Source organism: Chenopodium album, chromosome 10 (genome assembly GCF_948465745.1).
Source record: "Chenopodium album chromosome 10, dcCheAlbu1.1, whole genome shotgun sequence".
NCBI classification, from domain to species: Eukaryota; Viridiplantae; Streptophyta; class Magnoliopsida; order Caryophyllales; family Amaranthaceae; genus Chenopodium; species Chenopodium album.
Genome location: NC_137843.1, coordinates 2,591,567 through 2,647,948, shown reverse-complemented (window position 1 = coordinate 2,647,948; position 56,382 = coordinate 2,591,567). Strand labels below are relative to the sequence as shown.

General features: G+C 35.5%; 5 protein-coding genes and 1 pseudogene across 11 annotated transcripts; 1 reads left to right on the top strand and 5 right to left on the bottom strand.

The window, feature by feature from the left end:
* Positions 1-6,748: 6,748 nt before the first annotated feature.
* LOC145563098 (uncharacterized) lies at positions 6,749-17,243 on the bottom strand. Of its 4 annotated transcripts, none has more exons than XR_014094509.1 (9): positions 17,127-17,243; positions 16,991-17,039; positions 16,753-16,890; positions 14,514-14,729; positions 13,925-13,964; positions 13,744-13,841; positions 13,500-13,553; positions 8,179-8,335; positions 6,749-7,906 (listed from the first exon to the last, which is right to left on the bottom strand). XR_014094509.1 is itself a non-coding variant. In XM_081623509.1 (8 exons), the coding sequence occupies exons 1-7, from the start codon at positions 17,186-17,188 to the stop codon at positions 13,536-13,538; spliced, it is 621 nt and encodes a 206-aa protein (XP_081479635.1). In that variant the 5' UTR covers positions 17,189-17,243; the 3' UTR covers positions 8,141-8,335; positions 13,500-13,535. The 4 variants fall into 4 exon arrangements, 2 of the variants coding, with proteins under 2 accessions (XP_081479635.1, XP_081479636.1); XR_014094508.1 differs by having other exon boundaries at positions 6,749-7,903; XM_081623509.1 differs by lacking the exon at positions 6,749-7,906 and having other exon boundaries at positions 8,141-8,335.
* Positions 17,244-19,427: 2,184 nt separating this feature from the next.
* On the top strand, positions 19,428-28,790 carry LOC145561933 (uncharacterized). Of its 3 annotated transcripts, none has more exons than XM_081622069.1 (8): positions 19,428-19,634; positions 19,832-24,956; positions 25,037-25,281; positions 25,366-25,510; positions 26,034-26,217; positions 26,303-26,635; positions 26,744-27,450; positions 27,755-28,790. In XM_081622069.1, the coding sequence occupies exons 2-8, from the start codon at positions 20,010-20,012 to the stop codon at positions 28,406-28,408; spliced, it is 7,215 nt and encodes a 2,404-aa protein (XP_081478195.1). In that variant the 5' UTR covers positions 19,428-19,634; positions 19,832-20,009; the 3' UTR covers positions 28,409-28,790. The 3 variants fall into 3 exon arrangements, with proteins under 3 accessions (XP_081478195.1, XP_081478193.1, XP_081478194.1); XM_081622067.1 differs by having other exon boundaries at positions 26,016-26,217; XM_081622068.1 differs by having other exon boundaries at positions 19,429-19,634; positions 26,016-26,217; positions 26,753-27,450.
* Positions 28,791-29,686: 896 nt separating this feature from the next.
* Positions 29,687-30,732, bottom strand: LOC145563097 (ethylene-responsive transcription factor ERF115-like). The gene has a single exon (XM_081623508.1). The coding sequence runs from the start codon at positions 30,690-30,692 to the stop codon at positions 29,934-29,936; it is 759 nt and encodes a 252-aa protein (XP_081479634.1). The 5' UTR covers positions 30,693-30,732; the 3' UTR covers positions 29,687-29,933.
* A 2,319-nt stretch (positions 30,733-33,051) lies between these two features.
* LOC145563096 (uncharacterized) lies at positions 33,052-34,245 on the bottom strand. Its single transcript, XM_081623506.1, has one exon. The coding sequence runs from the start codon at positions 34,243-34,245 to the stop codon at positions 33,517-33,519; it is 729 nt and encodes a 242-aa protein (XP_081479632.1). The 3' UTR covers positions 33,052-33,516.
* A 1,428-nt stretch (positions 34,246-35,673) lies between these two features.
* On the bottom strand, positions 35,674-41,112 carry LOC145563095 (pentatricopeptide repeat-containing protein At4g19191, mitochondrial-like; annotated as a pseudogene).
* A 2,839-nt stretch (positions 41,113-43,951) lies between these two features.
* On the bottom strand, positions 43,952-49,041 carry LOC145563094 (abscisic acid 8'-hydroxylase 4-like). Of its 2 annotated transcripts, none has more exons than XR_014094507.1 (9): positions 48,686-49,041; positions 48,053-48,374; positions 47,510-47,659; positions 46,677-46,922; positions 46,451-46,540; positions 46,112-46,190; positions 45,278-45,384; positions 45,013-45,145; positions 43,952-44,257 (listed from the first exon to the last, which is right to left on the bottom strand). XR_014094507.1 is itself a non-coding variant. In XM_081623505.1 (9 exons), exons 1-9 carry the CDS (start codon positions 48,898-48,900, stop codon positions 44,146-44,148), a joined length of 1,449 nt encoding a protein of 482 aa, XP_081479631.1. In that variant the 5' UTR covers positions 48,901-49,041; the 3' UTR covers positions 43,952-44,145. The 2 variants fall into 2 exon arrangements, 1 of the variants encoding a protein (XP_081479631.1); XM_081623505.1 differs by having other exon boundaries at positions 45,013-45,140.
* Between the last annotated feature and the right edge of the window lie 7,341 nt (positions 49,042-56,382).

Below are 56,382 nucleotides of genomic sequence, written 5' to 3'. Positions count from 1 at the left end.
AAAATCTCTTGTTGAATCCAACATACAGAAATATCTTTGGGAAACTGAGATCGAAGCAGATCCACCACCGAAGAACAATCAGTAAATATTTGTAAAGAGGAATACCCACGCTGCCTGGCATGGCGTAAAGCAAACAGACAAGCCATCAGTTCAGCCTGTAACGCAGAATTAGAGTTACAAGCCTGCACCCCACCCCCGAGTTGAACATCAGAAGCCAGATCCAAGAATACCCATCCACTACCTGCATTATGACTGGCAGAACTCCAGGCCCCATCAAAAGTAAGGCTGACAGAACAAGCATCCAACGCATTCCCTCGAAGAACTGCAGAAGATATATTACAAGAAAACCCAGGAGGAAATGCAGGCGTAATATTAATATCATATCTGAACGACCTAGCCTCAGAACACCTATCCACCCAACTAGAAGCTAGATCCATAATACAATCAGGGGAAGAAACTGCAGAACGAAATCTCATAGAGTTCCAAGTAAGCCATAGGGTCCATAACAAACTAAAAAAACGATCTAACATCAACCAGTCCTTATCATGAAGAAACTTAGAAAGAACCTCAGGAAACCACTCTTCAAAAGGCTGTTGTGGGGACATATTCAAGGCCGATCCACAAGGCCGGTTCTCCCATAAACTCCAAGTAAAAGGACAATCTCGAAAAAGATGAGAAAGAGTCTCCATATCCTTATGACAAAACCCACATTTGGAATCCACGGGCAAACCCTTCCTAGCAAGCAATGAAGCAGAAGGCAATGCATTATGGATAATCTTCCAAGCAAACATTTTCCACCTTGGAAGTAAAGGGGAAGCCCAAAAATGCCTCCACCAACTTGAGTCAAGAACTAAAGGTGACCGGTGATCCCCATTCTCATAACACAAGGAGCACACATACACAGTCTTCGTGGAGAACATCCCGTCCCTAGTAAATTTCCAATAAACAAAATCATCAATTCTTTCCTTAGGCCGTTCAAGGCCCAAAATAAGGCCAGCAGTACGGGGAGGAAACAACCGATGAATCAAACTCGTTTTCCATGCGTTAGAACGCACATTAATCAAATCAGAAACAAAGGATGGGACACTCATCCTGTTCACAGAATCCTTAAACTGAACGTGAACCTCAGGCACCCAACTATCATCAAGAATACTAATGTTGGTACCCGACCCCACTTTCCACACCAAACCATGACAAAGGGTTTGAAAACCCTGTAACACACTACGACAACCCCAAGACGGTCTGACCGTCTTGGCAGTGCCATGAGAAGCCAGCAAAGACGGATACTTTGCTCGATACACCTTGGAAACAGGCAGTTGAGGATTATGCATAAGTCGCCAAGACTGCTTAGCAAGGAGAGCAGCATTAAAACAACTAAATTTCCGAATACCCAAACCTCCCAGCCCCCGAGGCAAATAAAGAGCAGAACAAGGAGATAACGCTATCCCCTTAGAGGAAGGAGAAGAGCGCCACCAAAAACGAGCTAAGAGATTATCAAGTCGATTACAAACCGTAGAAGGCACTTTAAACACAGAGAGGATATGGTTGAAGGAAGCAACACATATAGAATTGATAATAACCAACTTCGCAGCCGCTGAAAGGTGCAAAGAAGCAAAGGATGAAAGGCGCTGAACAAGTTTATCAACCATAGGCTGGAAAACCTGACACTTCCCCCTGCCCATATCAACAGGCATACCCAGATAAGTACCTAAGGAGCTCCTAGAATCCATACGCAACACAGAAGCCAAATAATCCCTATAATCCGATGGAGTATTAGAACTGAACTTTACAAACGATTTTTGGAGATTAACCATTTGGCCCGAGACAGAACAAAATTTGTTAATGACAGCCATCAAATTGTCGCAAGCAGAAGGCGAAACTCGGAAGAAAAGCAAGGCATCATCAGCAAAGAAGAGATGGGAGATAGGTGGGGCCTTACGGGAAATCTGAAGTACTCGAACTAAACCAGAAGCCTCGGCACGACTAATCATTAAAGAAAAAATCTCCATACAAAGAACAAAAAGATACGGGGAAAGAGGGTCCCCCTGTCTGAGGCCGCAACGAGGAAGTAAAGTCTTTGACGGACAACCATTAACCAAGACCTGGTAGGAAACCGTTGTAACACATTGCTGAATTATATGAACCCAATATGGAGGGAAACCAAAAGCTCGTAAAACTTGCCACAAGAACTCCCAATTAACCCTATCACAAGCCTTATTCATGTCCAACTTAAGTGCCGCTGAACAGAGTTTAGAAGCCGAGGAATTCATATAGGAAAGAAGTTCATGAGCAAGCAGACTATTGTCCGACATTAACCTACCAGGAACAAAGGCACTCTGAGATCCTGAAATCAAAGAAGGCAAAAATCTCCGAAGGCGATTCGTTAAACATTTAGCAATACATTTATAAAGAACATTGCAGAGACCAATAGGACGGAACTGAGAAGGCTCCTCTGGGTGATCCACCTTAGGCAGTAAAATCAAAAAGGTACGGTTCCATTCCTTAAGAAGATAACCATGGGCAAAAAAGAACTGAATGGCCTCCGTCACTGAGGTACCAACCACTGACCAATGGGTCTTAAAGAAGGCTGCAGTATACCCATCCGAGCCTGGAGATTTATCATCACCAATATGGAACATAGCATCTTTAATTTCCATATCAGAAAAAGGTAACATAAGCTCCTGACAAGCAGAGGAAGACAGAGTGGGAAGCTTTAAATCTTCCCGGTCGAGGACCGGAATTTCAGCGGAAGGGGCATGACATTGGTAAAGGTTCGAAAAGTGATCAGTTAACATTAGCGAGATTCCAGCCGGATCTGATACCCAATTACCCAAAACATCTTTCAAGCTGATTATCTTATTGCGTTGTTTACGAGCCTGTACCGAAGCAAACAAAAATCGAGTCGGAGCCTCACCCAATGCATCCCATTTTACCTTGGCTCGTTGTTTCCAATAAAGAAATTCAACTTGGGCTTGATCTAAAACCTCCTTTCTTGCTGAAATAAAACTCATACGATCTGACTCAGTAGTCAAAGGACTAGATAAAGAGCAAATGGAAGTCTCTATCTTCCTCCAGTCAATACCCCGCGATTTCTTATGAGCAACACACCAGGCCAATAACAAACGACGAATAAAATCCAATTAACGACAAACCGAAAACATCTTAGACCCTTGGGCATTAGCTTGTCAATTGGTACCAATCAGCAAGGAAACTTCCCGAAATAACAAACACCAATTCTCAATCCTATAAGGACGCTTCCTAGTTGAGATAACTGGACATTATATTGTTGCTTTCTACTCAATCCTCCATCTTAAATAATTAGTCCACTCAAATTTGTTAGTGTTATGTATTGCACAAAATTATATGGCTGGTCGTTTTCATTTCACTTAAGTGAGATGTAACTATTACAGTATGGACTAAAGGGTAATGTCACAATCTGTACCCCGTTGGGGAGGTATGTAGTACAGTCATACTGACTCATAGTGTTCAAATCGCGTTCCTGGATGTCATCAAGGGAGTCGAAACTGTGTACATCAATGCAGGATTTAATTTAACATTCACACGGTAGCAGCAAAAGCTAAGGATAACGAAAGCAGTTATAGTTAAGGTGACAACAAGTTGAGGCGTATATGGCAGGTTTCAGAAACATTAGTATGTCTCCATGGTTAATTGGAAACAGGATTGCACTATATGGTTACATTGATTGTAGGAGGATTATAATCTTGGCAATCAATAACATGTCTTATCTCCTCTTCTAATTCTCTCTTGTTTCCATAATGTTTTACATGTTCCCTAAATTTCGATATCTTATACTCCATTCGTACAAGAATGTACCATTCATGACAAAATCGTGTCGGTGTTACAAAAGAAATTGCGTTTGTTTGTTGTGCTAGTTTTAGGCAAGTTCAAGTTCAAGTGTCTGAGGTTATGCCAAACTCATCTATTCATTTCCATTACATACAGTAATTTTACAACCATAGTCTATACATAGAGCTCACATCAAACAACTTTAATTGGAAATTTGGAGCTATTTGTTGAAATACTCAAAGTTATGGACAACCATTAACTTCGTAATAAGCAAGCAATAATGTAAAACAAAGTTTCCCGTATGAATAAAAATTAGCTAATTTTGGTTTTGCTTCTATAATCAGTAAAATGAGTAGGCCAACTAACATAAAGAAATTTGTCTTCTTAATTAGTTCATAGGTTCTTTGTAGTGTAATCTTTAACAGAGCAACATACATGTTTGTGGACTAGTCTACACGGAACTAATAATACAATAGATTTATGATTAATATTTGATTTGGTCTGAATCTTCGATTAATCAGGACCCTAAACACTAACGACCGAATACTTAGAACAATTACAGTCTATCCAACCATACGACGCCTCGAAGATTGGAGTTTCGACGTCTACTAATAAGTTTTAAAACATAGTAGATTTCTCATTCATTCGTACAAAATGATTGTGCCACTAGGCAAGACAAATCCCTACTATTTAGTGTAAATTAATGCCTACACATAATTTCTACGCAAATTGCGTAAGATGAGTTTGAAGAACGTATCCACTTAAAAATTTCCTAAGTTGGTTAACTTTATATATAATTCATACATACATGTCATTTACAAAAAAGAGTTTCGACGTTTCGTGTATTTACCAACACATAATTCTTCAGACTCATCAAGACTTATGTCTCGTGAAAAAATAACTTCTCTCTTCATGCCCTTTTTTCTATATTGAATTTGAGAGCAAGGGTACTATAATTGCAAGGAACATGCATGAAGAAGCATTCCATCATTGTCATAATATAGTAGTATGATCATACTTCCTAAGATATTTTATTGACGTAATTTTAAAGTATTACGGAGTATTATAAACACAAATCGGTAGTATTATTCCATTTCCACTAACCATTCTAACGTGTGGGACTTGATCGAGCTACTATCAATATGTGTCTGATTATCCGAAATATAAATTTTGGTAATGTAAACTACCCCTTTGTATCTATGTATTCTTCTTACTTTGACTTTTTACTTTCTCAGACATTCCAATAAAATTTAATAGAGACGAAGAAAATACTATAACATTTGATATCGAAGCCCGAGTAAAAACCTACCTATACCAACCTATTTAAGAATTTATCCCTAGAAACCCAAAGTAGAGATGGAAGCAACCGCCACTGATCCATGCCGTGATCCTAGCTCCGTCCGTCACATATTAGTTAACTCTATTTAGGGTACCAACCCCTGAGAGATTGTTATGTACACTCGGGTGTACCGTACGCCCATGAGTATTTTGTACTCATTTTAATGATTGTTTTTCATTTAATCATCAAATGAAGAGCAAAACTTAACTTTGAGTTAGTTGGATATACAATGCACCCAAGTGTGTATAGCAAATTCTACCAATCCCCCTTTCTCAATCTCTCTTTCTCTCTCTCTCTCAAAAATAAAAGAAACTAAAAATCATTATATACTGTCCAATGTTTTTAAATAAATAACAGTTGATGATCAAATTTATCTCTCAGAATAAAAACTATCTGCCATAGATAAGCGGACACATTAAGTTAGGATCGGACAAAAAAGAACAGTTTGTTAAACCCGGAGAAAAGAACAAGCTAAGCACACATAAGTAATTCTTTTTCGTGCAGTTACATATACTACGTACTTAAGGTATAACACATACTCCGTTTTTTTTTTTTTTTTTTTTCAATAAACACATACTCCATACTTGGTATTTGATTAGTGAACTAAACATTCATCTAAAATTATTAATAGTTTATGATTGATTGGGATCACCAATAACGTGGCGGTTATCATCTAGGTACGTGTATTACCAGGTCTAGCAGCCTATAAGAAAGATCGATGTGTACGTACAAAATTCCCTTTCACTACGTGCATGCCAGGAGAATCATCTGATGGCCAAGTCAGTACTACACGGTTGCATATTTGAACTTTCAAAGCCTTAAAAAAACAACTTATCAACTACACTTCATTAATTATAAAACCTTAAAAACAACTTAATTAAATTAGACTATAACTAAATCAATGATAAACTATTACGGAGTATTAATGATAAAGGTTCAGAACCACCCACTAAGGAGACATTTCATGCCTAGATTATTAACGACGTGCATTACAGCATGCACATATACAAGTCAGCGTATAGATATTATTTTCATTACAAGGGTTGCTTAGCCTAGTTATAACAAACACGTAAACATTACTATTTGACTTTTTTCATGTATATTACTTCGTATTTACTTGTAATATTTTTTTCATCAACAATTTATTAATATTTATTTGTTTAATTATGCATAGTGTGCTGGGTGTGACAGCTTGCATGATGCTAAGTGAACAATTTATCCATAAATTATGCAATGGTGATTCAACCACAACCTTTGATGTCAACTATTTTTTACTCCGTATTTGATTTGAATCAATTCTCGTCCACATCATCTATCCTTTGGTCTTTGTGGCTCTTTCTCACAAGTAATACTGGCCGTAATCATCATACCCTCACCAGAAATTTAACATTTTAGTATCAGTGGTATTAACATACGTTAGAGGCATATTGGAAAGCAGAATTAGTCCAACTACTGTCGTTTATCTTTGTCCAACATACTTGTATTGCCGTACAATAGTTTAGTTATAAAAACTTACTATTTTAGTATTATTACGTAATCCATCAAAAAAAAAAAAAAATTAAATAAATAAATTGAATTTTGAAGCTTTCCACAACGCTGATGTCAAACTAGAACCCATCTCCTTATTTCTATTAACAATCAGACATTTAAGTATTCGTATCAATATATCATACATTAATTAATCATACTAGAAAGTCGATATTTCTACAAATTGCCTAGTGCAAAAGATAATTGTATGAATAGAAAGTTAAAAGAAATGTTACGCGTTTAAAGAAGTAGAGGTAGACTAACAGTCTTAACATATGCAACTCTTTTCATCATAAGCTCATAGCCTAGAAATAGATCTACCTACCTCCTCAATCCGTACAGTAGTAAGCAAAGTAATGTCCACTCAATTACAGGATAAAAAGCATTGGAACCTAGTTCTTACTTCTTAGGTGGAGTGCTAATAAGTTAAGATAAATTACAAAAAAGTAATCATCATATCAAGTGAAATACGGAGTAACAATGCTATAGAATTAAAATAATGCTAGGTGCCTACATCCGAATAATAATGAAGCTAACACATAAATTAAAATGACTGAAGTTTAAGTAGAAAATATAGGTGGTTCACAAAATTAACCCCATAATTAATCCGTTCAAAAACATAATCTTCAAAGTCCAAGGCAAGAGATAAAATACAAAGGGAAAATTTGTCAATATTATAAACATGATTTTTTTTTTTTATGAGAAAATATGGATGATTGGGTTTGCCCTACGGCACTGCAAGTGTTAGCCAGCAGCTTAGTTTCATTCGTACGTTGTTAGCTACTACCCTTACCTAAACAAAGGTGCTCTTAAACTTCCATTTGTTCCACCACTTTAATGCCCCCACTTGGGTTACAAGTTTGCATTGCCAAGCTCAACTTATAAGCTACTGTAAAAAAATCCTTTTACTTTAATACTTCAGTGCATCGCAGAATTTTTATTTTTATTTTTTTCACTTTGGTAAAAAAAAAAAATTATTTCTTTAATGTGCACAAAAAAGACATAGAAATCTTATCAAATGGCATCCAAAAATAGCAAATATACTAGGAGTCCGGGATACTGTCAACGGGCATGCTAAAGTGATAACAAAACATCAATCGTGGATAGCCAACAAAACATAAATAGTAGTATTCAGAAACTATCGTCACCCGTGACATCGATCTGATACTTATTTAATTGTGGATTCTCAACAATTATCTGGAGCAGTTCTTTTCTGAAGGTTCCTGAATCCTGCTAGATTACAGGAAACTAGACATGAGTCTGAGTCTGACCAGCCGCCATATTGCATATTCTACTCTTCTAAACGTGTTTATAGATAATGCAACTATACTAAATACTTTATCCTAAAACTCTCCCCCCCCCCCCCCCCCTTTTCTCTCTCCTTAATATTTTCTTCTCTCTCTTTCTCTCTCTCTCTCTCTCCTCCAATGAGTGTGTGCTACACGTTGGATTAGGGAGATATATCTCGCATGTTTACTCAAAAACTTATAAAATTAGCTGCTGACCTGTTTGGCTGAACAATTATAATAGCATCACGAAAGAGCTCAGTCAAATCAGACATTCAAGTATATGCACCATTACAGCTGAAACAACAGCTATTTTGCCCCTTCACATGCAAATTTGATCTGCTTCTTGCTTTCTGCTCGGGATCACAAAATCTACCTGCAAAAGAAATTATAATTAGTTCATTAAGCTTAAAAGAAAACTCATCTCACTTTAAGGGGCACACAAGGCGATCTGTCAAATCATCAAATTAACACATACACAGGCAAAATGTATACAAGGAAACTAGTCCTATCTTATTCTTACCAATTAGATAAACAAAAATGCACATTATTACCAGCACAATAAAAACTACTTCGTATATAAACAGTTCTTAATTCATACCCCATTTGTTTCTAAACATTCGATGTCTAACTTTGACTTTAATTTTTCTATTATATTACATCAACAAAAATTGTAAATATTATACTACAATCAAATTAATTGCAAATGCAACTTTCAAAATCTTTTCATAAAGAAAAGACAAATATTTTAGCATGCAAGGTCCATTGCCACAAAGTCCAAAATAGCATACACTATCTCAAATTCTAAACCAAACATATAAGCACTCCCAATAATACACCATCCTCCATACCAACACAAATCTCTAAGAGGGAATAATTTGAATTGCCACTAATTAGCTTAAATTTGCAACTTAACTACTATACACCTTCCAATTTACAAACTAACTATTAGACAAAAATTAGAATCAAAATTAACAAGGGAATAAGTAAATTGCAAGTTCACACAATGAATACACTTCAGTTTTGATAATACAGAAAAGTAAAAAAAAAAAAATCAGTTGATAAAGCATGATACGGAGTAAAACACACTTGACGGCAGGAAAAAAAAAAAAAGTAATTCTTAAATGTCTTCTTGCTGATGATTTAGTTACATCAAATACCCTGTCAAGAAAGAGAAAGACAGCAAGATTCGTTCTACTAGTGAACGTTGCTTGCATGGACAAATATCATCTCCTTCAAATTAGATAAGTACAAACTACAAAGTAGACCAATTGAAACTCGCCCCCTTCTCGAATAAACACAATATTATATTTGTTGTCGGAATCAAAAAAATAATAACAATAAAAATAATGATTCCTGTTGTGGATGTGTCTAGGTTGATCCTAGCAGCCCGCTCTCACCCAAAAACATAATTTACAGATTGATAAATAAGAATAATAAAAGCTTCACTATTGTATTATACCCATAAATTATAAGTTTGCCTGGTAGTATATTTTAAACTTTGTCAAATACTTAATATTCAGGAGAACTCATTTAATATTTATGTTAAATTCTAAGTCAGCCTAATTATATAAACGTACAATGAAACACGTAGATTCAGCTTTTTTAATTCCTAGGATGGAATAAATCACAATGGCAGTACAAGCATTGAGTATAAAATACAGGCACAAATGTCAACGAAGCCAATTTGTCGAAGGATCAAAGCTTAACAGAGTCAAATGCTCCTTATCTTCTTTTCTTTTTATTTTTCTTTGGCTAGGTAAAAGTCAAGGGTTGCAAATATGTGATCCACGATAGCAGAGGGATAGACTTAGTAACATAATTAAAGGTAAAATTGTTTGTGTGCTCCACTTAGCTAAAAATAAAAGGGATGTTTACGCCAACTCACTACAAAACATAAATAGCATGCACGTCCGCTTAAGCAGTTAATTCAAGCTACTATATAGCTGTAGAACTATATGACAGCAGCCTATAATAAGAACCTAGAAAGACTATGGGCTAGGTCATATATTGATTTTATACTCAATATCCTTGCACTATAATTAGGCAAATGGTACCACTCAGCAGAAGACATGCTCCAAATTTAAACACAAAGGAGCGCTTTCAGCCTTCTCATGTTTTCAAACCTTAAAATACTTTAAGATAACAGATTTACATGTTCATGACAAAGCACTACTGCCACATCATAAATAGCATCAGCATTACCAATACAGTAATCCCTTTCTTGTTAGCATGTTGAGTGACCAAACCTATTCCACAACAAATGTAATACTCAAATCATTTTGTTAACATGAGCCATAACCCTTCACACTAATCCAACCCATTTAGCTATAATAACTCACTTTTACAGGTCAGAATTATGTCGAAGTAGTTTAATACCATGCCAACTTATTGACTAATTCATTCATCAAAAAATTACTGAAGTTACATCAGGTTTTGCCAAATATGTATTGGAACACACAAATATGCCATAAACATGTTAGGGCCTATATAGTTCACCTTAATTCTATATTTCATTTTAATAGATAAGTTATAATTATTCAATGTCATTTATCCCAAAATTGTTTCAAAGTTATCTCTATGATTCGAGTATAAATCAAAACAAAAATGAGAGAAAATTCTATTAGCACCCTCAAAAATTTTAACAATTGACTTGTTATAAATAACAGCGATGAATTGAAATTCTAATAGAGTACTAGCATACTAGCATACTAGTGTTTGCTAGTACAATAACTATTTTACCCTCGTTAAAAGAGAAAAAGCGAGCATAAATTTCTTTTAAATTGTTTATTTCAACAAAATTGTGTACAAAGTATATACAGAGTAACTTTTAGAAATTTCTATATATATATATATTATATATTGTGTATATAAAGATATTTTATATTGTATTGAAAATTTAGGAATATGTACAAAACATCATACAGGACAATCATCAAGGACCGAGGGAGTGTATTTTGTGTGTGACGGATATGTTTCAAAGTGCCAATGTGATATAACCTTATCTTATTTTATTTTATCTTATTTGAATAAGCAATAGTTCTTGCAGTGCAATAAGGTGAGTTAAACAAGGCCTAACTAAACATTAACATTATACGGAGTATTGAATTATATATGTCAATCACGTAGACATTGTAATGGACCAGGCCCAAGGCCTAAAGCCGCCAATTACCAAATTCTACAAGAGAAGAGAAAAGAAGAAAACAGAGGATCAAGGCTGTCAAGAGTTAACCACCATAACAGCACAAAAGCAAAGGAAGGAGTTGGCAAACGAGACAAAAACAGTTAAGCTTTGAAGATAGCAGTACAGCAGCAAGTAGTGGAACCATGGCAAGCAGCATTGGTAGAGTATGGGCAATAGTAGTAGTAACAGCTAGTTGTGAACCTCCTTGTATATAAATTAAGAAGAGAGTAGTAGTGAAGGTTATGAGATTAGTCTATTTGAATTTTGAGAGTTGTATTTTAAAGATACTAACTTGGAGAGTTGTAGCCTCGAGCTACTTAGCTAATTCAATCAATTAATCTTGCTGTTGCCTATTTGTGTGCGTTGTTCATTGTTTATATCTGAATATTCTTGTGTGAGGGTGTAGTCTATTACAGATGTTTAAGTGTTTAATCAACTAAATGGGTTCAAAAACTTCAACATCAAGCCCCTTATTCATGTCAGATAGTTACCATATTGAGGCGTAAAATGAGGTTGGGCAGAAACCATTTTCCAGAAAAATTGATTCACCCAACTTCCTTGTTTGGTCAGTGAAGAGGTATAAATAATTTCTCTAGTTAAATTGTTTTCGAGATGGCAGAAGTTAGTTTCCTAGGTGGAAGTTGACACAAACAGACACAACCATAAAAAATAATTGAGTCAGGTTAACTTGCTCATCAACATGGAGGACTGATATAGCCACTATTCAGTCAGTAAAGAGGCCTATGTTACAGAAGATCTTATTAACGGAGCAAACTCAGAATTGCTGAACTCGTACACCAAGTAGGATGTGCAGAAGTTTAAACATAGTTTGGCCATAATTTAGTGCAGATAAAAAAAGCTTCAAGTGAGTTAAGAACCATAAACCTTTAGACTACAAGAATTTTTAAATTTTTCTCCTTAACATGAGGTAATTAACCAGAATAAAAATCCCCAGAAATACGGAAATATTTTTTCCCTTAATAGTACTCCTTGCCTTTACACCCAAAACTCCCACTATATAATGAGTTATTTGTAGTCTATCACTCCATATTAGGATGTCCTAGGAATTCTACTTACCTAAAACAATAACAAGAAGAAGAAGACGAAGAAGAAAAACAACTTTGGGGACTGCGCACAAACAGCTAAACATTGTATAATCCAGCATTAAAGAATCTTCAATTGTTAGTTGTAAATGGAACTTATTGAATCCACCTATGTTCACTTGATTTAGCCGATTTGCCACATAAGAGACATTCCACATTATTTATTTATTTAATTAAATTTAATAACTTAATCCTACCCTTAAATCCTGAAGTTCATTGATTTTAAATCAACTCCTAACAAGTATATTGCTAAAGCACACAACTGATTATCCTGGATGGAAGATCAAGTAGTATTAGGTATGAAGATAAATCTCAAAAAAAAAAAAAAAAATAAATAAATAAATAATTAAAATTAAAAAAAATAAATAAATAAAGGGACCCAAAGTCCACCAAAATTCAAGGAAAAGGGGGAAAACTCCAATCTCACAATACAATAGAAAGGGACAAGCTGGGAACCACTCCATGAGCCTAAAGTGACGCTAAATGCACCTCTCAATTCAATAAAGATGCCAAAGAAAAATGAAGACCTCTAATCACCAAAGCCCTCACTGAACTCCCATAATAGCAAAGAAAGCAGCCTACCACCGATTTTTTCCCCTTGAGCCTTCCAAATTTCATATGTAATAACCCAGAATAGCAAATAGGACAGCTCAATGAACATTAAACACTACCCAAGCTGAACAGTCTCTGCTACCGAAAAATCGCCACATGACAATTCCAAAAACAAATGTTGTATCCTTACTAGCAAGAAAAACCAGGCACGCATTAGGAGATTAAAGACTCTTTGAATCCCTGAACTAGCAAATAATCACAGCATTCACAAGTACTAAATTTCTCCAGATTTCTGACCCAAGCAAAAGCATTCCCCTGCTATTATCCTTCCAGATGTTAGTAAAAATAGGTGAAGATTATGAATTTGGAGCACTTTGTATCTTGTAAGTAGCTACGGATGAACAAATAAACAACCCCAAGGAATCAGCCAACCACACCCTTAAACATACTCCATAAAACTTAGAAACAAAAGCTGAATACCATTTTGAATAATGTACTAAGAACTAGTAGCTTTTTTCATATACTTTAGCAGAAGCCGGACCTGACTAGAGCATGATGGGTGAAAAGTGAAAACATTGGCATATTTCATCTGTGGTTAATAACTTAATACTCTAGTCAACTATGAACACTAATCAATGCAGCGTACATCCAATGCACGCACAAGAGAATAGATTTTGCATATCTAAGAGAGTAAAAAGCACCTGAATGATCCAATGCATTGATGAGCTGACTTATTGTCACAATATCTCAGATACCTGAGCAGGAAAAATTGAACAATTATAGCATCCACAAGATAAAAATTGCGATAAAAGTGAACTAAAACCCATCACAGAATCAATAAATCTAATGAAAATTAAAACAGCATTAGGAAAATAATCGTCATCCAGTTTTTACATCATTCTGATTTGTGTTTTTCTCTATAGAAAGAGGGGGAAATGAACTAACCTGTATAGGCATCTCAGCAATGATAAGATTACTGGCTTCTTCAATGCTCTTAAGAGTCACTACTTCACCCCCGACAACCATGTTAATCACAATCCCATCTGCAGCCACTTACACAATAAATAAAGCATGGTGTTTAATAACAATATAACATGATAATCACGTAAAATTAAGTATAAAGCACCTGAAGCTAAACAAGCTGCCATCCGCCTCATATATATTTCCTGCAATCAAGAAATATGCCAGCATAATTATTCGCCAAAATAATGAAAATAAGGCAGGCATATATACTCAACAATTACTGTAAAGGCAGATTTTTTTTTTTTTTTTTTCACAAGATCAAAACATAATAAATACAGACTAACAAGAATACTAGAGCCAGAACTCAATATACACTTCTATTTCAGAGACAAACAGATGCAGATAATAGAAAAGATGATGTGATAATGGGGCCAGCGAAATCCATGTATATGCTCATTAACTACCAAGGGAGTTGGGTACAGGGGATTAGGGCATAAAGAACCTAAGCTACGACCATTCAACAAGTGAAATAAGCTAAACAGTGTTAAAATACTAAGAAAAAGAAATTGAAAAATGTAATTCACTAATGTATAAATGTCACTAATACTCAAAATATAATCACACTTGGAATAAAAACACTTTTTCCCAGTCAAAATCAAGTTTCCGAACAATTGGGTAAGGTTGTATCAAGCTTAAAGCACAAGCACAAAACAATGCAGACTGCATCAAATTTCATAAAAGCAACATATCACCTTTTTAGCTGGCAACTCATAATTTATGAGAATACGAGCAGGAAGAGGAGATTCACTAGAAACAATAGGAAGACAAGCATCAGTCACAACTACCATATGAGACTTGAGCCCTTCTTCCTCATCTTCACCCCCTACAGCACTTTGGTTCCACTTGACGACTGCATGACGGAAATTCTCAAGTATTTGTGCACGATCTGATTCAGCAAGATCACTATACTGCCAATAATTATAAAATAAAATCCATAAGTAGTTGCACTGAAAATCTGAAATCTTCTCCACATGCCCCCAAAAAAATGCTATGAAACTGACTAGAAAAATGCCAACAATATAGTGACAGATGTCTAAGCTAAATGAGATGCCTCTTCAATCCTCACTACTAGTGGCACAGTTTTTAAACTGAGATGCAGAGTTACATTAGATAACCGTCATAGGGCGAATGTAAAACTAACTTGGTGAAACTGCATGAGGTTCTTAAAAGTTACACCTTTGTTCATGACAAGATGGAGTAATGTATAATTCGTAATTCCAAAACGAATGAGGAATGTCTAATGATCCTTGGAATGATAAGCTTTGGTCTACCCTTCTAACTTGGTCTTCCTAACTTTTAGTCTGCCAGCTCTTGGTGAAAGTGGTGGAGAACAACAAAGCCTTAGTCCCAAAATGATTTGGGGTCAGCTAGCATGAATGTTTATAGGGAACCCTACAATATAAAGCAGCCAAATTTGAAAGGAAATAACAAAATAAATAAATAAAATCAAGGTATACCTCAGCACAGCACATAGTTCCCTTTCCTAGGAAGATTGGCCCACAATCCAACCCACAATACATAAGAAAGCAGAAATGTACGAGGGAACTTGTCCGATCTATACTAAAGCATTTTAAAACATTTCTAAGAAAGTTCAAATGCTACCTGGCGGCATGGCACTCGCCTAAATTCAGTAAGTTTCACAAATTAGAAACATGATGTGTACAATACTTGAACCCATGACCTCAAATTCTCAACAATAAATACATTCCTGATAAGGTATGTCATTTGTTTTTCTTTGATTTTCTTTCAAAACTAAATCTAATGAGCAAGCAAGTGAGAGAGAGAGAGATGAGTGATTCACTAGAGAAGCCAATAAAGTGACAGGTACGAGCCTTCAAATGTTTTGTTACAAGGTCAGATTCGCAGAAGCTTAGAACCTGCCATCTAGGAATTGCAAAAGTGGTCTTAAGGCTTACTAAGTTGATAAATTGACACCAAAAGCACAAGATGAAGGGCAGCAACTTTGGCATATCTAAATTGAAAACATGCTTCTTCTTATACTATTTACTACAAGTGATCATCATTAAGAAGTTCATTTTGCTCGAGCAAGTTGTTATTGGCTGGAAATCTGGAATGCCATGAATTGACATGTAGTTACCGGTAATTAAAAATAATTGTGCAACATCAATATTGCCACTAAATAGCTTATCATTCCATGGATCATTAGGCATTCTTCATTCATTCTAGAATCACAAATCATATATAACTCTCTTGATTTTTCAAAGGGAGAAAATGGTACCTTACCAAAATATCATTTGTGATTGTCATGTCATCCCCACCTCTCCCCATCACCAAAATTAAGTGGAATAAATGAAGAAAACAAAGTGTCATCTACATGCAACTACAACTTTTTAACAGGGAAAGTACTATCTAGCACAAAGAAAACAAACTCCCTTTCTAGCCCTCCCGCCCCCCCCCCCCCCCAAAACCCTACCTACTCATGCTCTTAGCTCGACCAAAGGTCAAGAATGTGGTCCAGCGGAATACAAAAGTCATCTGTATCAAGTGATACATCAATTGCTTAGTAGTCCTTAACTCCTTCGCCACTACCATAGCTGGCTGAAATAGCTTAAAGGAAGAGCACAACCTTCCCAAGGCTGAGATTGAGGGTTAAAGTCCCTCCTTCAACTCCTGGCTTCCCTTCTTAGTGGTAAGGAATGGAGTAGGCCGTAGGCGGTGGCGAGTAAAATGCATAAGCTTTAGAATTAAAGATAGGCAATGTGATTAAAGTGGAATTTAGTAGGCTAAACTACAAAATCTAACATGCCATCGCATAAAAATCCAGCAATCAAAACCTAATCCTAAATTTTGTATCATAATTCATCCATAAAAAATTATCTTCCTATCAATAAAAAGAAACCTAATCACATTCAAAAAGAAAAATCTAGAAAATCAAATTAGAAACAAAATAGAAAGGATTTGAAGTGGTACCAGTGAGGAGAGAGAAATGTAAGGAAGAGATGAAACAGTTGAACAAACAGCATCAAGCTCATCACGAGAACTACAACACAGAACCATAGGAAGCCCCGATCTTCTTCCTACTACTCCAAGCAAATCAACCAATGTCTCCTGCAAATTACAAGTATAAATCAACCTCAAATTCCAGAATTTAAGATATCATCGAAATTAGGGTTTCGTGATGTAAAATTGGGGAAGAGAGAGCGATTACCATTTTGAAAGGGAGGCGATCGACGGCAAGGTAGAAGTGGCGAGGTTGCCTGCAAAAAGGGAGAATTGCGGAGTTTCCATTAAAGTAGAAGTGAAAATTAATTGGGAAAAATTGAGAGAGTGGTGAATTTACGTACCCGATTGTATACGACGGCGATTGCGCCGGTGACGGAGGGGTTTCTCCGGTGTCAGTCGCCATTTTGCGAAGTTTGATTGCCGGGAAACCGGAATAACGGCCTATCTATATACTCGTGTCTTTAATAAGTCTTTCTTTTAGGGAGCTGATTATTGAGTGGGTCGGTGGGGGGGTCTATCTCAATAGTGGGCGAGTGGATCGCTTTGTAAAGGGTTATTTTGTAAAATTTAAGGGTTTGTTTGTTTTAACGAAAAATAACTTTTTAAACTATATATTTTTTATGATTAAATAATTTTCAAAGAAAAACATAGTTGTAAAAATTGTTTTTCTTCATTTGCTTCGTATAACAAGAAATTTTATATAGGGAGGGGAAAGTATGAGTGGATATGGTATTTAAGGATTAGGGAGTACAAATGTATAATGTAGCATGTGTTCCTCTTGGAAGGAAAACATTTCTAACTTTTGGGAAAATTATTTTTTACCTTTGAGAAAATTGTTTTTCATCCTTTTACCAACTAAACAATGAAAATGAGAAAATCATTTTATAGGATAACTTTGCAAAACGAATGGATCATGAGGCTCTGTTCTTTTTAGTTCTAAATTCATCTTATATAAATTAATATGTTTTTTTGTAAGGTTGGTCACACTGTATAGCCACTTGTAAAAAAATCTGAATAACCCTGTATATAACATTAGCCATTGGCAAAGTGACCCCTATTGACAAAGTAGCCCTATTCTATTTATTGAGTGAATAGCCCTTAAATAACATAATAACGTTTATAACACTGTCACACTGACAAAGTAACCCATACATTACTAGCCTCTTTAAGAGTTATGACTCTAATAGTAGAGTAGCCCATATAACATTAAACAAAAAATCCAATAGTGACTGGCTACCCGTGTAGCCACCCACATATTAAAGTTAGTGTATATGAATTCGAACCCATAATCTCCAATATATATAGGTAATACTTTTAGCATCTCAACCAACTATTATTAATGTTTTAAGTTTCACATAATATTATAATATTCCTTTCATTTATTAAGTAAATTAAAGGTAATATAATTCATTTAGTTTTCACAATATTGGAATATAAATACATATGATGTAAAAAAAAAAAATGACATCCAAGGGACAACGCCTGAACCACTACACACACTAACTATACAAATAGTCAGACATAAATGTTAAATTAAAGCAAGAAGTACACAAACTAGCAACCCGAGACATCACTCGGGTACACGCTAGTTATATATGATAAATAAATAAAATATCTCATCTTATCTTATCTTATTTTACGGAAATTATTAAGCTTTGTTGTCCTTTTATGTAAGGTGTATTAAATCTTATTGGGTTTTTTTTATATAAAGGGTCATTAGATTTTATTGGAGCTTATCAACCGTTTTTCGATTATCTAAATGTATTGAACTTATATGTATAAACTATAAAGTATTATCTTTTCCAAATTTATCAACTCGTATATTGAATTATATGAACTTTCATTAAACAAGTGAACATATACAAGATGAGAAGAGCAAAGCCTTATATTGTTTATAGTATAAACTCTCTTATAAACCACTTTTTATACAGGGAGAGGAGCATTATATTATTAAGTAAGAATTTTAGGAGAGTGATTATTTATCACAAAAAATTACTGCAATAATATATCATCAAGCTACATGACTATCATAGTTTTGAAGCCTCCATGTCCTTTTTTTTTTTTTTTTTCCTTTTACATTTAACATCAAATGTTGCACAATTTAATGGAGCACACTTAAGGTCATCCAATCTTTAAGGGAGGAAGTATAAATCAAAGGAAAATGCTATACATAGCACTTAGGGCTACTTATAAGCATTAAAAATACTCTTGAAAATTATTTAAATTTAGAAAATCATGACAAAAACACACTAATTACACTGATCTACGCGTGTTTTTGTCATGAATTCCTAATTTTATACAATTTTTAAGAGTAATTTAAATCCATTTTAAACCAAATCAATTGTAAGTGATACCAATAAGTATATTTTGGTACTGAATTGATATCCAAATTAAGAACCACCATTTGTTAAAACACCATTTATAACCTAAACATCCTCATCTTTAGTGGATCGTTTGATAGAATAGATGAATAGATTATATTAATCCAAAGAAAATATTCAAAAATAGAAATATAGAGATCCAATTGAAAAAACCAAATTTGAACACTCACTCTTTCCATACGAGAGTGTAACAAGTAATTAGAAGAGGTAGTAGCCACAAGACACAGCACCAAGTACGGTGAATATACCTAACTAAATTGACAAAAGGTCCAATCTTAATTAATTTCCCTCTTTCGTCTTCCTCTAACCTTTTCTTTTTTCTTTTTTCTTTTTCTCTCTCCTCTATTTTTTTGCTTCCGTTGGAGTAGTAGGGCATTTCTGCCCGGCGATTTTCCGTCGTACGATTCTCCACGGAACTCCGCTTCCTCCGCCCGTCTCACTTATCCTCTTTCTCTTTATTATTATCAGGTAATTAATTTGCTTTTGTTTTTTCAGTTTTTTTTATTTAATCGAGAAACCCTAATTTAGTTTCTATTTCAATCATGTCTAGATTCATTTATTGTCTGCGTATTTAATTGCTTCATTTTTTATGGTTTGAGTGATTATCGTCATTGAATTTGTGTTTTGTGTGTTTGTTTGTTTTTTTGGGTTTGGTTGATGATCAGGTGAGAAAAACGAGTGATTTGAGGATTTGATTATTGCTACTAGCTGATTATTGTGAGATCGTGAAAGGGAGGGAAATTGATTGAGCTCATTTGTATTGTGTTAATTTGGCGGTGATTAAAGGGGGGAATTATTTTTGATGCTTTTGTTGGGGTTAGGGATCTGTCGGATTTCAGGTCGATGGCCAATCCGGGTGTAGGTAACAGATTTGCATCCGTGAATCTGAATAAATCATATGGACAGTCCTTGCATTCTAATCAATCAAACAGTAGTAATTATGGATTGGGTCGGGGAAACCGGTCCAGTGGTGCTGGAGGAGGAGGTGGGGGTGGGATGGTGGTCCTTTCTCGGCCAAGGAGTTCGCACAAAGTTGGGTCGAAGCTTTCTGTTCCACCCCCCTTGAATTTGCCTTCTTTGAGGAGGGAACATGAGAAGTTTGATTCATTGGGTTCTGGTAGTGGGACTGCTGGCGGAGGTGCTGCTGGTAGTGGGGCGAGACCTTCCTCATCAGGCATGGGCTGGTCCAAGCCGAGTGCCATTGTTGGAACTGAGAGAGACGGTGTTGGTGATCGGCCATTGTCTAGTGAGGGTGTCAATCATGGGGTTCAAAGTGTTGACGGGGTTAACAGAGGTGGGGTTAGTACTGCTTATATGCCACCATCAGCTAGAACTGATGTTTCTGTGACTATGATGAGTGCTGTGGAAAAAGCAAATGTTTTGAAAGGTGAAGATTTCCCTTCTCTGAAAGCTACTTTGAGTGCTGCAAATGTGCCATCTCAGAAACAGAAGGATTCAGCTCATCAGAAACACAGGCAGGGGATGAGTGAACAGCCCACAGGAGAACAGAGGGAGAGTTTGAATTTGAATTCCCATGTTGACATGCGTCCCCAGGTACAGTCTTCCCATCACTCTGCTGGTAATGGTCTTGGTGTTAATAATAGAGAGGATCGTAGTTCAGCCAATTTCCACTCTCAAGAAAAAGGCGGAAAGCAGGATGACTATTTTCCTGGACCTCTTCCATTGGTCCGGCTGAGTCCGAGGTCTGACTGGGCAGATGATGAGCGTGATACCAGTCATGGATTGACTGAGAGGAGCAGAGACCTTGGTTTCTCAAGAACTGAAGCTTACTGGGATAGGGATTTTGATTTGCCTCGGAGCAGCTTGCCACCACATAAACCAGCTCAGAATCTTTTTGATAGAAGGGGTCAGCGCGACAATGATGTTGGCAAGGGTTTGCCGAACGAAGTCTCTAATGCCGATTCCTTTAACAAAAATTCTCGGGTACCGAGCCGAGAGGGCCATGAAGGGCAATCATGGAGAACCCCTGTTTCCAGAGATAGGTTTGGTTCCCAGGAAGTCATAAATGACAGAAACAATTTTGGTGCAAGGCCAGCCAGTGTGAATCGTGAAGCAAATAAAGATAATAAAAACTTCCCACCCCAACAAGGAGGCAACATCCGGGATGAGTATAATGTTGGACAAACTGCTAATCGGGATTATGCTGCTGGCAGGAGGGATCATGGGAGACAGCAGTGGAATAGCTCGTCGGATCTAAATAATGGTAGAAAGCCAGAGAGGGACACCCGAGACTCTTATGCCAATAATTCTAATCGATATAAATCTGAGGCTCAAAGTAACATGGGATTGAGATCCTCATTTTCTTCTGGTAATAAGGGGTTGTCTGGCAGTGATCACATACAGAATTTTGTTAGGGACAAGCGTTCCACTTCCAGAAATGAAAAACCTTATGTTGAAGACCCTTTCTCTGGATTTGATGAACAAGATCCTTTTCCTGGTGTTCTTGGGGCGGTAAAGAGGAAGAAGGATGCAAATAAACCGCTCAACTTTCATGATCCTGTTCGGGAATCCTTTGAGGCTGAACTTGAGAGGGTTCAACAGATTCAAGAACAAGAGCGGCAGCGTATCATCGAAGAGCAAGAGAGAGCTCTAGAAATGGCTCGCAGAGAAGAAGAGGAAAGACAGAGGGTTGCTAGGGAACAGGAAGAACACCAGAGACGATTGGTAGAAGAAGCACGTGAAGCTGCTTGGAGGTCAGAGCAAGAAAGATTAGAATCTATACGGAGGGCAGAAGAGCAGAGGATAGCTAGAGAAGATGAGAAACAAAGAATGATGATGGAGGAGGATAGAAGAAAGCAAGCTGCCAAGCAAAAACTTCTGGAACTAGAAGAAAGGATTGCAAGGAGACAGGCTGAAACGGCAAAGGTCAGTAGTTCTACTGCTGTTCCAGATGACATGATGCCTGTGGTTGCCAAGGATAGAGATGTCCGGGCTGATGATTTTTCTTGCTGGGAAGATGGAGAAAGGATGGTGGAGAGGATCACAAATTCAGCATCTTCTGATTCCAGTCTTAGTAGACCTTTTGACATGGGGTCCCGGGCTGTAGCAGCTAGAGAATCTTCTTTTGCTTTTACAGATAGAGGAAAACCCTTTAATTCTTGGAGACGGGATATGTTTGAGAATGGGAACAGCTCGTCTTTCTTTTCTGCAGATCCCGAGAACGGTCATCAGAGTCCTAGACGGGATGTCTCTGTGGGAGGAAAGTCATTTCCTCGGAAAGACTTGTATGGAGGGCAAGGCTACATGCCTACCAGGGGTTACTACCGAGGGGGGATTCCAGAACCTCTCATGGAAGATTTTCCTCATCCAAGGGGTCAAAGGTGGAACATTTCTGGGGATGGTGATCCGTATGGCAGGAACATGGACTTAGAAGCTGACTTCCCTGATAATGTTGCTGATAGATTTGATCTGGGGTGGGGACAGGGCAGGGGTCGTGGAGATTCTCCTTTCCCAGAACGTTTTTATCAGAATTCTGATCTGGATGACCTTTGTAATTATGGGAGGTCAAGATATCCTGCTAGACAGCCTCGGGTCTTGCCCCCTCCATCATTACCTTCTGTACACCGGACTTCCTTCAGAGGAGAAAGTGAACATCCTGATTCCTCAGCATATGAAGATGGAAACATTCAATTGAATCAGGCGTCGCGAAGTGAATCTGTTGGAGTAAGCTATCAGGATGCTCATAAAGAGCATTCAGAAATATTGGATGTCGCGGAGCAGAGTTCTATAAATGGGGAGCAAGAACTAAATCGAAGTACTACACCTGGGCGTGACTCGCAATCTTCACTTTCTGTTTCAAGCCCCCCTAGTTCTCCTACTCATCTGTCTCATGATGATTTGGATGAATCTAGGGAATCTTTGGCAGTGCATTGTAGGGCAGAAAGCCAAGATATTTCCCTTTCTGAGAATGAGGATTTACTCTCAAAAGCTAAAATGGTCAAAGGTAATACTATTGCTAGTGCGAGTTCAGTATCAGTAGGTGATGATGAAGAATGGACAATAGATAACAATGAGGAGTTACCAGAGCAAGAAGAGTATGATGAAGATGTAGGTTACCATGAAGAAGATGTACATGAAGGAGATGATGAGAATGTTGAACTGAACCATGAGTTTGAAGATATGCATCTGGAAGGGAAAGACTCTCCTCATACGGACAACATGGTTCTTGGCTTTGACCAGGGTGTGGAAGTTGGAATACCAAATGAGGATTATGATAAAAGTCCAAAGATTGATGAAAGTTTGTATAGAGGACCTCAAGTGGCTGTCAGCATCCTGGAACAAAAAGAATCCGTTGATGGTTCATGTGTGATAGTTCAAGAGTCTGAGAAAAATCTTGAGCCAACTAATGTATCAATGTCATTAGATTCTTTGAATACAGGGGTTTCTACCTCTGGTACTGTTTTGAGTGCTCAGCAGTCGGTATCATCTCCTGTTATGACGAACTCACTGTCATCTAATCAGACCTTGCCAGGTGTAGCTGCTACCAAGGGCCCTGCTGACTTGCCTGTTAAGCTTCAGTTTGGGTTGTTTTCTGGACCTTCTTTGATTCCCTCTCCTGTTCCAGCTATTCAAATTGGTTCTATTCAGATGCCTCTCCAACTTCATCCACAAATGGGTCCTTCCTTAACTCATATGCATGCTCCACAGCCTCCCCTCTTTCAATTTGGTCAGCTCAGGTATCCACCTCCCATGTCTCAGGGAATCTTGCCTTTAGCACCTCAATCGATGTCTTTTGTTCAGCCTAATTTTACACCAAGTTATACTACCAGTCAAGTGCCTGGAGGTCCACCTGCTGCCAAGCCTGTTCAAGATTCCTCACACAGTTCTGTGAAAAGCCATCAAGTTCAGCTTCCACATCTGTTGAATGCACATCAGGGTAGTGATTCCAAAGAGCTTGTTACACCAGGTTCAGGAACTAATGTTTCATTGTGTCAGAATCAAGAAAACAGCTCCAGCATGGGCCAGATTAGGCCTGACTTGGGTCAACAAGCTGACAGTTTGGGGCGTCCTTGTAATGTAGGGAGAAACCCGAAGCCTTTGTTGAATAATAGAGCATCAGAAAGTCGATTTGGGCCTTCATCATCTCATTCTGCTGTTAATGTTAAAGACTCTAGTGGGCCATCAGCCCAGGGCCAATTCTCGGGCGGCAGAGGGAGGAGATTTGCGTTCACAGCTAGACATCCTGGACCTAGGTCTTCTTCTTCTGCAAACGAGGCATCTCGATCAGATATCAATGGATTTCACAGGAAGCCACGGCGTGGTCCACAGCGATTTGAGTTCCGTGTACGCCAGCCTGCTGAGGGAAAGCAATCTTCTGTATTGCCTTCTTCTAGTTTCGCTGGACCGGATGCCAAGTTGAATTCTGATGGAAAGAGTACTGAGACACAGCCGAAAAGTGGGTTAAAGAAAGAACTACGGTCTGATAAACCAAAACAAACTGTTGATTCAGAGATTTCAGGCTCAGATCAGATTCACGTGTCTGGTTCTGGGATTGAAGAAGACAAGACAGCATTTAAAGAAGCAGCTGCAACTAGTGGGCTAGACACTTCACATCGTGCTGAAGGAAGCTTGAAAAGAAACATTGGTTCAGAAGATGACGTTGATGCTCCCCTGCAAAGTGGTATCGTGCGTGTATTTAAGCAACCTGGTATCGAAGCCCCTAGTGATGAAGATGACTTTATTGAGGTCAGGTCAAAGAGGCAAATGCTGAATGATCGGCGTGAACAGAGAGAAAAGGATTTTAAGGCAAAATCTAACAACATGAGAAAGGTATATGCCTTTTTATTTATTTGATTGATGAATCTATTATTTGTTTTCCTGAAATTTTAAACTTACCCTGTGTACTTCAGGCTCAGCGAAAATCTCGGCCTGCAGCCCAAGGTACTGCCACAACTAGAAGCACAAGCAGAGCAACTGCACCATTAAACGCACAAGCAACAAAGAGTGTTCGCTCCTCTATCGCGTCAAAAAGAGGCTTGCTAAACAATGATGTTTCTGCAACATTGAATAATGTAGGATCCCAGCCATTGGCTCCAATTGGCACTCCTCCTATAGGTGCTGATTGTCAAATTGAAGGCAAATCCCAAACTGTGAAGTAAGCACTACTTGAAGGGAAATGTTCCTTGTCTACTTCAAATTTTCTCAGTTTGCTGAAATGGTAATTATTAAATGTTTTCAGGCCACCACAAAAAAATTCCTATGCAAACAATGGGCAAATTATCGGATCTGATGCTCCTGACGTGACTTTTGATTCTCAAGGAAAGGCTGTTGATGTAGTTCAGTCATCTATTGGCTCCTGGGGTAGTCCAAGCATTAATCAGCCGGTATGCATCACATCATCAGTCGTAATTTCAATGTTTGCTTCATTGTTTCCATGTTTATTTGCTGTAAACCTAATTATAAAAGTGTGTTTTATGAAAGTCGTAATTATAAAAGTGTGGATTTATACAGTGTACACTTATTCTTGACTACTTGTCTTTCAAGCTCTAAGAATGAAATAGGATGTGTTTTATAGTATTTCTGGGGGTGGATAAGAGTTAAGAATCGTAAAGCTGTTGAAATATGTTTAATTTTATTAGTGTTACATAGTGATGGAATGAGTCACTAAATAAACTCTTGTGCTTTCCTGATGTGATTTTGGCATTAGTATTAGAATTTGAATGTTTGGTTCAGCCTTTTATTGTCCAAGTGATAAGCTGCTGTCGTCTCCTTACCTTTACTTGTAAAGGCATCATTAATTAATTTACTATTACTTTTGTTATTAGTTAAACTTGTTAGAATTTTGAATTACTTGTTAGAATTTTGAATTGCTTGATTGACTATTTGTAGGTTATGGCCTTGACACAGACCCAACTCGAGGAGGCTATGAAACCTGCTCATTTCGATACACATGTCATATCTATTGGAGATTGTGGTAGCTCGGTCAATGACTCAGGCTTGTCATCATCATCTGTCCTTGCAAAAGATAACACATTTTCTTCAGCAACTAGTCCTATTAATTCTCTCCTTGCTGGGGAGAAGATACAATTTGGTAAGTCTGGCAGCCATGAAAGTCAACCTGTGTTGTGTGTTAAATTATAGCTATCTTCTGATTGGTTTTGCTCACTGCTCTCCAGGTGCAGTCACATCTCCAACGATTCTTCCTCCAAGTACACGTGTTTCACATAACATTAGGCCTCCTGCTTCTCTCCCGATGAATGTTCAAAGGCCCCAAAGTATGCCTGCATCGCAAAATAATTGTGATGTTCTTTTTGAGAAAGGGAAACGTCCTAATGAGTTGTGCTTACCGTTAGAGGATTGTGAGGCTGAAGCTGAAGCAGCAGCTTCAGCTGTTGCTGTTGCTGCTATTGGCAATGATGAAGTTGTTGGGAATGGGATTGGTAGCTGTTCAACTACCATATCAGATCCCAAAAGTTTTGGTGGTGCTGATATGAACAGGATTACGACAGGTATTATAACTTAACTTGTCTGTTTGGCTGATTAATTAGATAGTGCTATCATGCGTATCATCCATGCTCACTTTTTTTTTTTTTTTTTTTTTTTTTTTTTTTTTTGAGATTTCATAGGCATGTCGGGTGATCAGCATGCAGTGAGTCAATCGAAGGGTGACGAGACTTTGAGCGTTTCCCTCCCTGCAGATCTGTCGGTAGAGACACCACCAATCTCGATATGGCCACCTTTACCTAGTCCTCACAGTTCTTCTAGTCATATGCTTTCACCATTTCCTGGAGGTCCAACTTCTCATTTTCCATATTATGATATGAATCCTATGATGAGGGGTCCTGTATTTGCCTTTGGCCCCCATGAGGAATCTGCTGGCCTGCAACCCCAACCACAGAAGAGCAGTGTATCTAGTTCGGGGCCATTGGGAACTTGGCAACAGTGCCACACGGGTGTGGATTCATTCTATGGTCCTCCTGCAGGATTCACAGCCCCTTTCATAAGTCCTCCTGGAAGTATCCCCGGGGTGCAAGGCCCTCCACATATGGTGGTTTATAATCATTTTGCTCCTGTAGGGCAATTTGGACAAGTCGGCTTGAGTTACATGGGAACTACCTACATCCCCTCTGGGAAACAGCCAGATTGGAAGCATAATTCCTCACCTGCCTTGGTTGGCAGTGAGGGTGAAGTGAACAATACGAATTTGGTCCCCGTGCAGCGCAGCGCTCCCAATGTACCAGCTCAGGCTCAACATTTGGCTCCTGGGTCTCCACTGCTGTCAATGGCATCGCCTTTGGCCATGTTCGAAGTGTCACCTTTTCAGGTATCTTGAAATGGTTTACAACTTTACATGAACTTAATGCACATTTTGTCCATCTCCTTTGCTGTCTGTGGCATGGAAAGTCATGATTTATTTTTGATGTGAGGTTGCAAGTGTGGGGTCTGTTTGGATGGTGAAGTGTATATATGAGCACTTAAGCCATCCTTAGGTTTTCGTAGGAGATTAAACCGTCTTGAGTTCTTGAGCAGCCTTGCTATTTGTTTTGTCTGGAGAGGGATTAACTGGTTAGGATCTGGTATAGGGCGCTGATTTCCATATAATTAACTGTTTAAATTTCACTTTGCAGTCCTCTTCACCTGATGTCTCTGTGCATCCTCGGTGGTCTCATGTTCAATCATCAGCCATTCACACTATTCCACAATCTATGGCATTGCAACAGCAAGCTGAGGGTGCAATGCTATCTCAGTCAAGTCATGCATCTGCTGATCATCACTCTTTAAATGCAAGCGGCTTCTCTAAGACCCAAACATCGTCATCACTTGAAGATGGTCGATCTTTTTCTATGAGTACAAACGCTGCTGCAACCCAATTCCCTAATGAACTTGGTTTGGTAAATCCACCAGTTTCCATTGGTTCTGAAGCTTTGGCTCTTCATATGGGGAGCAATAGCCGGTCTGGGGATTCTGTAAAGGTTGATGCTTGTGCCGAAGGCTCTGGAAGCCAAAGGAACCCACATGTTGCAGCTTCTGCCCCTAACAAAGCCCAAGCCCAAATGTCTAAACAAAAGCATCCATCTGCACAACAGCAGTACAATCATTATCAGAGAGGGGGAGGTCAGAAGAACAGCTCAGGGGCAGAGTGGTCCAACCGTAAAATGGGGTTCCATGGAAGGAATCACTCTTCAGGAGGAGAGAGGGGCTTCCCTCCTACCAAAGTAAAGCAGATCTATGTTGCCAAGCAAAATAACACCAGCGCAACTGGAACTGGAACTGCTCAATAAGCTGCAGTAAACAAGAGAAAACACTATATCCAGCTTAACACCTCAAAGATGGTTTGGGCTAATCATCGTATTGAAGCAAATTACGAAGTTGAAGATCCCTCATATTAGGTGATTTTAGAAGTACTTAGCTTTTTGTCCCGTTTGTAAGCCCTTTTAATTTAACAAAGGGTTGTAAAAGTAATGATTTAGTTTTATATGAGAGTGGAAGAAGTAAATTAAGGGCATTGGGCTTTGGATTCGACATTATAGAGAAAATATTGTTTTGTAGGGATTAATGAGAGTTTTATGTGTTAATATTGTCTCTAATTATTGTGACAATATATGGATATCTTCTCACTCATTTTTGGCAAGTAAATTACTGATAAAACTCTTTCCAACTCTTGCTTTCTACTCCTTTTTTCTTATATCTTTGATTATTTTTGTCCTTTAAAAAATTTAGCTGTTTTGGGTCTTGGGCTCTTCTTGTTGGGCTGGACAGCTGTTCATATTGGGCCTGTACAACTTTCATGACTTTCCAAAATTTGAAGGAATCAACCCACGGAAAAAACACGTGAGAAGGATCTTCCTGGAAAGCATTACAAAAAACCGTGGATTTCAACTTTAAAAAGCAAAGAAGATGATGTAGTGTGAAAGTCTTTGGCAATTTGCTGTTTTTTTCAGAGACAACACGAGGGCCCAGCTGTTTGGTAGCACTCTAATCTATAGAATCCATCAACATGAAGTTTGTTTTCCTTATATAGAAATCATCGAATATTGTTGTACCACATTACCACTTTAGGAAACAGTAGATTTTTTTTTTATTTTCAAGCACTTATAAAACGTGCTCTAATGTACCAAGTATGTGTTATTACTTAACTGTAAGCATCAATGCATCATTGATTATTGTAATTAATCATGTTCCACGTGCTTTTTTTAATACAACTTTTTATGTTAATTGAGTAATTAGCATTGGTTCTTCTTTCCATTTTTAAAGTATATTTGTAATTAGTCTTCATTGCAACTACTTATCAACTAGTGACCAATGTCTTAATTAGAGTATAAAAAACTATTAATCTATTAAAATATGGCTCCAAATCCAACTTATCACATTATAAAAGAAATAAAACTAACGGTTTTTTTTTTTTTTTTTTTTTTTGACCTAATAATTTAACCAACCTAAGATAATTGGATTAATCATAATTTGTGCTTGCATCCAAATATTCATTATATAAACCCTTGTATGTGACTGTTCATTTTCCATTGAGATACTCCTTCAATGTTTTGTAACAAACGATCAAATGAATCAAAACTAATTGTATCCATTTCTATTAAAAAATAAAACAGAGATAATCTAAGTAGTTCTGGATATGATCTAGGTACATGATTAATATGTACTCCTATACTATACTAAGGCTATTTTTATACAAAATTACATTACAAACATCTTTTGTGTTAAATTATACTATCCCTTTCGCCTTTTACAACTACCACAAACATTTTTTTTGTTTTTTTCTCGGATAGAGCCACAAAAGAACAATGATGTAATTTAAATCCCAAATGATGGCTCCCCATACATTAACGACGGAGGGGTATTGTCAATCATATCGTTCATCCAATGCTCAAGCTCTGCACCATCAGTAATCTGCACGAAACCACTCGTCTCTGGCTCTTGATTAGTAGGACTAACATGATTACCATAATTATTATTGTTGTTTATCTGCTGCTCTTGATTCTGATAAAAGATATTATTACTGTTGTACTCTTCAAGCTGTGGAAGGTAATCAGAGACACTGAAATTAAGCTTAGCACGCGGGCCTCGAAAGCGAACAGCAGCTCGATCATAAGCTCTAGCAGCCTCCTCGGCCGTCTCGAATGTTCCGAGCCACATCCGAACCGCCCGGTGTGGGTCCCGAATCTCAGACGCCCATTTCCCCCAAGGCCTCTGCCGTACTCCCCTGTACTTGTTTCTGTTGTACTTTCTTGTCCTCTGTTTTCCACTGCTACTAGTAGTAGCAGTAGTAGTGTCTGCATTCTCAATCTGGGAATTTGGCGGGAGAACTGGTGACGTGGTAGAAGACGCTGGTGACCACGTGGCGAAATTTTGTTGGTCTTGAAACGATTCAAATATTAAATGGGACCCATCAATAGGTGGTTGTTGATTGATGCCCATGCTACTGCAGCCGCCGTCGTCTCCGGAAATGACATGATTCAGAGCCGATACCATCATGTTCATCTCATAGTTTGATTCCATCTGCCAGATATCTGGTTTCTGGTCGTAGAAATAATAATTTTGAGTTGAATCCATTTATTAGTATTGATTTTGAATTTGTGTGTTTAAAGATAGGAAAAACAGAGATACTTGAAACTTGAAAATAAACAAAATCAGGTAATAGCGGTTATATAAAGGGCGAGTGAGTGGACAAAAAAAAGTGGTCAACAGTCACAACACAGTTCACACACGGGGTTAAGAAGAGTATGAAACGCTTTGACTTTATTATTTACCAAATTATTAAAATTTTAACTGGGTCCAGCTGGCTGTCTGTACTTTTCTGTTTTTTTAAAAAAAATTTTCCTTTGTTTTTTTTTTTTCTTTGTGGTATTGGTATAGTTGTAATATCTAATATTCCAATTTATAGAATAACCCAATAAGGAATTAAGGATAATGTTTCATGTTCCATGTATAAAATACAGTTTAATATTGTGGTACTAATACTTTATTCTTTTGGCACTAAGAACACGTGCTCCTAATTATTCAAAATTATTTTCTTCTTTTCTTCCATGTGCTAATTTTTTCGACGCAATCAGACAACCTCTACTGTATGTATTATTTATATGATCATAATATTCGGTTTGATGGTAAAAAGGAGTAGTTTTAATTATTTATTCAATCATGTGTACTATTTTTTTGTCTCAGAATAATAGTAATACTTAGGCTTATATATTGTATTTTTTTTATAACGTCAAGGAGTTAATGTTATTATAATATTGAATATTCTTGTATGTACATTGTATATTAAAATAATTACGAAGTAATAAATTTATAAAAAAATAAAAATAAATAAATAAACTAATAAAGTATTTTCTTTTTAAAAGAGTCGCAATTATTTTAAAAAGATTAGATTTACAAGTAATAATTTATGTAATTACAGAGAACTTTGCATAAATAATTAGGTTATGCATTCTACTTTCTACCTTTCCATCAATTCAAGATGATTGGTTTCTTAAAAGTAAATCTAATTAAAAAAAATTGTTATCTAACACCACCGTCTCACAAGAACATTTGATTGGGACCATTGTGAAATAGTTGAGTCTATATATTAAGTCCTTTTCATTACTTCAAAGTTTACATCTCCACCTAATGTATGTGCTCCGGAGCATTTCTTTTAAATTCTTTATGTCATTTTAAGCAACATTATTGACACAGTTTTAGCTACTCCGTAATTAAATTTAGAGCAACATTGACAGTTTGACACAGTTTTAGCTAATTAAATTAAGAGAGTGATCGATTAATTTGAGATGGATCTAAATACAGATGTGAGCGGATAAAATTCAAGTTCACCCATTCTCTAATATTTGGAAGACTTTTCAATGGCTACATTAAAAATGTAGCCATTGTAACTACTTTCAATCTCAACCGTTTAAATATCAATGATTAATCTTGTCCATTCATATAGTTGACTTCTCAATTATAATTAATTATAAAAAACTACTTTATTTTTTACAACAAAAAAAAAAAAAAAAAAAAAAAAAAAAAAAAAAAACCCTTCTTTGTCGTTGCCATTGATGCAGTTTCAACTCTTCCAAGTATTCACCTTCAACATAAATCTCCATTAGATAGGTATGGAGGATGGATCAAAGTATAACCAAAAAACAATCAATGGAAAACTACCAACTAACCTAGAAAAAAGGAATATGATTTTATATATTGGATAGTTTTATTCGAGTTACATGGCTAATTTGATACTCCGTAGCATAATTATACAGTTCATAATGATTGAATTATTGCTCTCCATAATTCTTGTACTAATTGATGGATTTCATATTAAGCAGTTAAGTGCATTGTTTTTTTTTTTTTTTTTTTTGAAACCAAGTTAAGTGCATTGTTTTGTTCTTCGCACTTTATAGAATTTATCAATGGAGTAGTTTAATTTTTTTTTTTTGAGGGAATGGAGTAGTTTATTGTGTAGAGGATTAAGGAAAAAACAGTTAAAGAATTTTTTTTGATATTTTTTAGGGTCAACTTAAATCAACGGTTCTAATTTACATAATGATAATTAAGGGTGTAGATTTTGTTATTATAGTGGTTACAATTTTATTGTTGCCATTGCAAAACTGTTCCTATATTTTGATCATTATTGAATTTCATCAATAAATATTAAATTGTCTTCTTTGTAAGTAGCATTTTGTAAATTATCCAAATTTTGTAAATTGGTGATTTTGATCCGCATGTGTTTTATCATCGGGTTTTTTTTTTTTTTTGGTGTGCTCACTGAACCCAACCTCCCTTACTTTTTTCTTCTTCGTCCTTCATCTCCTTTTGTTTTGTTTAAATTATTTAATTTACTCATATTTTATCTATTGTTGTTATCCACATAAAGGCTAGCTAATTATATTATTTATATCGGTTCTCAAAATGAGTTTAGTTTATTCATACAAAAGTTTAACCAACTAAACAAGCTATCTAGTGTTAATTTTTTTTTTTTTTTTAACGTCTCTAAATGCCATGCTCTACTATACAAAACGATGGCCTAACTAATTCCTTACAAATTTACTCCAACGCCCAACAAATGATGGACTAAATCACATCTATAAACTCATTTAATTTGATGTATTCAAAATTTCCTAAAAAAAAATAAAAATAAACAGAGATTATTAACTAGTTCTAGACATGTTTTGGGTAAAAAAAATAAATAAAAATTACCCCCAACCTCCTAAAAGCTAAGAAATTAAAGGACTATCTTTTTATATGCAACCCTAAATACATATGCATGAACTTAGAAGAGAGACTCTGAATTTTGGAGCTACATAAAAAATAAAGAATGAATAAACTAGCCTTTTAAAAACTAGTCGCACCCCTTATTTTTAAGTATGTACCACAAAGAAGAAATGATGTAGATTTTAAAAGTCGATCATTGAAACGGAGGACTATTATCAATCATGTCATCTACCCAATCGGAAATCTCCGTACCATCGGTAATCTGCACGAAACCACACGTCTCCGGTTCTTGATTCGTAGGACTGGCATTATCATGAATACTCATTCCAGCAACCATTTGTTGTTGTTGTTGATTATTATTATTATTATTATTATTATTATTATGGAGGTTCTGCTGCTCTTCAAGCTCTTGAGGGTAATCAGTGAGAGGGAAATTAAGCTTAGCACGAGGACCTCGAAATCGAACGGCAGCACGATCATACTCCCTAGCAGCTTCCTCAGCAGTCTCAAATGTTCCTAGCCAGACTCGAACCGCCCGGTTCGGGTCACGAATTTCAGCAGCCCATTTTCCCCACGGCCTCTGCCTAACACCTCTAAACCTGTTTCTGTTATACCTCCTTGGCCGCTTTGGTCCTCCGTTGCCGCCACTCGTACTAGCAGTTCTACCTTTATTTGAATTTTCTGAATTTGCAGAGGGAGATGACGTCGAGGTCTTTTCATTCTGTTCAAGTGCTTCAAGTACTAATTTGGACCCATCATTAGATGGGTTTTCACTCCCGCTACCTCCAACGCTACTGCCTCGCCCGCCAGCAATCACGTTCCTCAAAGCCGAAACCATGACATTCATCTCTTGCTCTGGACTCAACTGCCAACTTCGTGGTCTATCATTGTACACATAGTATTGATTTGATGCAGCTTCCATTTTTTTACTTTTTTTGGCAATTTTGACTTTGTTAAATTTAAGTAATTTTGAGCTGAATTCATTATTTTTTCAAGTGACTGCGCCTTATATATGTATTGTAGGGGTAGAATTGGAAAAAAAGAGAAAATGGTCAACACATTTCACACACGGGTTACATACGTGATATGTTATAAATACGACAAAAGAGGCCCAAGGCAAAATGATAGATAATGACAGCAATACTTTGGATTTGTGGTCAAAATAATTATAGATCTCCACAAAAAAAAAAAAAAAAAAAAAAAAAAAAAAAAAAAAATGAAAAAGTGACAGGTTTTTTGTCACGTTGGAGTAGTATAATACTAGTAATATAAAATGTGAGGATGCCAGGTGGATGACACTAAGTGGGCCAGGTGGGAGCAAAGGACCTATCCACGTTGTTATAAGCTCTTTGTTGACGTCAATTTCTTTTTTTTTCTGAATTTTGAAATATTTTTAGCTTCTTGCAATTTTGCATGAATGCATAATGGATGTCATTTTGTTTGTCACACAATATCTAGATTAGGATAAAAAGGTTTTTGATAGTGGGCGTTGACTGTTGTAAAAGGTGTACTTTATTTTATTTTACCACATTTTTGTTTGTATGAGGACGTTGACTGTCTCTTGTATTTCTTTTTCTTTGTATAAAGGGTTGACTCTTGTGTTATAGTATTGTATAGACGACTTAGGCGTATAGTTTAGACTTTGGTTTGTTTTAATTGGTATATTTAAGTGTACCGTCCAATTATTTTATATATTTAATAGCCTAAATAAAGGATTTACTTTCTAAAAATAGAAAGAGGAATAAAACAAATGACCATATTTATAATTTATAATGGTAAGTTGGTAGCAACTCTATTTGTATTTTTTTGAAGGCAGCAACTCTGTTTGTAACTTTGCAAGAACCCTTGATTCTTTCAAATTGGTATTTTAAGAGTTAACCGTCCAATTATTTTAAGGAAAATGATATACATAGCCCTAAGGGTTATGTATAAGCTAAAAAAGGAAATAATAGGAAAAGATTAACATTAATTACACCGATCTGCACGTGATTTTGTCATGAATTTCCAACTTAATTCCATTTTAGAAAGTATATTTACTGCTTAAATATAGCCCTAAGGGCTACATATATCATTACCCTTATTTTAATAGGCTTAACTCTCTAAAATTAGAAAGTGCATGCTATAAACAAAGCACAAAATTATAATGGTACTTATAACAATTTTATTTATAGTATTATAAATTTATACCGAGTATAAAATAATAATTGTAAATACTTTCCAAATACGTACAAAGCAGTATTCTAATTATATGAGTATTGTTTCATTTACAAAATAACTCAATTGTAGTACAAATTAGGTTGGTCTTGGGAGTATTCTGAGAACTATTTAGAAAATTATAAAGTTACTCCTATTAATATTTTACTTTCCTTATTTTCATTTAGGATAGGTATCATGTAATGAGTAGTAAAATTTATGAGAAACTACTTTATAAAACACTGCTTTTAAAAAATAATTATCTTATAATTTTTTTATTTTTTTTTTAAAATAATTACCTTATACCAAGTGAAAACATTTTTTGTTTGATAATAAGCATTAGAGAGTGTTGATCGAATGGCTATATTTTGACTAAAATGAGTGTAATCTAGGTTAATTAGGTGTAAGATTAAAATACCTCAAAAAAAAAAAAAAAAAAAAAGGTGTAAGATTAATATTAATATTTCCTTAAAAAAAGGGTGAGATAATAAATCATGGCCCCACAAGCTGAACTTTTGACGAATTCTATTTCAAGGTAGTGTTGACATGTTGTGAACAAAAATAGGTTCATATTCGTACTACTGTTTTAAAAAAAAAATTATAAGGTAGTCATTTTTGCAAAAGTATATTATATAAGGTAGTTTTCAAAAAAAAAAAAAAACATTTTAAGTACCTGAGATTATAGTTCTCCTCCTTCTCAATCAAAAGTTTTAGATGTACAAATACTGACTCCGTACATAGTAAAGACTCCCCAGCATAGATGTTATGAAGTATCACGTATGCTCCAACATTTTCACAGTCCCTATTAATAAGCAACTCCCCAGTTCTTTCCCCAATTTCAAGATTTCCATGAACCATGCAAGCACCTAGTAAAGACTCGAGTATACTGACTGAAGCTCCACCAGGCATTCTCTTAACAATGCCATATGCCTCAATTAGCAAACCTTTTCTGCCAAGAAGGTCCACTACACAACCACAATAAGCAAATCCCATTTCTTAGGGGAAGTAAGGGGAAGAACTTCGGTACAGAGAGATACTTCGTGGTGGAATGAAGAGGTGAAAGCAGTAATTAAGCAAAAAAGGGAATGCTATCAAGCCTTAGGAAAATGTAGGAGTGATGAAACCTTTGCAGCGTATAAGGAGGCTAAGAGTAAGGCAAAGGCAGCTTGTTCGCCAAGCAAAAGAAAAGGCATATCAGGAGGTTTATGAAAAGCTTGATTCCAAGGAGGGAGAAAGGATCATTTATAAGATGGCAAAGAGAAGACAAGAGGCAAGGAAGGATATTGGCATGGTGAAGTGTGTCAAAGATAAGAACCAAATGGTCCTAGTGCAAGAGGAGGGCATCAAGGACAGGTGGAAGGGGTACTTCGATGAATTATTTAATGGAAGTAATGGAGTTGTGATAGGAGATACCTCTATGAGTGATGAAGAAATCAACATGGAGTATGTGCGAAGGATTAGGAGAGTAGAGGTGGAGATTGCACTGAGGAAGATGAAACCTAAGAAGGCGGTTGGCCCTGATGGGGTACCGATAGAGGTGTGGAGGTGTTTGGGTAAGATTGGTATTGATTGGTTAACAAACCTTTTCAACAAGATATGGACGGCTACAAGGATCCCACAAGATTGGAGGAAGAGCACCTTGGTCCCGGTTTATAAAAACAAAGGAGACGCTCAAGATTGTTCTAACTATCGAGGAATTAAGCTTATGAGCCATACTATGAAGTTGTGGGAAAGGGTGATTGAACAAAGGTTGAGGGCATGCACAAGCATTTCAGATAACCAATTTGGTTTTATGCCTGGGAGATCTACTATGGAGGCAATCCATTTGATAAGACAAATGATGGAGTTTTATAGGGTAAAGAAGAAAGATCTTCATATGGTCTTTATTGATTTAGAGAAGGCATATGACAAGGTGCCAAGAGAGATACTTTGGTGGGCAATGTTGAAGAAAGGTATCCCACGAAGGTATGTAGACCTAGTTAAGGATATGTATCGGGATGTGTCAACAAATGTGAGGACATGCGGAGGGTTGACAAAAGATTTCCCTATTACAATCGGATTGCATCAAGGGTCTGCATTAAGCCCTTTTCTTTTTGCAACGGTTCTAGATGAATTAACTAGACCAATTCAAGATGAGGTTCCATGGTGTATGCTGTTCGCAGATGATATCGTTTTGGTGGATGAGACTAAGGATGGGGTTAATGCCAAGTTGGAGCAATGGAGGCAAAGGTTGGAATCTAGAGGGTTTAAGCTAAGTCGGAGTAAGACTGAATATTTGGTATGTCGTTTTGGCACTCAGAGGGGGACAAGCAATGAAGTGGTGAGTTTGGATGGAAAGGATTTGACCATGAGTGAATGTTTTAAGTACCTAGGGTCGATCATCCAGAAGAATGGTGACATTGATCAAGACGTGACCCACAGGATTAAGTCAGGGTGGCTTAAATGGAGAGCGGCCACGGGAGTGTTATGCGACCGCAGCATTCCCTTAAAGTTGAAGGGAAAATTCTACAGGACTGCCATAAGACCAGTGTTGCTCTATGGTACAGAATGTTGGGCTTCTAAGAAAGAGCATATTAAAAAGATGGAGGTTACGGAAATGCGCATGTTAAGGTGGATGTGTGGAAACACTTTAAGAGATAGAATCAGAAATGAGGTTATTCGCAAGAAAGTAGGTGTGGCGGGCATTGTAGATAAATTAAGGGAAAATCGTCTGCGTTGGTTTGGACATGTAAGACGGAGACCCGAGGGTGCACCGGTGCGAAGAGTGGAAGAGTGGGACCATGGAGGGATTAAACGAGGAAGAGGGAGACCAAAGATGACTTGGTTGGAAGGAGTGAGGAAGGATATGAAGTGCATGGATTTACGTGAGGATGAAGTTTTGGATCGTAAGGGATGGAGGAGAAAGATTTATGTTGATGACTACACGGAATAATCAAATTTGGTTCATGTTAGCCGACCCCACTTTTGGGATTAAGGCTTTGATTGATTGATTGAATTGAAAATTGCATAGCTTTGATCAGCTAACCCAGCATGGCTGCAGGCTGATAAGATACTAAGATATGTAACGTTATCAGGCTTTATGCCTGAACCTTCCATTTCCGACAAAAGAGAAATTGCACCTTCACCATCCCCATGTAATCCATACCCATTCATCATGACACTCCAAGAGACAATGTCCTTTTCTGGTAAAAACTCAAATACTTTCTTAGCCATCAGAATATCTCCACATTTTGCATACAAATCAATAAAAGCATTACTAACTATGGTCTCTCGGAGAAAACCATTCTTAATCGCAGATGCCAACATAGAATTAGCGACAGCGCTGCTGTTTATCTGAATACAAGCTGAAACCAAGCTTAGAATGGTTATATAGTCCACTTTAACCTCTGTTTGCAGCAATTCACAAAAAAGAGAAAATGCTTTCTCTACCTCTCTTGATTCAAACAAGACCGACAACATCACATTCCACAAAGAATTATCCGATTTATCCCCACCCTCAAACAGTAAGAAGCACGAAACTATATTGTTAAACCTTGAATACATACAGACCAAAGATGTCACAAAAGGAGCTTGCAGCATAGCCCCTGTTGTGATGGCGTAAGAGTGAACTGATTTGCCTTGTAAAAGTGTAGAGCACCCGGGCAATACATTTAGCAATGTAATGTAATTTGGATTTTGACCGTCTTTTAGCATATTCTTGAACAAGATTATGACCTCTTTGTGCAAATTGTAATGTCGGTAACTAGTGATCAATGAATTCCAAGAAACCAAACATCTGTCTGTCATTGAATGGAAAAGCATTGCAGCAGCATCCAGGTCCCCGCAGCTAGAATACATGCTAATCAAAGCATTAGCTAATGTAACATCGAAAGTGAAGCATAACTTGAGAGCAAACCCATGTAAAGCCATCCCTCGTGCCAAATCATCAGTCTTGGTCAGACTAGAAAGGATACTAATTAGGCTAACAACATCCGGTTGCACTCCTTGCAGCTGCATTCTCAAAAATAAAGCTGCAGCCCTTTCTGTATCTCCATTATATGTACAACCAGATATCATCGTGTTCCACGAAATAGTATTCTTTGAGGCCATCAAATCAAAAAGCTTAACAGAAGAGTGGAGTTGACAACAGCTAGAATAAAATTTCAAGACAGCATTCAACACGTTATGATTTGAATCAAAACCCTTCCTTATAGATATGGCATGAGCAGACTTACCAAGAAGCAATGCCTCTAGCTCTGAGCAGGCCGAAAGAATATTAACAATGGATATTGAATCTGCCTCAATTCCTGCATCTTGCATCTCATGGACAGCATTTAGACTCGTTTGTGAGAGCCCATGATGCACATACGCTGAAATGATTGAATTCCAAACAAGAAGGTTTTTGTGAGGCATCCAGGTGAAAATATTTGCTGCTGAGTGAATATCTCCTAGCTTCTCATACATAGATATAAGAGCTGTTACCACAGATATCTGGTTATGCATCCCTTGTTTAACAGCATACCCATGAAGGATTTCGCCATGGTCGTAAAGATTTGCCTTTTCACAGCATGGGATCACAGACACAAAAGTGGCTGCATTAGGATGAAGATCAGCAGAAAGCATTTGGTGGAACATTTCAAAGGCTGCTTCAGGCATTTGGTTTTGTGCATGAGCATATATCATAGAATTCCAAATGACCACATTTTTTATAGGAGAAAGATCAAACAAGCATCTAGCAACTCGAATATGGCCTTCACTAGCATACATTGAGATCAAAGCTGGTGTCAACAATTCATCTTGATCAAACCCACATTTTACAGCATAACCATGTAAAGACCAACCCGAATTCCAGAATCCTAAACGGGTACAAACAGGAACAATGCTAGCCAAAGTTGTCACACCAGGCTTCACACCCTTCACCCGCAAGCCTTGAAATACCTTAAGTGCGTCATAATCAAGGCCATTAAAAGAATAGCCTGAAATCAAAGCATTCCAAAAAACCACATCCCATTGAGACATTTTGTCGAACACCAACCGTGCATTGTCCATACACCCAACTTTCGAGTAAAAATCAACAAAAGCAGTCTGAACAACCACATTCCTATCATACCCAGTTCTAATAACAACACCATGAATCTCTTTACCATATTCTTCATGACACAGAACAGAACAAGCCTTAATTACGTAAGGAAATGTGTAATCACCATCTTTAGTACCAAAAAACTTGCAGGTTTTATACACAGAAATTACATCTTGGTACAAACCCAATCTACAAAGATGCTTAACAATCAAATTCTGCAAAAGTAAGCTGCGATTATCTGATGCATAAAATGCAGACAACCCAAGTTCAGGGGTACCCAGATGAAAGCATCGATCAATAAACTCAGAAATAACGAGTTTATAATGACTTAATCCAGTGACAATTATAAGTGATTTGAGTGGTTTTAAGTCCTTAATTTTATTGGTGAGTTTAATTTTTGATCGAGCATAGCATTGGGAAGAAGATAAAGTTGCAAAATTACTGCAATTGACAGGAAATATGTTGAAGAAAGGAAGAAAGTGGATTAGAGATTTGAAAACCATGTCAGCTTCATCATCTTACATTCTTACACGAGCTGCTCCCTTAAATTCTCAGAGTTTTTTTTTTTTTTTTTTGAAATAATAGATTGTCAGCTTAGTTCAATGGCCAATACGGAGTATGAAAGAGTGAAATTGTCCAATATCCGAATTTGAAATAGCAATGGCCAATTTGAAAGACTGAAATGGGCTTATTTCTATTTCTATTTGATGGTATGTGGTCTAAAAGAGGGCTTTGGTGGGCTTCTCTTTCATACACTACAAGTGAGTATTTTTTGTTTAATACTCCCTTTATTTTTAAATATCTACTCCATTTTTATTTTTTGCACTATTTATTTGTCTTATTTTGACTGATGTTTGTGATTTATATATAAGAAAAAATATATTCTTATGGATACTTATTGGAATCATCTCAATGAATAGATTATTAATTTTTAATTGTTAGAATTTATATTTATTGATAATTAAAGATATTATTAATAAAAGATTAGTATTGACGTACATGTCCAGGAGAAATGGAGCAGATATTTAAAAACAGAGGGAGTACTTTAATGATACGAATCAGATTGGTTTTGAGAATTATTACGCAAAGTGTCTTCCACAATCTAGGGCTAAATTAGCGAATGTAACCTTATATGAAAGGTGTAATAGAAGTTAGTTGTTTATCAGATGGTCCTAATTGTGGCGCATATGAGGAGCTAGAGGAGGGGGGAAAGATGGTGGTCATGGTGGAGACAGATGGACAAGAAGATGGAAGAGGACATGAAGATCATTAATATATTGATTAGTATATAAAATGTGGGAGGGACAAAAGTTATGGTATGGGAGGTATGATCATGTATCATGGCTAGTAAATAACAACAATGCACTAAAATAATCAAGCTTAGTAGCTTACTATGTGCTTTTACACTTTTTCATTATTAAACATTTTGTAAGTATTAATCGTAACATTTTGAAAATTTCAACTTTGTTACACCGTGACTATAAGTAAACTTCAACCAATTTGAAGTAATACATAATTAAATACGATAAAATATTGTATGGAAAAATATTGTTGAATTATTCTTTATGTAAATTTTCATACTCCCTCCGTCCTTTTATTACATGTCTTTATTCCTTTTTGAGACATCAAAATTAAGTGTCTGTTTCCATTTATAGGTTGTACTTTTTAACATTATTTATAACATCCTTTTTATTTTTCTTTTTTGTACTTTAACATCAATTTTCAATACTTTCTCTCTCCTAATTCTCAACCACTTTTTCTTTCTCTCTATCTCTCTCTAACCCCACATGCATATTTATACTCTCAATTATTAGTTTTAAAGAATTTTTAACTTTCTTAATTCCCGTACAAAATGAGAAATAAACATGTAAAAGAGAATGGAGGGAGTAATGATTACTTTTTTAATTGAAGTCAAAACAGTGTTAATTTGTTACTATTAAAAAATTAAAAGATGGAAGAAAGTAGTCAAAATGTCAACGTCCTTACAATAGTGGTCTCCATTTTTAACAAGCTTGGTTCTTCTATTAAGACCACAGTTGATCCCTTTATTGGAGATCAGATGACGATTGACGACCTAATTGTTTTGTTGTCAAATTTTCATTCGGAGTATGTCAATAGTAGTCAAGTACACTACTTTCTGTTGATCCAATCTAGCTGTATTACTAGATACTTCCCATATTTCGTGGCCTTGCAAGCGCCAAATGCAATTAGGTTTTAAGTTCATTTTGATTCAATTCTTTGGATTCAGACTAATTATAATGACAGGTTTTAAGTTGGACAAAAAAGAAAAAAAATCGGCAAAAGAGACGAATAGTTTCATTAGTTAATTTTTTCCTTTTTTTGGATGGATGCAAACTTCTGACCTTGAATTGTGAATGTTAATGTCTAATCTCAAAACATTAAAATCTAGCATATACTAATGGTCGGCTATATATATGCATGCATAATAGTAATTAAATCACGTAGCATCAATTTTGTTTCCTCTCCTTCACATCTTCAATTTGAAAAGATAGAATAAGTCAAATGTTAGCTGAACAATGTACGACTTTTCATGTTAGTATGCATGTTCAAAACCATCTTTATCACTTTATTTCCTTGATCTCATTTTATCGTCTTAAAAACTCTTAGTCACTCTTAATCACTATATGTAAGAAATTAAAATTTATAAGAAATAAATTAAATTAACCATTGTTAACTAACATGTTGGCTGCCTCACATTTTCTAAAGATATAGGGAATGTTGAAATTTTGAGCTGAGGAATTAGAGATCGATCATACAAGTCTATAATTGGTGAAAAAATTATTAATTGGTTGCGTGCTTGTGTAACATAAATTAAACATACTGGATAATAGTTCAAGCCAAGCAACTAAATTGTGTTTGTAATTTAGCGATTAGTTGTTAATTCCATAAATGTAAACTAAATGCGCGTGTGCATGCATTACATGTTACTCCGTAGTTGTTAGCTAATTGTATTAGCTATTTAGTCTTAATATTATTTATATTATATCAGTTTGCAATAAGTGAAAAGTGTTATGTATACCAAACGTAAGACATTTATTATAAGTGTTAATCTATATAGATAAATTAACAGCCACTATATATGATGACTATTTTAGTCATAATTGGCTCCCAATCAATAATAAAGCTCTATTCATAATTTATAGTACATGTACCTATACAACATGTTATGGTAAAATTACATAATTTAATCTAAGGCCGGGACCAAATCAAAAACTTCATAAGAAAAAATCTTCATCTCTTTGAGATGTTTTGCATTATTTATATTATTCCAATTATTGTATAAAAATAAATTAAAAAAAATATTTAAAGACAAAAAACCAATCAAAGTATTTTAGAACTACTTATTATAGTTGGCTTGTTTAATTACGCCAAATTAAACTCGTATTATTGAAGCGCTTAATTAATTAGCTGACTTGGCATACCTATCGTCTGCCAAGTCAGCTAGCATTATTGTAACATACACTATGCTATATTGCTAATTTGCTATTGCTATTGCTATTGTTGTGAATCTAAGACCATTTTGTTTACTATTACTGCTATGCATGTGTGCTATTGTGTTGAGTTTGATTGCGATAATTTCCAGAACTTCGTTGGGAGTCCTTGTTCCGGTATTGGAAATGGGCCATATTCAACACCACCCTGGGGTCCCACCACTTCCCACCTACCAATAAAAAAGAAAATATAAATTTTTTTGTCATTTTAATAAATTACAAACTCTATATCACTTTCAATTGTCTAAATTACAAATTGATGTATGCATGTTTGCGCAATTTGCTAAGCTAATTATGTGATCAGTTAGTTCTGTTATTTATTCACCACAAATTAAATAAATAAATAAATACATTGAGTTAAAAAAAAAAAAGATAAAAATGAAGTTACTATCAAGTTATTTTCACCACAAATTTAGAATTGCAACTTTTTTGTTTTTGTTTTTGTTTACCTTCAAACGCATGCATCCAGGCAACATGAAAATACGACCTCATAAAATTATAAAGGGGATGTGATTATCATTTAATCAATTAAGCTTGTATTTTGAGGAATTGCTGCCTTCACAAGAGAATAAATGCATGAAGATAAAAGTGTTGATGTTGATTGTAAATTTGTAATAATATTTACTCTACTAATTTAATAGTCTAATACCATCCATCTCATATGCAGGACAGCAGGAATGACTATATGAGCCAAGAAAAAAAAAATCGTGGTTTTGATTGGTAAAAAAAATTTAACTCTTCATCATTTGATGAATACATATTTAAAAAAAGGAAAATCAAAATGAGAAGAAAAATACAGATGAATGATGTATCGTACGTACACTCAACTATATATAACAATCTCTCCATATTACGTATGTATTTAGGATGCATGCATGATATACTACTCCGTATATATCACTAAAGACAGTACGTGTAAATATACCTGTATTGGGTGACGAGATGATGGATAAAAACGAACATCAATAACTTGGCGACTTCATTTCCTGGACATGCATGGGCGCCATAACCAAACGGCATAAATGTGTGGGGCTTATTATTCATTGTAGCTGCCTGCACTTATACGGCACCAACATATTATTCATTATTACTCCGTAGTACGTACTTGAATTAATCTAAGCAATTGGTTTATGACGATCTTGAATTATTGCAAGAAAGTTTTTTTATTTTTTATACGAAAAATAACATACCTCAAATCTCGAAACATCAAACCTTTCTGGATCTTGAAAAAACGCCGGATTATGATGAATGTTTCGAAATAATGGTAATACTTTCCACCCTTTTGGTATTAAGTACCCTGCATTAATTCAAATCAAACATTGGATCAGAAAATTATTTTTTTTTTCCACCTCTAGAAATAATATATACATACAAGTTCATTAATAGGATTATATATTCTTCCAGAAATGTATAGAAAACTACTGTACACATATAGCAGTGAATTACGATCAGAATCTTCAATATCATTCTAGCTGTTAGAAGGTTGACATAATTAAGAAAAGCAGAAAATGACTAGATTAGTATCTGATTAACGTACTGATTTAAACGGAATGTGTTTCTTTTGTTCTTTCTTTTTACTAACAATATGTCTGCATCAAATTGTAGCATTTGACTTTATGTCTTAATTTCTAATTCCATCAACGTAATGTTCATTGAAGCTCAGCTCGCCTACTAACTAGTTTGAAAAGGGCGGTGTCTAGCAATTATGACGAAATATATGGATGGACAAAAATCTGACCTAGCTAGATTGCTTAGATACGGTTTGATTTTATTCGGTTTCCAGAGTTTTGCTATGGTCTAACTAACTTTTTTTCTTCCCATGGAGGCATGTGTTCCTAATACGTAGTACTAGTATGCGTATCGTGTGTCACATCTCAATTCTCAAGCCTTTTCAAACTAAACTACTAAATACGGAGTATTTTTTTATGTTTTAAAAGCTTATTAAAAATGTTGTACCGCTCTCATAAGACTAGAATAAATATGATCAAATCAAAATACAACATAACTAGCAGCACATTATTTACCATCATAAACAACATCTTCAACTGCTTCTCGATATGTAAAAGATATAATGCTGGCCATCCTTAAGCTCTCCAACATAACCTGAATTTATGCACCAATCAGTTAATTAACTACAGCTGTATTTCAAAATATTAGGTCAAACATTTATTTAATTCTTTTATAATTAAGGACTTGACATGATTATACTAAAAATAAATTAAAAAAACTAAGAGAAATAAGATTTTCTTCAAACTATAAAAGATTTTAATCATGTCAAGTCCTTAATTATAAAAATCTTATTTAATTATAACATGTTACTCTAGTAGAGTAGCAGACGTGTTATTTCATATTGGACATGGTACCTTATGGGTAACCGTCATCTCCTTAATTTGTGTCCATGTCAATGGTCGCTTTCCATTGTCATTAGCTTTGTATATTGCCATTTGCTCACTCTGAAAAGTTTAATGAAATTGAATTTGTGTTAAGCAAACTTAAGCAACATTGTAATTTAATGTCAAGCATGCATCTTATTCCGTATATTGTAACAAAAACAACAAATTAAAGTACAGAATTAATAAATTAAATCACCTGTATGTCGTGAAGTAAATTGTGGTAATCAGTAATGTACTTCAAAATCCATGTCATCATACTAGCAGCTGTATCTTGAGCAGCAAACAGAACACCAATAACATTGTCGATGATTTGATCATCACTTAACGTTTTTTTGTCTTCATTGAAATTCAATAGACATCCAAGAAGGTCCTTTGTTGCCAATCTTTTTTCTCTCCTCTCGTTCATTATCTCTCTTATGATTTGTCCCAACCTCTTTCTTGCCTACATTTGTTTTAACAAGAGCAATATTAGAAAACGAAAATACGATGCATTTGTAAAAAAAAAAGTGTGAATCTTCTTTTAGGGAACAAGAAATGACAATATTTTACATGAACCAGCAGGGTTACTACTTACTCCAAGTTATTTGTTAGATCGACGAGGAGAAGGTGAGGTTCTATGTTCCTTGCTTCCCTTCAAATCTCTCCAATTTTAGAGCGATAGTGTTTTTTTTTTAAGAAATTGATCCATCCCGACCCTTTCCTATCTCCCAACCCCTTATTGTAATAAAGGAACTTGTTTTTCTCCTTTTTCTCATGGTTTCCTTTTATCCATATAAAGTGTAAGTAATAAGCACAAGCACACTATTAACATATTTTTAATTTTATTCATTCAGTTTAAAGTTTTGAATGATTAAAACCTAACACTTATAGGGCGGAAATGTAAGAAATAAATGATACTAAATATCTTTAATAATACTTGATCCAATATCGACAGGACTAAGTCATACTACGTATATGCGTAATGGAATAAACTATAGGCACGTTGGATAATGCATAAGATTAATTGAGTAGGAATATGAAGAAACATACCTTAACAGATTTGAAGTAAGAAGTGCCAGGTATCATTGTAGGAAAAGAGTTGTAACCCTTATCCAACGTGATGTAATTTTCCTTTAATTCTTCGTTATAGTAATTGTCCAGCTCACCAAATATCGATAGCACCGCTACGTTGAAAGTGAACTGCACACCAATCAAAATTCATACCCAACACATACATTATCATATCTAGAATATACATTTAAAAACCATGCGAACAATAAATTGTAATTGTTAATTAGTCACACAAAAAAAAAAAAAAAAAAAAAAAAAAAAAAAAAAAAAAAAACAAACAAACAAAAAATGAAACGAAGTAGGTTACAAGTTACCTTCTAAGTATTACGGAGTTACTATTATTATAACGGGACATTGTTAATGTGAACGTAAAAGTTTCACCAAGTCAAAAAAAAAAAAAAAAAAAAAAAAAAAAAAAAAACCACTTCTCTTTATAAGAAAATAAATGAATTTCTACTATGTATGAAAATGTGATAAATTGAAACCAGAAAAAGATACATAATTTAGATATTATTGTCTTACCTTCTTTAATTCATGGAAGACATGAACTACCCGACCGTCGGCCCACGAATCCAAGGTAGATTTGGCAATGGCTTCAATCTTGGAAATACGAGATTTAATGGAATCTAATGAAAGAGTAGCTTGAACCAATTTCCTTATTTGAGCATGGTATGTGCCTTGTTGAAAGAAAATTGCCATTGAACCAATCAATTTTTCCTTGCTCTTAGGGTAAGTAGGCTTGAACAAGTTAGCTTTGGTCATCAAAACAAACTTTACAGCTTCCGGACTTGCTAACATGATGCATGGGCACCCTAGTATGTGGGTCTTAAAAATGTCCCCATACCTAAAAAAATTAATCAAAACAAGACACCCATTTGAGAATTGAATTAGTACACGCACAAATTTATTGATTGACACGATCATATATTTTAAATTATATTTCTCCACCCCAAAAAGTAATCAATTATAATCACAAGTTGAAAATAAATATTATATTGTTCAATTACTATTTCTTATTTCTTAAGTAACTAAAATTTTAATTCATCTATTCAACCAATCAAACAACATCAAACGCTGCAAATCCCTCCGCTACACAATTGCAAAACTTAAACCAACATAAAATGTTTAGGGAGGATAATCAGAGTTCACAATAACCTTTTTTGCCTAGTGGTAAAAAACTCGTGTGGGCTTTGTGAGAAAAGCTCAAGAGTTTCTCCAATATATGGCCAACCCAAAGAACCAGGGGGAAGCTTTGCTCCATATTTGATAGATAGTCTCCATTGAATAAACTTTCTTACTAACAATAAACCAAACCCAATTACAAAACTTGTCACTATTAAAATCACTACACCTACAAAAATGGATGACATCTCTCTCTCTCTCTTTCTCTCTCTCACAATCTCTCGTTCTTTCTTTCTTTCTTTTTTTTCTAGGTAACACACGCACGCGCGCACACACGGAAAAAAAAATTGCAAGCTAAGAATGAGAAATTATGCTACTTTGGGCGTGTATGTGCTACTTTGAGAATGGAAATAAATTGGGAATGTATATATATATATATATTTATATAGCAAGGATTGTGAATAGGGCCAATCTAGTAGGAAGGCCCACTTTGAAGTCATGAGGCTTTACTATTTAAAAGTGGGTACGATTTGTAGGATAGCGCACCTTTTATTTGGCCCTTGTCCAGCTGTTTGCTTATTAGAGGAGCCATTAACATTCTTTGAGGTCTTAATTTTCTAACTTGGTTCACTTTTTGTTTTCATTTTCACTAATTAGGTTGCACTTTTAATTAGAGGGCCCTTTTTCAGCGTGTTACTCAGCTAGATAAAGACCTAAATGATGATTATACTGTTTCACTAATTTTTGCATGTGTACCATGATTGTGATTAGGGATGAGCAAAAATTCCAGGTAATCAAACTCATAACTTGAATTGATTAGGAACAAGTAGTTTCCGAACCAGACTGTAGCTTATATGACAAGATTACTTGTATCATAAGTAACACACTAGTTGATACAAGTAGTAGTATGACAAGATTTATACAATACTGAAAATGATCCTATTAGATTTTATAATAATACTGAAAATGATCCTTTTTTTTTGTATGTTAAAAGAACTACAAGGGCGAGTGATGAGAATTCATCCCAAAATTACCTAAAATCGGAAAGGGAATTTTAACCACTTGAGCTATCCCTCACTCTCAAATGATCCTTTTATGTCCTATGACATTTTTTGTTGGATATTTAAGAGTTGTTCTAAGGTTGTATTCGATATTTAGACACATCCATACAATAAGTATATTGTTAAGGTGTTTAAAGGCTTGTTCACATTTACTGAATTGAGTTGAACTAAACTAAACTAAACTGAACTGATTGGAGCTGAACTGAACTGAGCTGAAATAAATATTTTATGAGAAAAATAAATTAGGAATTGAACTGAACTGAACTGATTGGAGTTGAACTGAACTGAAGTGAAATTAAGCTGAAGTGAACAGGCCCTAGGTCATAATGGTTAATTCAATGAACCATGTAGAATAGTTGATTATGATTTTATAAGATTATATCCTAAGTTTAAATTTTCAAATATCCTATTTACCATTTGTTACTACATGGCAAATACAAGTTTATCTGCCAAATAAACGAAATAATGTGGTGGCATTTATGTAATTAAATTGAAAAAGAGTGGTCATTTATTCAGTAATTGTAATGAGGTGTCTAATTACTGTTTACAACTTACATTTAGAAAACTACACATATACCTTTCAACTAGTACATAAAAACACACGAGATTTGAATGGGCCCATTAAAAATTTCTGTGTTCCAGAATAATGTGAAGTACGGACCACAAAAAGAGGGATGAGGTCTTAGTAGTACAAGATCTTTCGCCATTGGTCCCAAACCTTCTTACGATGATGATCAACAGTTTTCCTCATCCAACGGCAATCCATCACCCAATTTGGGCGGTGCTGATCACGTTCGATCAATCGAGAAGGTGGGTCCCTTTATTGTATCCTCACTGGCATTTGACGTGGATTTTAGGCCCTTTCCTCAACTATTGGGGCTCTTTCATCACATTGGACTCTTGGTTTAGTCACTATACTTCTATGTGACTTCTCATTTTTAATGGAGAATAATTGATTTTAGTTTTTAGTAATAGCCAATAGGAGTGCCATATTACTGTCTCTAATATAAGGTCACTAATCAATCGTATGCCATCATTTAAGGGGGCGGCAGGCATTCTCGTCGGTAATGGTGATGTCCAAAGTTTATTGAATACATGTATTCTGGTTATTGTAACGATTTTTATTTTTAAATAACTAGTACAAAAAATTAGAATTAAATATAGTGGTTCATAATTTTTTATTGTCATTTTCTAAATTTATGTGGTTCATACATTTAGAGAAGGACTTTATATGATTAACTGTCCTCTTAAGAGAGTCAAATCGAATAAATTTATAACTATATTTATAAATTGTTCAACCAAATTTTCATTGTTTTTTCCCTTTAATTTTTAGGAAGGTCATAGGACCAATTTCCCCCCTCCCCCCCCCCCCCCCCCTAAGTTTTGCCTACACAATATCTTACTACTAGATACGTCGTATATGATAATGTATCATGAATATTCATTAAAAAAAAAAATTGTTAAAATATAGATATTATGTATTGACCAGTTTATTTCAATGTTCTTCATATTAGTATAAATTGATCCTCTCACAATCCTGCAACCCCGCCTTAGCCCTTGGAGTTGTTTAGGAATTAGGGAGCAAATAATGAGGGGATTACATCCTCTAACATACTTCATGTGGATAGTTTTATCTTTTCATCGTGTATTACCCTAAACTTGGAATTGTTATATAGAAATTCAACGAAATCATGAAGTTAAATATAATCACTCCAAATTTGGTCACTATCAGCTCACCTGAGCATTATGTTAGATAAGCCTAATCATTTAGCTAGTTGTACTTCAGTAGTAGAGTAGTGGGTTTAGGACTTTAGGGTGGTCCAAATAACACCAACAAACCCAAATGGAAGCTAATACCGACCATAAACTATGAAAGCAATTTAGGTTGATGTCAATAGCAATACTGCAATAGCATTGATCGTTTGCAGTCTCCCTATGAAAAGGGATCGTGCACCTCTCGAGGGAGCAAGCATTTTTAAATTTTAATGGCACAAAAACGCAACTTCAAACGGGGATGTGTTGATATTTGATTGAAACACTAGTTAGTTTTTGCTCGCTTTAGGCTCACACTTTGTAGTGGGCTGCCCATATCCTAAATAAAATCTGTCCTTCCAAATCCATGAACCACAAAATTTTATTTTATTTTTTTTTATTATTTATACTTATATTTTTGTTTAAAACTATGCATTTATTTTGTATACGAAATTACAAAGACAATCATTGTGATACGAGTAAAAGTTATTTTCACCACTAAACACTAGTTTACCACACATAATAACAAACAGAAATTTTTTTACAAGTCAAGTCAAATTACACTAAGGTATTCAAAAGTTATTGTCAAACACATTCTATAGTTGAATGAATTTAGGTTGCATTTGTTGATGAGAAAGAGAGTTCGACCACTTACCAATTTAGTGACGTCTACATATTAAGGCCTGTTCTCTTCAGCTTATTTTCAGTTCGGTTCAGCTCAACTCCAATCAGTTCAGTTTTTATTTTCCTTCTCTCATAAGATATTCACTTCAGTAAATCAAAATAGGCCCTTACTAGTTTACAACTATACAATTAACTTTTGCACCATTGTGTTTCTTCTCACCAATAGTGTCGTGAGTCGTGACACCTTTGTAACACTCCAATAATTCTCTCTTTAAACCTGTAAATACCTTGAACAAAATCTAAGAGAATTACTGACGTGCTACCGCCACATGTTCAAACATTAAGGCTATTTCAGATTTAGCAGTGGAAAAACTAACTCAGTTAAAAATAAGTTTCAAAACCAACGATCAAAACCAATTAAGTCTTACAACTTGGAACCATTAAGGCCCTTATTCAAAACCCAGTAAAAGTGGTAAATAAAACAACCATAGTTTAAATAAGTTCAAAAGTAAGAAATTACATAAACTGTGAATGGTAACCAACACTCCACTCAAAATCCCACCACCTTGATGCAAGTTCTGAATATATAAAAACCTGTGGTTAATCTGCTTTTCAATATTACAAGTGTAAAAATTGGATCATTACGGGGTCATTGAAAGGCAAAGGCCATGGCCAAAGAAAGACACACAAAAGCACGCAATTAGCAACGCTGAGTACATACAAGCTACGAAATATAATAAAAAATCCCTAGCATGCTACTTATATTCAACCATCACAAACAATTAAATTATAGACTCAACCACATGACTCAATTGTCAACTTTATTAAGACTTCACTAGTTAATAATAATTAAATCATTTCATTTTATTCATCGGATTAAGCAATAGACAAGGTTGTCCATCCCATGCTCCATTTGGAACATCAATAAAAGAAAAATCCCATGCCTTCTTTCGGAAATATCAATAAACATCAATGGCCACGGGCGCGACTCCGTGACCATAGCTAGTTAGAGATCTCATCTAACTCCTAGTTTTTGAAAAGTATTTGAAAAAAGAGACTTGTAGATCAGACGACCTCTAGAAAAGTGCACGGCTAATACCCCGTGTACCCCAACCCCTAATTGTCATTATTCTAGATGTGCACCAATCCAGAGCTTTATTGCTCATCCATCGTGCACTTTACGTGATTTACAAGTTTAAACTTGGTGATGGCTCATATGCAAAACAATACAATAAATCAAATATCAAATCATCCAAGCAATCCAAGTTTCCAATTCAATTCTTAATTTATTAGTGACAAACAATATTTATTATTGATTCCTTTAACTACCTCAGTGTATAAACACCTTAAGTACATGAAGCACCCTAAACCTTAACCGCGTCTTTGGAGACTTTAATTCTTCCTTTACTCATTCAATATCAATAATCATGAACGAGTAATAAAATAATTCATTCCACATACTCACATACCTTTGCCTCTAAGCGCATCTTGCAAAATAACGCATAAACAATACATACAAGGTAAATTAATACACAACATATGGAAATCACAATGTATAACCAAACAATTGAGCCCAGTCTTCTCTATGCATGATACTAAGTTCTCAATACGTCCCTAAACATGCTTCTAAAGGCAAGGTTTCGTAACTTGTACGTACCCTGAGAAATGAATTGGTATGCCACTTTACCAACTAGAAACACCTTCTATGAGGTCCTCTCCTAAACCAAACAACAAAATCTCAATCAATACCCAAACAACCAAATTTACAGCAATACTAACTTACTTTAAAACCTTCAAAATCCAATTAAACACCACTTTAAAACCTCCCTTTAATTAGAATCAAAAGCTTATATATAATTCTTTAGATTTCCTTCATAAAAACCTTAAAATATACCTTTATACATAAAATTACAGCAAGTTTAAAACTTTATAAAAATCTGAAAATTTATTCTATACATGAAATCTTACAATTATAATAATCTTTGAAACCACCAACATTATATATTAAGTTAGTAGGCTTTAAACCCAAAAATTCACCAATTTAATGTAATTAGAGGCCTCAAAATAATAAACAAAAATCTGAAAATTTAATCTTGAAACTATTCTTCAAAATTCAATGCTTCAAACTTACAAAATAACCCCAACAATTATTTGTAGAAACTAAAATCATGAATTGATGAAATTACCTCAAATAAAACCCAAAATTAAAACTTTAACAAATCTGAACATTGGTTTTAATCATCAAAGATATAATTTTGACATAATATAATCACTATAAATTTAAATAACTTGACTAACACGTTTTTAAGTCCTAAAACCATGAAAATCAAGTTTTAAACCCTTATTTTCTTAATTAAATAAATATGAAATTTTAGTCACTAAATTGAACATAGTATAATTCATAAATTTATAATCTTTTACAATTCATATACATAATCAAATCATAATAATAAAAATTTAAGAACAAAAACTCAATAAAGATTAAAACTTTAATCAATTTAACAAAAGAAAAGAAAGAAGAAGGGAAGGAAGGCCAGCCATGTGGTGGCCGGCTGACCGGAGGTCTCCGGCAATAGGTGGTGCACCGGACTTTTTGGGCGGCAGTGAGTGAAAACTCATGTAAAGAGGAAAAAGAAAAAGGAAAAAGAAAAGAAAAATAAAGGAAAAAGAAAAATAAAGAAATAAAATAAAGAGAAGAGAATTTACTAATCTTTTTGTGTGGGGAAAATTCTAGGGATGTATGGAGTATTTATAGGAGAAAGAGTTATAAGGTAAGTAAGAAGATTGGGCCTAATGAAATTAATGGGCCAATTAAGCGAATAACAATGGACTAGGCTTTGTTTGTTTGGACATAAATTGTAGAATGAAAGTGCATAAAATAATTTATACCAAAATAATTTTCGACCTAATTAATAATTTGAAACTTTTGAAATTAAATTTCGGAAAAATACAAATAAATATTATAAATAAAACAAAATTTTATTTATAAAATATTTAAAAATATGGGGGATTACACCTTTAGTTAACTTGCACACTTTATTTTGTATATTATATGAGAGATATAGACGAGTCTAAAACAATATCATTGTACTTTTGATCTCGTAACCTTCAAATCATAAAATTATAGATTGTATGAAGTACTCCATATTTAATTGGAAGGTGAGGATTTATGAGAATGTTCATATTTAATTGGAAGGTGAGTATTTATGAGAATGTTTATCTTACCATGTACGTAATATTCCCTCATAGACAATGATATTATTTCTCTATATCAAAGGATCCATCGAGTGTTCAATTGCTCATAAAAAACCATTTATAATTGGTATATATTTATATTAATTTATCACTTATAAAGTTATTTCGAACTATTTAGATTTACGGGGAATTTGAGTGTGATCGTTTTAGAATATTAGACATTTTAGGTTTTTGATTATGAGCGAAGCAAAGACACCCGAAAACACGTAATGTATCAAAATCAGGTTGTTTGCCAAAAAGCATTTCATATGGAGTTTTCTTATCAAGTAGAAGAGAAGGAGTGCGATTAATAACATAAACCGCCCCAAGAATACACTCACCCCACAAATCAATTGGCAAATTGCCTTGAAACATCAATGCTCTACCAACATTCAATATATGTTGGTGTTTACGCTCTACCCGACCATTTTGTTGAGGAGTACCGACACAAGAGGTTTGAAAGAGAATGCCATGTTCATCAAAATAGGGAAGCATGTGTTTGAATTCAGTTCCATTATCACTCCGTACACACTTAACAGTAACATCAAATTGATTTTTAACCATAGCAAAGAAAGAACAGAAAGAAGAATAAACTTCAGTTTTATCAGTCAGCAAATAAACCCAAACACCTCTTGAAAAATCATCTACTATAGTTAAAAAATAATGAGCACCACAAGTAGAAGCCGTCTTATACGGTCCCCACAAATCACAATGTATCATTTCAAGAATACGACTAGCACGACTATCACTATCAGGAAAACTGGCTCGGGTTTGTTTTGCGAGAGGACAAATTTCACATGCTTTATGTAAACACTTAGGAGCAGAACTACCTCGAATAGCAGGAATCATTTTGACAATTTTCTCCGACGGATGCCCCAAACGACGATGCCACAACTCGAATGTAGAAATGGCCGGACCTGTGAGAGCACATACTTTTGGGAGACGCCGGAAATAATATAGTCCATCTATCCGTTCACCGCCACCAATTAAGCTCCCCGAGGATTGATCCTGTATAGCACAAAGAGAATTAGTGAATCGGACAAAGCAATTAGAGTCATC

Coding starts and splice junctions, on each gene's coding strand:
- LOC145563098 (XM_081623509.1), bottom strand. CDS start 17,188: ATGGCGACTGACACCGGAGAAACCCCTCCGTCACCGGCGCAATCGCCG. Junction 16,891..16,990: donor ATCGCCTCCCTTTCAAAATG/GTAATCGCTCTC, acceptor TGTAATTTGCAG/GAGACATTGGTTGATTTGCT. Junction 13,842..13,924: donor GGCAGCTTGTTTAGCTTCAG/GTGCTTTATACT, acceptor AAGTGGCTGCAG/ATGGGATTGTGATTAACATG.
- LOC145561933 (XM_081622067.1), top strand. CDS start 20,010: ATGGCCAATCCGGGTGTAGGTAACAGATTTGCATCCGTGAATCTGAAT. Junction 24,957..25,036: donor AATCTAACAACATGAGAAAG/GTATATGCCTTT, acceptor TGTGTACTTCAG/GCTCAGCGAAAATCTCGGCC. Junction 27,451..27,754: donor TCGAAGTGTCACCTTTTCAG/GTATCTTGAAAT, acceptor TTCACTTTGCAG/TCCTCTTCACCTGATGTCTC.
- LOC145563097 (XM_081623508.1), bottom strand. CDS start 30,692: ATGGATTCAACTCAAAATTATTATTTCTACGACCAGAAACCAGATATC.
- LOC145563096 (XM_081623506.1), bottom strand. CDS start 34,245: ATGGAAGCTGCATCAAATCAATACTATGTGTACAATGATAGACCACGA.
- LOC145563094 (XM_081623505.1), bottom strand. CDS start 48,900: ATGTCATCCATTTTTGTAGGTGTAGTGATTTTAATAGTGACAAGTTTT. Junction 48,375..48,685: donor TTTACCACTAGGCAAAAAAG/GTTATTGTGAAC, acceptor TAATTTTTTTAG/GTATGGGGACATTTTTAAGA. Junction 45,385..46,111: donor TGAAGATGTTGTTTATGATG/GTAAATAATGTG, acceptor GAATTAATGCAG/GGTACTTAATACCAAAAGGG.